We start from the raw sequence: 72,089 nt of genomic DNA, 5'->3' as shown, positions 1-72,089 counted from the left end.
GGTGCAATGACGAAAAAGAGAATATCCCAGGATACAAACTAGAAGGAAGCTACCTGAGAAACCATTTTGTGTTGTGTGTATTCATCTCAGAGAGTTAAAACTTTCTTTTCATTCAACAGTTTGGAAATCCTGCTTTTGTCCATTCTGTGAATGGATGTTTGGGAACTCATTGAGGCCAATGGTGAAAAATAAATTATCCCAGGGAAAAAAACTAGAAGGAAGTATCTGAGAAACCACTTTGTGATGTGTTCATTAATCTCACAGAGTTAAATATTTCTTTTCATTCAGCAGTTTGGAGACACTGCTTTTGTGGAATCTGCCAAGGGATATTTGGGAGTGCATTGAGGCCTATGGTGTAAATCAAAATATATTCAGATAAAAAACAGAAAGAAGCTTTCTGATAAACTGCTTTGTGATGTATCCATTGGTCTCACAGAGTTAAACCTTTCTTTTGATTCAACAGTTTGGAAACACGAATTTGGTTCATTGTGCCAATGGACATTTGGGATCTCATTTATTCCAAAGGTGAAATAATTAATATCCCAGGATAAAAACTAGAAGGAAGCTACCCGAGGAACGGCTTTATGATGTGTGCATTCATTTCTCAGAAGTAAAACTTTCTTTTCATTCAGCAGTTTGAAAACACTTTTTGTCTGTTGTGCAAGTGGACATTTGGGAACTAATTGACACCAATAGTGAAAAAGTGAATATCCCAGGTAAAAATTGGAAGCAAGCTATCTGAGAAACAACTTTGTGATGTGCACATTTATCTAGCAGAGGTAGACATTTCTTTTCATTCAGCAGTTTGGAATTTGTGAAGGGATATTTGTGAGCACATTGAGGCTATGGTGAAAAAGGAACTATCTTTAGATAAAAAGTAGAATTTGGCCTTCTGATATACTGCTTTGTGATGTGTGCATTCATCTCACAGGGTTATACCATTCTCTTGATACAACAGTTTGGAAACACTGCTTTTTTTCCATGCTGCAAATGGATATTTGGGAGCTCATTGAGGCCAATGGTGAAAAAGCGAATATGCCAGGATAAAAACTAGAAGGAAGCTATCACAGAAACTGCATTATGATGTGTGCGTTTATCTCACAGAGTTAAAATTTTATTTTCATTCAGCAGTTTGGAAACACTGTTCTTGTGGAATCTGTGAGGGGATATTCGGTAGTGCCTTGAGGCCTATGGTGTAAAAGAAAATGTCCTCAGATTAAAACTATAGGGTAGGTTTCTGAGAAACTGCTTTCTGATGTTTGTATTCACCTCACAGATTTAAAACTTTCTTTTGATTCAGCAGTTTAGAAACTCTGTTTTTGTATATTCTACGAATGGACATTTGGGAGCTCATTGAGGTCAATGGTGAAAAAGCAAATATCCCAGGATAAGCAGTGGAAGGAAGGCATAAAAACTAGAATATATCTCACAAATCTCTTTGTGATATGTCCATTCATCTTGTAGAATTAAAACTTTATTTTCATTCAGAAGTTTGGAAACACTGTTTTTGTAGAATCTGTGACAGGCTATTTGGGAGCAGATTCAGGCCCACAGTGAAAAAGAAAGCATCCTCAGAATAAAGGTAGAAAGAAGCTTTCAGAGAAATTGCTTTGTGATGTGTGTATTCATCTCACAGAGGTAAACCTTTCTTTTGATTCAGCAGTTTGGAAACACAGATTTTTCCCTTCAGCAAATGTACATTTGGGAGCTCATTGAAGCCAATGGAGAAAAAGTGAATATCCCAGGTTAACAACAGAAGGAAGTTCTCTGAGAAAGTGCCTTGTGAAGTGTGCATTCAAATCACAGAGTTGCACATTTCATTTCATGGTGCTCTAAGGAAATATTGTTTTTGTAGAATCTGCGAAGCTTTATTTGGGAGTACATTGAGGCCTGTGGTGAAAAAGAAATTATCTTTGGATAAAAACTAGAAAGTAGTTTTCTGAGAATCTGATTTGGTATCTGTGCATTCATCTCACAGAGTTAAACCTTTCTTTTGATTCAGCAGTTTGGAAACACTGCTTTTGTCCATTCTGCAAATGGACATTTGGGAGCTCATTGACACCAATGGTGAAAAAGTGAATATACCAGTAAGAAAAACAAGAAGGAAGTAATCTGAGATTTTGCATTTTGATGTGTGCATTCATGTCACAGATTTAAACCTTTCTTTTGATTCAGCAGTTTGGAAAAACTGCTTTTGTAAAATCTGGTAAGGGATAATTTGGAAAGCATTGAAGCCTATGGTGAAAAAGGAAATATCTTCAGATAAAAACTAGAAAGAAGCTTTCTGAGAAACTGCTTTGTGATGTGTGCATTCATCTCATAGATTTAAACATTTTTTTTTCATTCAGCAGATTAGAAATACTGTTTTTGTCCATTCTCCAAATAGACATTCGGGAGCTCATTGAGAACAATGGTTTTTATCCCAGGATAAAAACTTCAAGGAAGCTACTTGAGAAACTGCTTTGTGATGTTTGCAATCATCTCACAGAGTTAAAGTAGTCTTTTCATTCAGCAATTTGGAAACACTATTATTGTCCTTTCAGCAATGGACAGTTGGTAGGTCACTGAGGACAAATATGAAAAAGTGAATATCCTGGGAATAAACTACAAGGAAACTATCTGAGAAACCTCTTTGTGATAGTAGCATTCATCTCGCAGAGTCAAACTTTTCTTCATTCAGTAGTTTGGAAACACTGTTTTTGTAGAATGCCTGAACAGATATTTTTGTGTCCATTTAGGCCTATGTGGAAAAAGAAAATATCTTCAGATAACAACCAGAAGGAAGCTTTCTGAGAAACTGCATTGTAAAGTGTGTCTTCATCTCAGAGAGTTAAACCTGTCTCTTGTTTCAGCAGTTTGCAAAAAATGTATTTGTCCATTCTGCGAATGGACAGTTGACAGCTCATTGAGACCAATAGGAAAAAAGTGAATATCCCAGGATAAAAACTAGAAGGAAGCTCTTGTGCATTCATCTCTCATTGTTATACCTTTATTTTCATTCAGCACTTTGGAAACACTGTTCTTGTACAATCTGTGAAGGTTTATTTGGGAGCATATTGAGGTGCATGGTGAAAAAGAAAATATCTTCATTTAAAAACTGGAAAGCAGCTTTCTGAGAAACTACTTTAGGCTGTGTTTATTCGTCTCACAGAGTTAAATCTTTCTTTTGATACAGCATCTTGGAAACAGTGTTTTTGTCCATTCTGCAAATGGACATTTGGGAGCTCACTGAGACCAATGGCAAAAAAAGGAAATATCCCAGAATCAAAACTGGAAGGAAGCTATCTGAGAAAATGCTTTGTGAATTGTGCATTCATCTCACTGAGTTAAAACTGTGTTTCCTTCAACAGGTTGGAAACACTGTTTTTGTGCATTCTGTAAATGGACATTTTGGAACTCATTGGAGCCAATGGCATAAAAGAAAATATCCCAGGAGAAAAACTAACAGGAAGCCATGTGAGAAACCACTTTGCAATGTGTGCATTCATCTCACAGAGTTAAACCTTTCACCTCATTCAGCAGTTTGGAAACCTTGTTTTTGTAGAATCTGAGAAGGACTATCAGGGTTTCACAATTTCACAATTTCATGATTGAGGCCAGGATTTCACAATTGAGGCCAATCGTGTAAAAGAAAGAATCTTCAGATAAATAATAGAAGGAAGCTATCTGAAAAACCACTTTGCGATGTGTGCATTCATCTCAAAGAGTTAAATATTTCTTTTGTTTCAGCTATTTGGAAACACTCTTTTTGTAAAATCTGCAAAAGGACATTTCAGGATTCATTTATGCTTATAGTGAAAAAGAAAATATCTTCAGATAGAAACCAGAAAGATGTTTTCTGAGAAATGGCTTTGTGTTGTGTGCATTCATCTCACATTGTGAAGAAAAACTTGAAGGAAGCCATCTGAAAAACTGCTTTGTTATGTGGGCATTCATCACCAGGATTTAACCATTCTTTTCATTAAGCAGCTTGGAAACACTGTATTTGTCCATTTGGCAAATGGACATTTGGAATCTCATAGAGGCCAAAAGTGAAAAAGCAAATATGCCAGGATAAATACTACAAGGAAGCTATCTGAGAAACCGTGTTGTGATGTGTGCAATCATCTTGCAGAGTTAAACCTTTATTTTGATTCAGCAGTTTGGAAACACTGTTTTTGTCCATTCTGTGAATGGACATTTGGGATCTTACTGAGCCAAAGGTGAAAAGCAAATATCCCGAAATGAAAACCAGAAGGAAGTTATCTGAGAAACCACTTTGTGAAATGTGTGTTCATCTTGAGGAGTTAAATCTTTCTTTTCATTGAGGAGTTTGGAAACACTGTTTTTGTAGAGTCTGCGAATGGACTTTTGAGAGCTCATTGTGGCCTATAGCAAAAAAGAAAATACCTTCATATAAACCCAGAAAGAAACTATCCAAGAAAACGCTTTGTCATGTTTGCATTCATCACGCAGTGTTAAACCATTCTTTTTATTCAGCAGTTTGGTAACACTGTATTTGTCCATTCTGCAAATGGACATTTGGGATGTCATGGATGCCAATGGTGAAAAAGTGAATATCCCAGGATAAAAACCAGAAGGAAGCTATTTTAGAAACCAGTTTCTGAATTATGCATTCATCTCAAAGATTTAAACCTTTCTTTTCAATCAGCAGTTTAGAAAATCTTTTTGTGCTGAATCTGCCAAGGGATGATTGGGAGTGTAATGAGGCCTATGGTGAAAAAGAAAACATTTTTGGAAAAAAACTAGAAAGAAAGTATCTGGGAAACTGCTTTGTGATGTGTGCATTCATCTCACAGAGTTAAATCTTTCTTTTCATTCAACCATCTGGAAACACCTTTTTTGTACAATCTGCAAAGGGATGTTAGGGAGTGCATTGAGTTCTACAGTGAAAAAGAAAATATCTTCAGAAAAATACCAGAAATAATCTGTCTGAGAAACTACTTTGTGATGAATGTATTCACCTCACAGACTTAAACCTTACTGTAGATTCAACAGTTCGGAAACAGTGTTTTTGTCCATTCTGTGAATGGCCGTTGGGAGCTCATTGAGGCCAATGCCAAAAAAGCGAATATCCCAGGATAAAAACTAGAAGGAGAAATCACTGATTCTCAGAATATCTGAGAAATCACCTTGTGATGTGTGAATTCATGTCTCAGATTTAAACCTTTCTTTTCATTCAGCAGTTTGGAAATACTGTTTTTCAGAACCTGCGAAAGGATATTTTGGAGCACTTTGAGGTCTGTGGCGCAAAATGAAATATATTCTAACAAAAACCAGAAAGAAGCTTTCTGAGAAGCTGCTTTGTTATGTGTGCATTCATATGACAGAGTTAAACATTTCTTTTGATTCAACAGTTTGGAAACAGTGTTTTTGTCCATTCTACAAATAGACATTTGGGAGCTCACTGTGGCCAAAGGCAAAAAATTGAATATCCCAGGATGAAAACTGAAGAAAGATATATGAGAAACTGCTTTGTGAAGTGTGCATTCATCTCACAGAGTTAAACCTTTCTTTTGATTCAACAGTTTGAAAACACTGTTTTTGTCCATTCTGAAAATGTACATTTGGGAGCTCATTTAGGCCAATGTGAAAAAGCTATTATCTCAGGATACAAACTAGAAAGAAGTGATCTGAGATATTGCTTTGTGATGTGTGCATTCATCTCACACGGTTAAAACTATTTTTCCATTCAGCAGTTTGGAAACACTGTTTTTGTAGAATCTGTGAAGGGATGTTTTGGAGTGCACTGAGGCCTATGCTGAAAAAGAAAATATCTTCAGATAAAAGCTTGAAAGAAGCTTTCTGAGAAACTGTGATGTGTGCATTCATCTCACACAGATTCAACTTTCTTTTCATTCAGCAGTTTGAAAACACTGCTTTTTAATTCCACTGGGCATACAGACTTCCAGGATATCACTGAGGCCCATGGAGAAAAAGCGAATATCCCAGAATAAAAACTAGAATTAAGCTATCTTAGGGATGACTGTTTTATGTGTTCATTCATCTCGTGGAGTTAAACATTTGTTTTCACTCAGCAATTTGGAAAAACCGTTTTTATAGGATCTACAAATGGACATTTGAGAACTCATTGAGGCCACTGGTGAGAAAGAAAATATCCTCACATAAAAACTGTTAAGAAACTTTCTGAGAAACTGCTTTGTGATGTGTGTCTTCATCTCACAGGATTAAATCTGTCATTTGATTCAGCAGTTTGGAAACACTGTTTTTGTTCAGTCCGTGAATGGACATTTTGGAGTTCATTGAGTCCAAAGGTGAAAAAGCGAATATCCTATGATAAAAGCTAGAAGGAAGCTGTCTAAGAAACTGCTTTGCAATGTGTGCATTCACCTCGAAGAGTTGAGCCTTTCTTTTCATTCAACAGTTTGGAAACAATGTTTTTGTAGAATCTGTAAAGGAATACTTGCGAGCACATTGAGAAATACGGCAAAAAAGAAAATATCTTTGAACTGAAATTAGAAGGAAGTTTTCTGAGAAACAGCTCATGATGTGTGCATTCATCTCATAGAGTTAAACCACTCTTTGATTCAACACTTTGGAAACACTGTTTTTGTCCATCCTGTGAAAGTAAAATTTGAAGATCGTTGAGGCCAATAGAGAAAAAGTGAATATCTCAGGATAAAAACTAACAGAAAGTTGTCTGAGAAATTGCCTTGTGATGTGTGCATTCATCTCACAAAGTTGAACCTTTCTTTTCATTCAGCAGTTTGGAAACACTGTTTTTGTAGAATCTGCGAAGGGATAATTGATAACACATTGAGGCCTATGGTGAAAAAGAAAATTTCTATAGATAAAAAGTAGAAAAAGCTTTCTGAGAAACTGTTTTGTGTTGTGTGCATTCATTTCACAGATTTAAGTCTTTCATTTGATTCAACAGTTTAGAAGCACTGTTTTTGTCCATTCTGTGAATCCTCATTTGGGAGCTCATTGAGGCCAATGGCAAAAAAGCAAATATCACAGGATAAAAACCAGAAGGAAATTATCTGAGAAACTCCTTTGTGATATGTGCATTCATCTCACAGTGTTAAACTTTTCTTTTCTTATCCATTTGGAAACACTGTTTTTGTCCATTCTGTGAATCAACATTTGTGAGCTCATTGATGCCAATGGTGAAAAAGCAAATATTCCAGGATTAAAACTAGAAAGAATCTCTCTGAGAAATCACTTTCTGATATGGCCATTCCCCTTGCAGAGTTAAAACGTTCTTATAATTCAGCAGTTTGAAAATACTCTTTTTGTCCATTCTGGAAATAGACATCTGGGAGCTCATTGAGGCCAATGGCCAAAAAGGGAATATTCCAGGATAAAAGCTAGAAGGAAGCTATCTGAGAAACTGCTTTGTAAACCGTGCATTCATATTGCAGAGTTAAACCTTCCTTTTGATTCCACAGTTTGGAAACAGTATATTTCTCCATTCTCACAATGGCCGTTTTTGTGCTCTGGCCATTTTTGAGCTCATTGGAGCCAATGGCGAAAAGAGAATATTCCAGGATAAAAAGTAGAAGGAAACAATATGAGAAACTGCTTTGTGATGTGTACATTTGCTTTTCAGAATTAAACATTTCCTTTCACTCAGCAGTTTGGAAACAATGGTTTTGTAGAATCTGCAAAAGGATATTTGGGGGTGCATTGTGGCTTATGGTGAAAAAGAAAATATCTTTGGACAAAAACTAGAAAGAACCTTTCTGAGAAACTGCTTTGTGATGTGTGAATTCATCTCACAGAGTTAAACCTTTATTTTGATTCAGTAGTTTTGAAACACTGTTTTTGTCCATTCTGAGAATGGATCTTTGGGAGATCAGTGAGGCTAAAGGCATAAAAGCTAATATCCCAGGATAAAAACTGAAAGAAACTATCTGAGAAACCAGTTTGTGATGTGTGCATTCATCTGGCAGAGATAAACCTTCCTTTTCAATCAAAAGGTTTGAAACACGGCTGTTGTAGAATCTGTGAAGGGATATTTTGGAGCACACTGAGGCCTACTGGGAAAAAGAAATTACCTTCAGATAAAAACTAGAATATTTCTGAGAAACTGCTTTGTGATGTGTGCATTCATCTCACAGAGTTAAACATTTATTTTTATTCAGCTCTTTGGAAACACTTCTTTTGTCCTTTCTGTCAATGGACATTTGGGAGCTCATTGAGGTCAATGGTGAAAAAGGGAATATCCCATGAAAGAAACTAGAAGGAAGCTATCTGAGAAACCACTTCGTGATGTGTGCATTCATCTCACTGAATTAAACACTTTTTTTTTCATTCAGCAGTTTGGAAACACTGTTTTTACCCATTCTGCGAATGGTCATTTGGGAGCTTTTTGAGGTCAAAAGTGAAAAAGTGAATATCCCCGGATAAAACAAGAAGGAAGCTCTCTGAGAAACCACTTTGTGATGTTTGCATTCACCTCACAGAGCTGAACCTTTATTTTCATACAGCAGTTTGGAAACACTATTTTTGTAGAATCTGCTAAGGGATGCAATGGGAGCACATTGAGGTCTACGGTGAAAGAGAAAATATCTTCGGATGAAAACTAGAAATAAGCTTTCTGAGAAACACCTTTGTGATATGTGCCTTCATCTCACAGAGCTAAAACTTTCTTTTGATTCAGCAGTTTGGAAACTGCTTTTGTCCAATCTGTGAGTGGACATTTGGGAGCTCATTAAGGCCAATGGCGAAAAAGCCAGTATCCCAGGATCAAAACTAGAAAGAAGATATCTGAGAAACCACTTTGTGATGTGTGCATGCATCTCGCCATGTTGAAATTTTCCTTTCATTCAGCAGTTTGGAAACACTGATTTTGCAGAATCCATCAGGTGATAATTTGGAGCACATTGAGGCCTATGGTGAAAAAGTAAATATCTCCAGATAAAAACTAGAAAGAAGCTGTTTGGGAAACTGCGTTATGATGTGTGCCTTCTCTCACAGAGTTAAACCTTTCTTTTCATTCAGCAGTTTGGAAAAACTGTTTTTGTCCATTCTGCAAATGGACATGTGGGAGCTCATTAAGGAAAAAGGTGAAATAGTGAATATCCCAGAATAAAAACTAGAAGGAGATGTCTGAGAAACCATTTTGTGATGGGTGCCTTCAACCTGGAGAGTTAAACCATTCTTTTCATTCAGCAGTTTGAAAACACTCATTTTATAGAACCTATGAAGGGATATTTGGGAGTGCATTGAGACCAATGGTGAAAAAGAAAATATGTTCAGATAAGAAACAGAAAGAAGCTTTCTGAGAAACTGCTTTGTGATGTGTGCATTTCATCTCATAGAATTAAATCTTTATTTTGATTTGGCAGTTTGGAAAAACTATTTTTCTCCATTCTGCAAGTGCACATTTGGGATATCACAAGGGCCAATGGTGAAAAAGTGAATATCCCAGGATAAAAACTAGAAGGAAACTATCTGAGAAACCGGTTGTGATGTGTGCATTCATCTCACAGAGTTTTACTTTCACTTTTATTCAGTAGTATGGAAACACTTTTTGTAGAATCTGCAAAGGGATATTTGGGAGCACATTGAGGCCTATGGTGAAAAAAAATATTTTCAGATAAAAACTAGAAAGAATCTTTCTTAGAAACTGCCTTGTGATGTGTGCATTCATCTCACAGAGTTAAACCTTTCTTTCCAGTCAGTAATTTGGAAAAAGTGTTTTGGAGAATCTGTGAAGGGAAATTTGGGAGTGCATTGAGGCCTACAGTGAAAAAGAAAATACCTTAAGATAAAACCTAGAAACTTTCTGAGAAACTGCCTTGTGATGTGTGCTTTCATCTTGTAGAGATAAACATTTCTTTTCATTCAGTAGTTTGTCCATTGCTTTTGTCCATTCTCCACTTGGACTTTTGGGAGCTCATTGAGGTCAATTAGTAGAAAGCAAGTATTCCAGGATAGAAATGAGAAGGAAGCTATCTGAGAAACTGCCTTCTGAAGTGTGCATTTATCTCAAAGAATTACATTTTCTTTTTATTCATCAGTGTGAAAGCATTGTTTTTGTAGAATCTGCAAAGGAATATTTGGGAGTGCATTGAAAAAAATACCTTCATATGAAAACTAGAAAAAATCTTTCTGAGAAACTGCTTTTTGATATGTGCATTCATCTCACAGAGTTAAACCTTTCTTTCTATTCAGCATTTTGGAAACACTTTTGTTGTCCATTCTGCACATGGGCATTTGGGAATTCATCAAGGCGAATTGCAAATAGGTGAATATCCTAGGATAAAAACTAGAATAAAGCTATCTGAGCTATCACTTCAAGGCGTGTGGATTCATATCACGGAGCTAAACCTTTCTTTTTATTCAGCAGTTTGGAAACACGGTTATTGTAGAATCTGCAAAGGGATATTTGGGAGAATTAGAGGTCTATTGTGAAAGAAATATATCTAAAAATAAAAACTAGAAAGGAGAATTCTGAGAAACTGTTTTGTGATGCATGCATTCATCTCACAGAGTTCAACCTTTCTTTATACTCAACAGTTTGGAAACACTGTTTTTGTCCATTCTGCAAATGGACATTTGGGAGCTCATTTAGGTCAGTGGTGAAAAGGAACTATTCCATGATAAAAACTAGAAGAAAGTATACGAAAAACCACTTTGTGATGTGTCCATTTATCTCGTAGAGTTAAAAATTTCTTTTGATTCAGCAGTTTAAAAACACTGTTTTAGACCATACTGTGAATTGACATTTATGATCTCATGGATGACCACGGCAAAAAAGTGAATATACCAGGATACAAAATAGAAGGAAGCTCTTTGAAAAGCCTATTTGTGATATGTGCATTCTTTTCACAGAGTTTAACCCTTCTCTTAATTAAGCAGTTTGGAAACACGGTTTTTATAGAATCTACAAAGGGAAATTTTGCAGCACCTTGAGGCCTACGGTGAAAAAGAATATATATTCAGATACAAACTAGAAAGAACTTTTCTAAGAAAGTGCTTTGTGATGTGTGTGTTCATCTTACAGAGTTTAAACTCTTTTGATTCAGCAGTTTGGAAACCCTGTATTTGTTCACTCTGTGAATGGATGTTTGGTAGTTCATTGAGTCCAATGGCAAAAAAGTGAATATTCCAGGATGAAAACTAGAAGGAAGTTATCCAAGAAACCACTTTTTGATGGGTGCATTCATCTCAGAGTTAAAATTTTCTTTTGATTCAGAAGTTTAGAAACAGTTTTTGTGAATTCTGTGAATGGACATTTGGGAGCTTATGGTGGCCAATGATGAGAAAGTGAATATCCCAATATACAAACTACAGGAAAGCTCTCCAAGAAACCACTTTGTTCTGTGTGCAGCCATCTCGAAAACATGAATCTTTCTTTCCATACAGCAGTTTGGAAACACTGTTTTTGTCCACTCTGCAAATGGACGTTTGGGAGCTCATTGAGGCCTATGGTGAAAACCAAAACACCTTCAGATAAAAACTAGAGAGAAGCTTTCTGAGAAATTCCTTTGTGATGTGTGTCTTCAGCTCAGAGATTTAAAATTTCTTTCAATTCACCAGTTTGGAAACACTGTTTTTGTAGAAACTGCGAAGGGATATTTGAGAACACATTAAAGCCTATGGTGAAAAAGACATTATCTTCAGATAAAAACTAGAGAGAAACTATCTGAGAAACTACTTTGTGATGTGTGCATTGATTTCACAGAGTTAAATATTTCTTTTGATTCAGCAGCTTGGAAACACTGATTTTCATTATGGGTCTCTTATTTTATTAAGCTTTATGTTCTAGCATACATGTGCACAACATGCAGATTTTGTGCATATGTATACATATGCCATGTTGGTGTGCTGCACCCATTAACTCACCATTTACATTAGGTATATCTCCTAATGATATCCTTCCCCCTTTCCCCACCCCACAACAGGCCATGGTATGTGATGTTCCCCTTCCTGTGTCCAAGTGTTTTTGTTGTTCAATTCCCACCTATGAGTGAGAACATGTGGTGTTTGGGTTTGTTCTTGTGATAGTTTGCTAAGAATTATGGTTTCCAGCTGCATCCATGTCCCCACAAAGGACATGAACTCATCCTTTTTTATGGCTGCATAGTATTCCATGGTGTATATGTGCCACATTTTCTTAATCCAGTATGTCATTGATGGGACGTTCGGATTGGTTCCAAGTCGTTGCTATTGTGAATAGTGCTGCAAAAAATACATATGCATGTATCTTTATAGCAGCATGATTTTTAATCCTTTGGGTATATACCCAGTAATGAGATGGCTGGGTCAAATGGTACTTCTAGTTCTAGATCCTTGAGGAATCACCACACTGTCTCCCACAATGGTTGAATTAGATGACTACTGTGTACATAACGAAATGAAGGAAACACTGATGTTATCCATTCTTAGAATGGACATTTGAGAGCTCATTGAGGCCAAAGGTGAAAAAGAGAATATCCTAGGACAGAAACTACAAGGAAGCTATCTCAGAAATCACTTTATGATATGTACATTCATCTCCCAGATTTAAACCTTTCTTTTCATTCAGCAGTTTTGAATCACTGTTTTTGTCTTTTCTGTGAATGGACATTTGGGAGTTCATTGAGGCCAATTGCAAAAAAGAATATATCCCAGAATAAAAACTCAAAGGAAGCTATATGAGAAACTACTTTGTGATACGTACATTCAACACGAAGAGTTAAAATTTTGTTTTCATTCAGCAGTTTGGAAACACTGTTCATGTGGAATCTGTGAAGGGATATTTGGGAGTGCATTGAGGTCTATGGTAAAAAAAGAAAATATCTTCAGGAAAAAACTGGAAACAACCTTTCTGAGAAACTGCTTTTTGATGTGTGAATTCATCTCCCAGAGTTAAACCTATCTTTTGATTGAGTGGTTTAGAAACACTGTTTTTGTCCATTCCATGAATGACATTTGTGAGCTCTTGGAGGCAAATGGGGAAAAAGCAAATATCCCAGGATAAAAACTAGAAGGAAAGATTGGAGAAACTGCTTTGTGATGTGTGCATTCCTCTCACAGAGTTAAAACTTTCTTTTCATTCAGCAGTTTGGAAACACTGTTTTTGTAGAAACTGCAAGGGGACATTTGGGAGCACATTGAGGTCTATCATGAAAAAGAAAATATCTTCTGATAAAAACTAGAATGAATCTCTCTGAGAAACTGCACTGTGATGTGTGAATTCATCTCACAGAGGCAAACATTTCTTTTGAATCAGCAGTATGGAAACACTGTTTATGTCCTTTCTGCTAATGGACATTTGGGAGCTCACAGAGGCCAAAGGCAAAAAATCAATTATCCAAGGATAAAAACTAGAAAAAAGTTATCTGAAGAACTGCTTTGTTATGTGTGCATTCATCTCACAGAGTTAAGCAGTTCTTTTCATTCTGCAGTCTGGAAACACTGTTCTTGTAGAATCTGCAATGGGATATTTGAGAGTCAATTGAGGCCTATTGTGAAAAGGAAACATTCTTCTGGTACAACCTAGAAAGAAGCTTTCTGAGAAACTGCTTTCAGCTGTGTGCATTTATCTCAGATTAAAACTTTCTTTTGATTCAGCAGTTTGGAAACACCGTTATTGTCCATTCTGTGAATCAACATTTGGGAACTCATTGAGACCAATGGCAAAAAAGCAAATTTCCAGGATTGAAACAAGATGAAGCTATCTGAGAAACCGCTTTGTGATATGTGCCTTCTTCTCACAGATTTAAACCTTTCTTTTCATTTAGCAATTTGGAAATACTGTCTTTGTGCAATCTGTGGATGAATATTTGGGAGCTCATTGACGTCTATGGTGAAAAAGAATATATCTTTCGATTAAAACTAGAAATAAGCTTTTTGAGAAACTGCTTAGTGGTGTGGACATTCATCTCACAGAATTAAACCTTTCTTTTCATTTAGCAGTTTTCAAAACTGTTTTTACAAAATCTACTAATGGACATTTGGGAGTTCATTGAGGCCAATGGTGAAAAATTGAATGTCGCAAGATAAAAACTAAGAGTAAGCAATCTGCGAAACTGCTTTGTGATGTGTGCATTCATCTCACAGAATTTAAGCTTTCTTTTGATTCAGCAATTTGGAAAAACTCTTTTTATAGTATCTGCGAATGAATGTTTGGGAGTTCATTGAAGGCAGTTTCAAAAAATGGAATGTACTAGGATAAAAACTAAGTGGAAGCTCTCTGAGAAAGCACTTTGTGATGTTTGAATTCATCTCACAGAGTTAAACCTTTCTTTTCATTCAGCAGTTTGGAAACACTCTTTTAGCACATTGTGCAAATGGACACTTGGATGCTCATTGAGGCAAATGGCAAAATACTGAATTTCCCCCCCAAAAAACTAAGAGGAAGCTAGCTGAGAAGCTGTTTTGTGATGTGTGCATTCATTTTGCAGAGTTAAACCTTCCTTTTCATTCAGCAGTTTGGAAAAACTATTTTTGTCCATTCTGTGAATGTATATTTGGTAATTCATTGAAGCCTATGGTGACAAACAAAATATCTTCAGATAAAAAATAGAAAGAAACTTCCTGAGAAACTGCTCTGTGATGTGTGCATTCATCTCACAGAGTTAAAACTTTGTTTTCATTCAGCATTTTGGAAAAACTGTTTTTGTAGAATCTGTGAATGGATATTGAAATGCTCGTTGAGTCCAAAGGGGGAAAATGAATATTCCAGGGTAAAAACTAGAAGAAAGCTACGTGAGAAACCACTTTGTGATGTGTGCATTAATCTCTCAGAGTTAAACCTTTCTTTCCTTCAGCAGTTTGGAAACACTGTTTTTTTCTACAATCTGTGAAGGGATATTAGAGAGAACATTGATTACAATTTTGCAAAAGAAAATATCTGCAGATAAAAACTAGAAAGAAGCTTTCCAAGAAACCACTTTGAGAAGTGTGCATTCACCTCACAGAGTTAACCTTTCTTTTGATTCAGTAGTTTGGATACCCTGTTTTTGTCCATTCTGCAAATGGACATTTTGGAGCTCATTGAGAAAAATGGTGAAAAAGCTAATATCCCACAATAAAAACTAGAGAGAAGTTTTCTGAGAAACAGCTTTGGATGTGTGCATTCATCTCACAGAGTTAAACCTTTCTTTTGATTCAGCAGTTTGTAAACACTGTTTTTGTAGAATTCACGAAGGGATAATTGGGAGCCCCTCGAGGTCTAAGGTAAAAAATAATACATCTTCAGAAAAAAACTAGAAGGAAGCTTTATGAAAAACTGCTTTGTGATGTTTGGATTCATCTCAGAGTGTAAAACGTTTCTTTTTATTCAGAATTTTGGAAACACTTTTTTTTTGTCTATTCTGTGATTGGACATTTGGGAGCTCATTGATGCTAATGGTGAAAAAAAGGAATATCCCAGCATTTTAACAAGAAGGAAGCTATCTGAGAAATTGCTTTGTGATGTGTGCTTTCATCTCACAGAGTAAAACATTTCTTTTGATTCAACAGTTTGGAGACAGTGCTTTTGTCCATTCTGCAAATGGACATTTGGGAGATCACTGAGACCAATGGCAAAGGATGAATATCCCATAATAAAAAACAGAGTGAAGCTATCTGACAAACCACTTTTTAATGTGTGCATTCATCTCACAGAGTTAAACATTTCTCGTGATTCAGCAGCTTTAAAAAACTGTTTTTGTCCACTCTGTGAGTGGACATCTGGGAGCTCATTGAGGCCAAAGGGGAAAACGCCAATATCCCAGGATAAAAACCAGAAGGTTGCTCTCTGAAAAACCGCCTTGTGATGTGTGCATTCATCTCACAGAATTAATGCTTTCTCTTAATTCAGCAGTTTGGAAACACTCTTTTTGCAGAATCTGCAAAGGGATACATGGGAGCGCACTGAGGCCTATGGTGAAAAAGAAAATATCTTCAGATATAAACTAGAAAGAAACTTTCTGAGAAACTGTTTAATGACATGTGCATTCATCTCACAGAGTTAGACCTTTCTTTATATTCAATGGTTTGGAAACACCATTTTTGTCTATTCTGTGAATGGACATTTGGGAGCTCATTGAGGCCAATGGTGCTAAAATGAATATTCCAGGGTAAAAACTAGATGGAATCTATCTGAGAAACTGCTTGGTAAATTGTGCATTCGTATCACATAGCTAAAGCATTCTTTTGATTCAACAGTTTGGAAACACTGTATTTGTCCATTGTGTGAATGGACATTTGGGAGTACATTGAGGCCAAAAGTGAAATAGCAAATATCCTTGGATAAAAACTGAAGGATCTATGTGAGAAAATGCTTTGTGATGTGTGCATTCAGCTCGCAAAGTTAAACCTTTCTTATGATGAAGCAGTTTGGAAACACTCTTTTTGTAGGATATGTGAAGGGACATTTCAGAGCGCATTGAGGCCTCTGTTGAAAAATAAAATATCTTCAGGCAAAAATCATAAAGAACCTTTCTGAAAGACTGCTTTCTGATGTGTGCATTCATCTTGCAGAGCTAAACCTTTCTTTTGATATAGTAGTTTGGAAACACTGTTTTTGTCCATTCAGTGAATGGACATTTGAGGTCTCATTGAGGCCAAGGGTGAAAAATTGAATATCCTAGGATTAAAAACTAGGAGGAAGCTCTCTGAAAAACTGCTTTGTGATGTGTCTATTCAACTCACAAAGAATATTCTTTCTTTTGATTCAGTAGTTTGGAAACACTGTTTTTGTCCATTCTGTGAATGGACATTGGGAGCTTGTTGAGGCCAAAGCAAAAAAGAGAATATTCCAAGAGAAAAACCAGAAGGAAGCTCTCTGGTAAACTGATTTGGGATGTTTGAGTTCATTTCAGAGAGTTAAAACTTTCTTTTCCTTCAGTAGTTTGGAAACTCTGTTTTTGTCCATTCTGTAAATGGACATTTGGGATGTAATTGAGGCCAATAGCGAAAAAGCCAATATATCAGGATAAAAGCTAGAAGGAAGCTATCTGAGAGAGCACTTTGTGATGTCTGTATTTATCTCACAGATTTATACCTTTCTTTTCCAGGAGTTGAGAAATAGCAGTTTGAGAAACACTGTTTTTGTAGACTCTGGGAAGGGATATTTGGGAGCAAATTGAAGATAAGGTGAAAAAGAAATTATCTTCAGATAAAAACTGGAAAGAAGCTTTCTGGGAAACTACTTTGAGATGTGTGCATTCATCTCACAGAGTTAAATCTTACTCTTGATTTAGCAGTTTGGAAACACTGTTTTTGTCCATTCTGCAGATGGACATTTGGGAGCTCATTGAGGCACATTGCACAATGGCATACATCCCAGGATAAAAACTAGAAGGAAGCTATCTGAGAAACTACTTGGTGATGTGTGCATTCATCTGGCAGAGTTAAATTTTCATCCTGATTCAGCAATTTAGAAATGGTCCCACAATGAAAACTCAAAGGAAGCAATGTGCAAAACTGATTTGTGATGTGTGCATTCATCTCACAGGTGAAAACTTTTTTTTCATTCTTCAGTTTGGAAGCATTGTTTTTGCACAATCTGCAAAGCAATATGTGGGAGCACATTGAGGCCTAGGATGAGAAAGTAAATATCTTCAGATAAAAACTAGAAAGAAACTAATGAGAAACTGCTTTGTGAAATTTGCCTGTATCTTACAGAGAAAAATCTTTCTTTTCATTCACCAGTTTGGAAACACTGTTTTTGTCCATTCTGTGAATGTACATTTTGGAGCTTATTGAGGACAATGGTGAAAAAAACATATCCCAGGATAAAAACTATAAGGAAGCTATCTGAGAAACCCCTATGTGATTTGTACATTCTTCTCACAAAGTTAAATCCTTCTTTTCATTCAGCAGTTTGGAAACACTGTTTTTGTCCATTCTGCAAATGGACATTTGGGAACTCATGGAAGCCAAAAGCGAAAAAGTGAATATCTCAGGATAAAAACTAGAAGAAAACTATCTGAGAAACTGCATTGTGATGTGTGCATTTAGAACACAGAGTTAAAACTTTCTTTTCATTCAGCATCTTTGACAGAGTATCTTTGTAGAATCTGTGAAGGGATATTTAGGAGCACTTTGAAGACTATTTTGAAAAAGTAAAACTCTTCAGATAAAAAGTAGAAAGAATATTTCTGAGAAACTACTTTGTGATTTGTCCATTCATTTCACAGAGGTAAAACTTTCTTTGATTCAGCAGTTTTGACACACTGTTTGTCTCTTCTGCAAATGGATATTTGGGAGTTCATTGAGGTCAGTGGCAGAAAAGCAAATATCCCAGGATAAAAATTACAAGAAAGCTATCTGAGAAACTGCTTTGTGAAGTGTGCATTCAACTTTCAGAGGTAAACCTTTATTTTGATTCAGCAGTTTGGAAATACAGTTGTTGTCAATTCTGTGAATGGCTAATGGGGAGCTCATTGAAGCCAATGGTGAAAAATGAATTATCCCAGAATAAAAACCAGAAGAAAGCTATTTGTGAAGTGTGCATTCACCTCTCAGAGTCAAACCTTTCTATTCTTTCAACAGTTTGGAAGTACTGTTTTTGTAGAATCTGCGAAGGGATAATTGGGAGCACATTGAGACCTATGGAGAAAAGAAAATATCTCCAGATTAAAACTAGAAAGAAGCTTTCTGAGAAACTGCTTTGTGATGTGTGTGTACATTTCACAGAATTAAATCTTTCTGTTGATTCAGCAATTTGAAAACACTGTTTTTGTCCTTTCTGTGAAAGAACATTTGGGAGTTCACTGAGGCCAATGACAAAAAAAAGGTATTATCTCAAAGTAAAAACTAGGAGGAATCTCTCTGTGAAACTGCTTGTGATGTGTGCATTTATCTCACAGAATTGTACCTTTCTTTTCATTCAGCAGTTTGGAAACACTGTTTTTGTAGTATCTGCGAAGGGATATTTTGGTGCACATTGAGAACTATGGTGAAAAATAAAGTATCTTCAGATAAAAAGTAGAATGAAACTTTCTGAGAAACTGCGTTGTGATGTGTGAATTCATCTCAAAGAGTTAAACCTCTTTTTTTTGATTCAGTAATTTGGAAACACTGTTTTTGTCCATTCTGTTAATGCTTATTTGTAAGCCATTGAGGCCAAAGGTGAAAAAGGTAATAACCCAGGATAAAAACTAGAAGGAAGCTATCTGTGAAAACGATTTTTGCAGTGTGCATTCACCCCATATGTTAAAACTTTTTTTTGATGCAGCAGTTTGGAAACACTGTTTCTGTCCTTTCTGTGTATGGACATTTGTGAGCTCATTGAGGCCAATGGTAAAAAAGTGGGTATCCCAGGATAAAACTAGAAGGAACCTATCTCAGAAACCGGTTTGTGGTGTCAGCATTCATCTCACACAGTTAAACTTTTCTTTATATTCAACAGTTTGGAAACACTATTCTTGTCCTTTCTATGAATGGACATTCAGAGTTATTTAAGGCCATTGATGAAAAAGTTAAAATCCCAGGTTAAAAACTAGAACGGATCCATCTGAGAAACTGCTTTGTTATGTGTGCATCTCTATCAGGGGACCTGTCCCTGATATTCAACGTGAGTCCTTTTCTATATTCCCTAAGTGTCAGCTGGTCTGAGAAATAAAGAGAAAGAGTACAAAAGAGAGAAATTTTAAAGCAGGGTGTCCAGGGGAGATATCACATGTTGGCAGGTTCCATGACGCCCCCTAAGCTGTAAAATCAGCAAGTTTTTATTGGTGATTTTCAAAAGAGGAAGGAGTGTACAAATAGGGTGTGAGTCACAGAGATCAGCTGCTTTAAGGGCAACAAAAGATCACAAAGTAGGAGGTCAGGGTGAGATCACAAGCTCAGGGTGAAACTAGAATCACTAATGAACTTCCATATCCAGCTGTGCATGTATTGTCATTGACAAATGAGGTTGAAGAGCAGAGAACCGGTCTAACTAGAATTTGCCAGGCTGGACTTTCCTAATCCTAGCAAGCCTGGGGGCACTGTAGGAGACTAGGGTGTGTTTCATCCCTATTTACATCTGTATAAGGCAGAAACCCCCATAGAGGCCATTTCAGAGGCCTCCTCTGGGAACACAATCTTTTCCCAGGGCTGTTAATTACTAATGTTCCTTACCGAGTGAAGAATTCAGTGACATTTATCTTACCATTTTTGGTAATAAGAGGGATATGGCTCTATTCTGCCTGGCCCACAGACAGACAGACTTTAAGGTTATCTCCCTTGTCCCCTGAAAATCACTGTTATCCTTAGTGCCCAGATTTCATATTGTTCAAATACACATGCTCTACAAACAATTTATGCAGTTAATGTAATCATCACAGGGCCCTGAGGTGACATTCATTCTCAGTTTATGAAGATGTGGGGATTAAGAGATTAAAGTAAAGACAGGCTTAGGAAATCACAAGAATATTGATTGGGGAACGTGATAAGTGCCCATGAAATCTTCACAATTTATGTTCAGAGATTGCAGTAAAAACAGGCATAATTACTAATAACTGTTTATGAAATCTTCAGAATTTATATTCTTCTGCCATGGCTTCAGTCAGTTCCTCCGTTCAGGATCCCTGAATTCCCACAATGTCTCTCCCTTTCTTTTTATATAAATGTGCCGTGGTGATGAAGGCTTGTTTGTTCTCTCAATTTTTACACAGTATTCTTTGACTTGTATGGTACACTAAAGACAGTCAATTAAACAGAGAAACATATTTCCAAAATTTACTATAGTGGAGCTCCCAATATACTTAATCCAAGTTATGGGGTTTAATCCATAAAGATTGTCTGCCACCTGTTCTAATGCCTCAGCTACAGACACAATGGAAAAATGAGCTTGAGAGGCTTCAAAAATTTATTTAATTTAGTTATGTCCAATGGTAAATTATCTTCCCTACCCAGAGATGTCCTTTGACCATTTCCCGTGAAATATCAGTCTCTTTATAGGAATACAGGGTGATACAGAAATCAGAGGTATTCCAGCTGTACTACATTTGCATGCAATGTTCAAGACTCACTACCCAATCTCCAAGCCAAATAACAGACTGTCGTAAATCATTAATTTGATTAGGCAATTTTTGATCAATGTCTTGTTGGGAATTCCAAGTTTGGGTGGAATTGGCTTGCCAATCATTAAAAAAATGACCCCTTTGAATAGATAGATGTAACACCATTCCAGCAGTGGTGGCCATTTCAGTGGCTGTAATTAGGCCCATGATCACAGCGATTAAAGTGGAAAGAAAGTCTCTCAGATCTTTCCCACTAGCAGCATGTAAGGAGGCTTAAAATAACTCTGTATGGGAACAGTTAGGTTGGAGGTAAGTAAAGCAGAATGTCTGGATCTATATTGATACTGAGAGAGAGGTACTGTAGTGGGGACAACAGAGGGAATAGTTTCCCCTTCCCATACTCACAGCCAAAACACGGCAATAGCCAGTTTTCAAAGTTCTGGGTGTTCTGGGCTTAGAATGGGGAGTATCATATGAGGCCTCGGTGGGGCGGTGGTGGTGGTAATGCCTTTATCTTCCCATTTTAAGGGAAAGCATGAGTTGAACCTCCTATGCAAAGTAGAAAGATCATTCTCATTCTCCTGATAAGAAATAAAATAAGTAGCCTCTAGGCATTCCTTTCCACCAGAGAAGCAATTGTTTTTAAAACTGCCCTTTGGTACCCCGTCTATTACTAAACTATGTGAGCCATTTTTTAATATTACTGCACTAGAGTTAGCACAATCTTCCCAAATTAAAGTTTTAGATGGGCCCTCAAAATTTTTAGGGCATGGCTTTCCTGCAGGTTTATATTGAAAGTATGGGGTAGCTCCCATTGCTCCCCCTTTTTTTGTTTTAAAGGAGAAAGGGACAGGCCAGAGACCAAATATCCTGGTTCCTGTGTAACTGATCTCTCTGGAAGATAAGAAGCCCACACTTGAGTTTCCAGATGGATACAACCAGGTACATGCCCAAGGCACAGAGGGGGATATTTATAACCCATGGTAACATTAAAGGCGGTGCCTTCTTCTCCTGGTTGAGTAGGGCAATGGTCATCTATATCTCCAGACATCCACACACTATCATTAGTGTAGATTTCTGCAGGAGGATCTATCTAGGTGAGAGGTCAAATAAGTGGAGGAAAAGGCACATAAGCCCAATAAGAATAATTTTGTGTAGCAGGTAAATCAGTGTGAGAGGAAACTAGTGAGACAGAAAGTATGAGGAGTAGAATCATTAAACAAAACCTAGTGTAAGGAAGATTGACTGCTGAAGGAGGAAGAGAACAGAGGGATGCTATTTTCAGGCCAATATAAATGGTGATATTTTTAGGTTTGTAAGGAGAAAAAGAAAGGTAATCATGAGAAGTAGGATTAGTTAGATGGGTCTCCATTGCCATCAGAGAGGATCAAATCAGACCCATTGTGATTTGGTGTGCTTTCTTCTGAGGAACTGGTGCAGATCTTACCATGTCTGAGGCCAGTCTCTGACACAGACATCTTTTCCCCGTGGTTTTCATTGTCAGTATTCACCCACAGCTTGAGTTTCCTGGTGGGTACCCAGACAGGAGATTGATGACATCCTGGTGAAACACAAGCACATCCTTTTCCCCACGTTATAATTGTGCCAGGTTCCCAAATATTAGTTTGGAAGTTTTTCCATAACACTGATTTTCCTTCATTTAGGGAGAATTTTTTGCCTGAATAATGGCATTCGGTTGCAGTTAGATTATTATCTTTAGAAACATGTAAAAATTTTAAAGTAAACAATGCCAAATGTAATTGGGAGTGGGGTGTAGTTAAATCATATTTTCATTGTTCAGATTGTTAGGATAATTGAGTTTTTAAAGTGCAATCAGCCCGTTCCACCACAACCTGTCCCTGAGGATTGTAAGGGATTCCAGTAATATGGGAAATTCTCCACTGTTGCATAAATAAATCAAAAGCCTTATGAACATATCCAGGGGTGTTGTCTGTCTTTATTTAATATGGAAGCCCCATAACTGCAAAGCAAGCATATGGATGTTTTTTATTTTAAAATGGGCCATGCCTTCTCCTGTTTGGCAAGTAGCCCAGAAAAAACCTGAGAAGATATCTACAGAAACATGCACATATGACAGTCTACCAAAGGACCAACATGAGTCACATCCATTTTCAATAAAGCATTAGGAGTTAGACTTCTGGGATTAATGCCAAGTTCCTGATTTGGAAGTACAAAAATTTGGCACTGAGGACAGCTGTGAACAATAAACTTAGGCTGTTTCCAGGTAAGAGCCGATTCATCTTTTAATTCAGCAGCATTGACATGAGTGACATTATGGAACTCCTGAGATTCTTGGGTTGCAAAAGAGACCAAACAGTTGACCTTATGGTTACCGGCAGACATGAGTCCGGCTAAAGTGGTATGAGATCTAATATGTGTAATATAGAAAGGGTATCTATGTTGGTGAACCGCCTGTTGTAAACTTTAGAATAAAGAAGCCAATTCAGAATTATCAGTATGTTTGATAGTAGCAATTTCTATATTTTTAGTGGCATATACAACATAAGCAGAATCAGAGAGAGTATTTAAAGGTTTGGGGAAATCCTGTAAGTCAGTAATCGCAACAATTAATTCTGCCTTTTGAGCAAAGATATAAGAGGTAGAAATAAGCTTGTCTGTAGGACCTACATATCCAGCATTATCATTACTGGAGCCATCAGTGAACACGGTAATGGCCTCAGGAATGGGTGATCTTTGATTAATCCAGGGACCACCCAGATGTCATTTTTCTAAAATCAAACAATTTGTTGTTTGGATAAAGATTGTCAGTAACACCAGTGAAATCAGCCAAGTGAATTTGCCATGGTACGGAATGTTGAAAGGTGGCTTGAACTTTGAGCTGATTTAAAGGAACTACAATTAAATTTGGATCAAATCTGGAAATTTGAAGTATTCTACACTGAACCTGTCCAATTAAGATGGCTATTTGGTCCAGATAGACAGAAAAGTTTTTGACACAGAATGAGGAAGAAAACACCATTCCACTAAATCATTATGTTGAACTATTAGTTCAGTAGGGGAGTGTAATGAAGCAAAACCCAGAAACTGAAAAGACTGAGATGGCTGTATTCTAGATAACTGGGCTGTCTGGATTCTATCCTCTATGAATTCCATTTCTGGTAAAGCCTCAGGGGTCAAAGTGCTGGGATTGCAGAGATTGGAATCTCCCCGTAGCATAGAAAAGAAGTTAGACAGCACATAGGTTGGAATACCTAAACTTGGTCTTAAATTATTAATGTTGTCCCCAAATTTTTGGAAGTCATTTAAAGTTTTCAAGGAATATCTCCTAATTTGAACTTTTTGAAGTTGAATATGTTGTTTATCGACCACCATTCCTAAATATTGAAAAGGACTGGTCTGTTGAATTTTATCTTGAGCGATGTGTAATCCAGCCTCTGTAACACGGCGGCTCAAAATTTGAAAACAGTCAATTAATTCTTTATCAGTGGGAGCAGCAATTAAAATATCATCAACATAATGAAGAATATAGGCCTGGGAAAATTGGGCTCAAACTGGAGAAAGAGCTTGTCCAACATAAAGCTGGCAGATTGTGGGGCTATTTAGCATTCTCTGAGGAAGTACTTTCCATTGATAATGAGCTGCACACTCCTGATTATTGACAGATGGTATAGCAAAAGCAAATTTTTCACAATCCAATTCATGTAAAGCAATATGGAAAATAAAACAATCTTTAAGTTCAATAACTATGAGAAGCCAATTTTCAGGTATTAAAGCAGGGGCAGGCATGCCAGGTTGGATGACCCCCATAGGTTTAATTACAGTGTAATGGCCCTTAAATTAGTTACCATCTGCCACTTGCCTGATTTCTTTTTTGCTAGAAACACAGGAGAATTCCAGGGGGAAAAAAAGCTTCCACATTTCCAAGTTGTGTCTGTTCAGAAACCAATTGACTTAAAGCTTCCAGTTTATCTTTAGAAAGCGGCCACTGCTGAATCCAAATGGGCATGTCAGATTTCCATTGTAAAGGGATAGAATCAGGAGGCATGGCAGCTGCCCCCACTAAAAAGGATAACCTAAACCCGCCCTTTTTTTTTTTTTTTTTTTTTTTTTTTTTAATAGTAACTGGGAAGGGTTTAGTAATCCCTTCATGTTTTGGACTGAGACAAAGCCCAGGAGCAAACTCCATGTTTTCCACCATATGCTGATGGGGAGCATTATAAGAGTTATTTGGAATATTAATTTCAGCCCCCAATTGTGCCAGTAAATCTATGCCCCAAAGATTAGTGGGAATTGACGAGATGTAGGGATGAATTGTACCTTGTTGACCATCAAGGCCAGTGCAAGGCAAGATAAATGTGCTCTCATAAACTTCTTCTCCTTTTCCAGTACCTACTAGTCCCAGGTTAGTGGGATGTTTAAGCCAGGAGGAAGTCCATAAACTAGAGGAAATAACAGAAACATCAGCACCAGTATCTACCAGGCCCACAAACTTTCTTCCTTGAATATATATGGTGCAGGTGGGCCATTGTTTAGAAATTACATTAATCCAATAAGCGGCTCTTTTCACCGCCAGAGCCCATCCCAGGGCTATGTGTCTTATCTCCTTTGTTTAAAATGATATTAGGTAGTGAAAGCAATTGAGCTTGTTATAACAGTAGTAAAATAAACAGGAGCTTGGCCAGGGGCATGTAATTTATCCGAAGCTCTCATACACACCTTTGTTACTTGTTTTGATTGGGCATAAGTATCAGAGAAAATTACCAGGGGCACGTAATTTATATAAATTTATATAAATTACCAGGGGCACGTAATTTATCCGAAGTTCTCATACACACATTTGTTACTTGTTTTAATTGGGCATAAGTATCAGAGAAACTATCGGAGCCTGTGAGCTCAGCCTGAGTAATTAGAATGCCATTAGTCCAATTTAGCTGAGCCCGCAGATGGGCCTCCAATTTAGGTGAGCCTGCAGATAGGCCTCCTCTGCCCACAAGGCTGAGATGGGGTTAGAACAGCTTTTGTAAAACGTCCCAGTCTAAAGGAAGCAAAACGACCTCAGTATGAAGTTTGCAATACCATTTTAACATAAGGAGAAGTAGGGCCATACTGATTACAAGCATCCTTAGACTGTTCTTTTTTTTTTTTAAAGTAAGATTTAGTGGCACATATTGATGCAGACCAGTATGAGAGTGTGAGAAAGGGGCATTAAAGGAGCAGAAGAGGCAGAAATATACTGGTGATTACTGGTATCCATGTGTGAAGAACGGTATAGAGAAGCAGTCTAAGTGGATGGCAAAGTGATTGGTTGAGGAACCAAAGTGAGAGGAGGGAGAGGGGCTGTAGTGGATGGGAGAGGGCGTGGAGAATCACAGGTAAATTGTAATTTGGTCCTGGAGCCATTAGCTGATGCCTGAGGTTTGAAGAGAGAAGAATTAGCATATCTATGGTCCCAGGCTTTGTGAGTTGCAGCCGTGGGAGCTTCAAGTACCAGCTCTTCATGAAAAGAAGCAAGATAAGTAGAGGGTAATATTATCCCAATATTCAACGTGGGTCCTTTTCTATTTTCCCTAAGTGTTGGCTGGTTTGAGAAATAAAGGGAAAGAGTACAAAAGAGAGAAACTTTAAAGCAAGGTGTCTGGGGGAGACATCACATATAGGCAGGTTCCATTATGCCCCCTGAGCTGTAAAACCAGCAAGCTTTTATTAGTGATTTCCAAAAGGGGAGGGAGTGTAAAAATAGGTCACAGAGATCACATGCTTTAAAGGCAACAAAAGATCACAAGGTCAGGGCGAGATCACAAGATCAAGGTGAAACTAGAATCACTAAAGAACTTCCATATCCAGGTGTCCATGCATTGTCATTGATAAACAAGGTTCAAAAGCAGAGAACCGGTCTGACTAGAATTTACCAGGCTGGAATTTCCTAATTCTAGCAAGCCTGAGGGCACTGCAGGAGACTAGGGCATGTTTCATCCCTAATTACATCAGCATAAGGCAGACAACCCCAGAGTGGCCATTTCAGAAGCCTCCTCTGGGAAAGCACTCTTTTTCCAGGGCTGCTAATTATTAATATTCCCTACTGGGTAAAAAAGTCAGTGATATTTATCTTATAAGTTTTCAGTAATAAGAGAAATATAGCTCTGTTCCACCCAGCCCACAGACAGCTAGACTTTAAGGTTATCTCCCTTGTTCCCTGAAAATCGCTGTTATCCTGTTCTTAAGGTGACCAGATTTCATATCATTCAAATAAACCTGCCTACAAACAATTTGTGCAGTTAATGCAATCATCACAGGGCCTTGAGGAGACATTCATTCTCAGCTTATGAAAATGTTGGGATTAAGAGATTAAATACAGGCATAGGAAATCACAAGAATATTGATTGGGAAGTGATAAGTGTCCATGAAATCTTCACAATCTATCTTCAGAGATTGCAGTAAAGACAGGCTTAAGAAATTATAAAAGTATTATTTGGGGAATTAATAAACGTCCATGAAATCTTCAGAATTTTTGTTATTCTGCCACATCTTCAGCTGGTCCCTCATTTTGGGGTCCCTGACTTCCTGCAACACATCTCGAGAGTTAAACCATTTTTTTTTTCATTCAGCTGTTTGGAAATACTGGTTTTGTCCATTCTGTGAATGGACTTTTGGAGTTCATTGAGGCCAATGGTGAAAAAGAGAATATTCCAGGATGAAAACTAGATGGAAGATATCTGAGAAACTGCTCTGTGATGTGTGTATTCATCTCACAGAAGTAAACCTTACTCTTCATTAAGGAATTTTGGAAAAACTGTTTTGGTCCATTCTGCAAATAGGCTTTTGGGAGCTCATTGAGGCACATTACAAAAAAGTGTGAATCCCAAGATAAAAACTAGAAGGAAGCAATATGAAAAACCACTTTGTGATGTGTACATTCATCTCACAGAGTTAAAGCTTTCTTTTAATTCAGCAATTTGGAAATACTGTTTTTGTAGAATCTGATAAGGGATATTTGGGAGTGCAATGAGGCCTATTGTGAAAAGAAAATATCTTCAGATAATAACTAAAAAGAAGCTTTCTGACAAACTGCTTTCTGATTTGTGCATTCATCTCACAGAGTTAAACCTTTCTTCTGATTCTGCAGTTTGGAAACACTGTTTTTGTTCATTCTATGAATGGACATTTGGGAACTCATTCAGGAAAATGTTGAAAAAGACAGTATCCTAGGATAAAAACTAGGAGGAAACTATCTAAGAAACCACTTTGTGATGTGTGCATTCATCTCCTCGTGTTAAGCTTTTCTTTTGATTCATGTTTGGAAACACAGTTTTAGTCCTTTCTGTGAATAGACATTTGAAAATTCAATGAGGCCAATAGTGAAAAAGTGAATATCCCAGGATAAAAAGTAGGATGAAGTTATCTGAGCAACTGCTTTGTGATGTGTGCATTCATCTCATACAGTTAAACCTTTCTTTTGATTCAGCAGTTAGGAAATACTGTTATTGTCCATTCTGTGAATGTACATTTGGGAGCTCATTTAGGTCAATGGCACAAAAGAAAGTATCCAAGGATAAAAACTAGGAGGAAATTATCTATAATAATGCCTTGTGATGTGTGCATTTATCTCACAGAGTTAAACCTTTCTTTTGATTCAACAATTTGGAAACACAGTTTTGTCCTTTTTGTGAAACATTTGGGAACTCATCTAGGCCAAGGGCAAAAAAGTGAACATCCCTGGATAAAAACTAGAAGGAAGCTATCTGAGAAACTGCTTTGTGATGTGTACATCCACCTCGCAGAGTTAAACCTTTCTTTTGATTCAGCAGTTTGGAAACACTGTTTCTGTAGAATCTGTGAAGGCATATTTGGGAGGACATTAATGTGTATAGAGAAAAAGAAATTATCTTCAGATAAAAACTAGAGAGAAGCTTTCTGAGAATCTGCTCTGTGATGTGTGCATTCACCTCACAGAATTAAACCTTTCTTTTGATTTAGCAGTTTTTTTCCATTCTATGAATGGACATTTTGGAGATCAATGAGGCCAATGGCAAAAAAGCAAAATCCCAGGATATTCGTGAGAAGGAAAGTATCTGAGAAATTTTTCTGTGATGTGTTCATTCTTCTCATAGAGATAAATATTTATTTTTACTGAGCAGGTTGGAAACACTGTTTTAGTCCATTCTGTGAGTGGACATTTGGGAGTTTGTTGAGGCTAATGGTGAAAAAGGAATAACACAGGATAAAATCTATAAGAAAGCTACCTGAGAAACCACTTTGTCATGTGTGCATTCATATTGCAGAGTTAAAACTTTCTTTTCATTCAGTAGGTTGGAAAAACTGCTTTTGTAGAATCTGTGAAGCAATATTTGGGAGCACTTTGAAGGCTACGGTGAAAAAGAAAATATCTTCAGGTAAAAACTGGAAATGAACTTTCTGAAAAACAGCTTTGTGTTGTGTGCATTTATCTCACAGAGTTAAACATTTATTTTCATTCAGTAGTTTGGAAACATTTTAAACCACTGTTTTGCTCATCCCAGGATGAAAACTAGAAGGAAGCTATCTGCAAAACTGCTTTGTGATGTGTGCATTTGTCACACAGAGTTAAAACTGTCTTTCATCCTGCAGTTTGGAAACCCTGTTTTTGTAGAATCTGTGAAGGGATATTTTGGAGGGCATTGAGGCCAACGGTGAAAAAGAAAGTGTCTTAATATTAAAAACTAGAAAGGGGTTGCTGAGAAACTGCTTTATGATGTGTGTATTCATCTCAGAGAGTTAAACATTTCTTTCATTCAGCAGTTTGGAAACACTGTTTAGTAGAATCTCCAAAGGGATACATCAGAGAGAATAGAGGCCTATATTGTAAAAGAAAACATATATATATTTTTTGAGACAAAGTCTCACTCTGTTGCCCAAGCTGGAGTGCAGTGCCACAATCTCATCTCACTGCAAGCTCTGGCCCCTGGGATCATAACATTTTCCTGCCTCAGTCTCCTGAGCAGCTGGGACTACAGGTACCCACCACCATGCCTGGCTAATTTTTTATTTTTTATTTTTAGTAGAGAGGCAGTTTCACAGTGTTCGCCAGGATGGTCTTGATCTCCTGACCTCGTGATCCACCCACCTTGGCCTCAAAGTGCTGGGATTAGAGATGTGAGCCACTGTGCCCATCTCGAAAAAGAAAATATTTTAATGTAAAAACTGGAAAGGAACTTTCTGAGAAACTGCTTTGTCATGTGTACATTCATCTTTCAGAGATAAATATTTCTTTTCATTCAGCAGTTCAGAAACACTGTTTTTGTCCATTATGCCAATGGACATTTGTGAGAACACTGAGACCAATGGCAAAAAAGCGAATATCCTGGGATTAAAAACCTTTCTGATAAACTGCTGTGTAATGTGTGCATTAATCTCAAAAGGTTAAACATTTCTTTTAATTCGGCAATTTGGAAACACTGTTTTTATCCATTCTGCACATGGACTTTCCGGAGCTAATTGAGGAAAATGGCAAAAAAGCCATTATCCCTGGATACAAACTATAGGGAAGCTATTTGAGAAACTGCTTTGTGATGTGTGCATTCATCTCACAGAGTTAAACCTTTCTTTTGATGAAGCAGCTGAAAACACTGTTTTTGTAGAATCTGTGAAGTGATAATTTGGAGCGCATTAAGGCCTATGATGAAAAAGTAAATGTTTTCAGATGAAAACTAGAAATAAGCTTTTTGGGAAACAGCATTGTGATGTGTTCCTTCATCTCACAGAGGTAAACCTTTCTTTTAATTCAACAGTTTGGAAACACTGTTTTTGAAGGATCTGCAAAGGGACATTTTGGATCTTAAGATAAAAGTAAACTTTCTTAAAAACTTCTTTGTGATGTGTGCATTGATCTCTTATATATAAACATTTATTTATATTCAGCTGCTCAGAAACACTGTTTTTGTCCATTCTGTGAATGGACTTTTGTGAGCTCACTGAGGCCAATGGCGAAAAATCCAATATCCTAGGATAAAAACTAGAAGGAAGCTATCTGCAAAGCCACTCTGTGATGTGTGCATTCATCCTTAGGAGTTAAATCTTTCTTTTCATTCAGCGGTATGAAAACATTTTTTGTAGAATCTGTGAAGTGATAATTTGGAGTGCATTGAGGCCTATGGTGGAAAGGAAAGTATCTTCAGATAAAAATTAGAAAAAATTTGAGAAATTGCTTTGTGATGTGTGCCTTCATCTCACAGAGTTAAACTTTTCTTTTCATTCAGCAGTTTGGAAAAACTGCATTCCATTCTGCAAATGAACATTTAGGAGCTCATTAGGTCATTGAGGCCAATGGTGAAAATGTGAATATCCAAGAATAAAAACTCGAAAGAAGGTATCTGAGAGACCACTTTGTGACATGTGCATTCATCTCACAGAGTTAAAGCTTTTAACATTCAAACGTTTGTAAACACTGTTTTGTCCACTATGCAAGTGGACATTTTGAAGCTCATTGAGGCCAATGGTGAAAAAGAGAATATTCCAGGATAAAAACCAGAAAAAGTTAGAATGTGAATGTGCACATTCATCTAGCAGAGTTAAACCTTTCTTTACATTCAGTAGTTTGGAAACACTATTTTTGTGAAAATTGTGACAGGATATTTGGGAGTACTTTGAGATCTATGGTGAAAAAGAAAATATCTTCAGATAAAAACTAGAAAGAAGATTTCTGAGAAAGTGCTTTGTGATGTGTGCATTTATCCCACAGTGTTTAATGTCCTTTTGATTCAGCAGTTTGGAAACACTATTGTTTTCCATTCTGTGAATGGACATTTGGGAGCTCATTGAGGCCAATGGCGAAAATAGAATACCCCAGGATAAAAACTAGAAGGAAGCTATCTGAGAACCTGCTTTGCGATGTCTTCATTCATCTCACAGAACTAAACCCTCCTTTTCATTCAGCAGTTTTGAAACACTCTTTTAGTAGAATTCAGGAAGGGATATTTCAGAGCACATTGATGTCTATGGTGAGAAAGAGAATATTTTCTGATAAAAAATAGAAGGAAGGTTTCTGAGAAATTGTTTTGTGATGTGTTCATTCATGTCACAGAGTTAAACCATTCTTTTTATGCATAAGATTGAAAACACAGTTTTTGTCCATACTGTTCATGGACATTTGGGAGCTCATTGATGCCAATGACAAAAAAGTCAACATCCTAGGATAAAAACTAGAAGGAAGCCATCTGAGAAACCACTCTGTGATGCTTGCATTCATCTCACAGAATCAAACATTTCTTTGCATCCAGTATTTTGGAAACACACTTTTTGTAGAATTTGCAAAGGGATATTTGGGAGAACATAGAGGCCTATGGCGAAAAAGAAAATATCTTCAGATACAAACTAGAAAGGAGCATTCTGAGAAATGATCTTGTGATGTCTGCATTCATTTCACAGTGTTAAACCTTTGCTTTTATTCAGTCATTTGGAAACACTGTTTTTGTCCATTCTGCAAATGGACATTGTGGACCTCATTGAAGCCAATGGAGAAAAAGCAAATATCCCAGGAAAAAACCTAGAAGGAAGGTATCAGAAGAACCACTTTGTGATGTGTGCCTTCATCTCTCAGAGTTAAAACAGTTTGCTTCAGCAGTTTGGAAACACTGTTTTGTCCATTATGCTAATGGACATTTGGTATCTTATTGAGGCTTATGGTCGAAAAGTGAATATCCCAGGATAAAAACTAGAAAAAAGCTATGTGAAAAACTGCTTTGTATTGTGTGGATTGATCTCACAGAGTTAAATATTTCTTGTAATTCAGTAGTTTGGAAACACTGTTTTTGTGGATTCTGGGAAGGTATATTTGGGAGTGCATTCATACCTATGGTGAAAATGAAAATATCTTCAGATGAAAACTAGAAAGAAGCTTTCTGAGAAACTGATTTGTGATGTGTGCATTCATGTCATGGAGTTAACCCTTTCTTTTGATACAGCAGTTTGTAAACACTATTTTTGTCTATTCTTTGAATGGACATTTTGGAGCACTTTGAGGCCAAATTTGAAAAAGTGAATATCCCAGGGGAAAAAAAAAAAAACAAAAAAACTAGAAGGACGCTATCAGGGAAATCACTTTGTGAGGTTTGCATTCATCTCACAGAGTTACACCTTTCTTTTCATTCAGCAGTTTGGAAACTGTTTTTGTAGCATCTGCAAAGGAACATTTGGGAGCACATTGAGTCCTATGGTGAAAAAGAAAATAGCTTCAGATAAAAAACTAGAAATAAGCTTTCTGAGAAACTGCTTTGTGATGTGTGTTTTCATCTCACAGTGTTAAACCTTTCTTTTGATTCATTAGTATGGAAACACTGTTTTTGTCCATTTATGGATGCACATTTGGAAGCTTATTGAGGTTAAAGGCAAAAAGTCGAATGTCCCAGGTTAAAAACTAGAAGGAAGCTATCTGAGAAATTGCTTTGTGATGTGTACATTCATCACACAGAGTGAACATTTCTTTTCACTCAGTAGTTTGTAAACACAGTTTTTATCCATTCTCTGAATGGACATTTGTGAGGTCATTGGAGCCAATGGAGAAAAAGTGCATTTCCCTGGATTAATCTAGAAGGAAGACATCTGAGAAACCACTTTGAGATATGTGCTTTCATCTCACAGAGTTAAAACTTTTATTCATTGGCGTAAACCCGGGAGGCAGAGCTTGCAGTGAGCTGAGATCCGGCCACTGCACTCCAGCCCGGGCGACAGAGCAAGACTCCGTCTCCAAAAAAAAAAAAAAAAAAAAAAAAACTTTTATTCATTCAGCAGTTTGGAAACACCATTTATGTCCATTCTGCAAATGGATATTTGGGACCTCATTGAGGACAATACTGAAAAAAAGAATATCCCAGGATAAAATCTAGAAGAAGCTATATGAGAATCTCATTTGTGTGTGTGCATTCATCTCACAGAGTTAAAACTCATTTCATTCAGTAGTTTGGAAACACTGTTTCTGTAGAATCTGTTAAGGGTTATTTTGGAGCACAGTGAGGACTATGGTGAAAAAGAAAATAACTTCAGATAAAAGCCAGAAATAAGCTTATTGAGAAAGTGCTTTGTGATGTGTGCATTCATCACACAAAGTTAAATCTTTCTTTTTCTTCCACAGTTTGGATGCAATGTTTTAGTGCATTCTGTGAATGGACACTTGGGAGCTCATATTTGTCAATGGCAAAAAAGTGAATAATCCGATATAAAACCAGAAGGAAGCTATCTGAGAAACAGCTTCGTGATGTGTGCATTAATTTCACAGACTCAAACCTTTTTTCTCATTCAGCAGTTTGGAAACACTGCTTTTGTAAAATCTGCAAGGAGATATTTGGGAGTGTATTGACACCTATGGTGAAAAAGAAAATATATTCAGATGAAAACTAGAAAGAAGCATTATTAGAAACTGCTTTGTGAAGTGTGCATTCATCTCACAGAGAAAAATCTTTCTTTTGATTCAGCAGTTTGGAAACACTGTTTTTGTCCTTTCTGTGAATGGACATTTGGTAACTCATTGAGGCCAATGGTGGAAAACTGAATATCACAGGATAAAAACTAGAAGAAGCCATCTGAGAAATCGCTTCATTATGCATACATTCATCTTGCAGAATTAAACTTTTCTTTTCATTCAGTGGTTTGGAAACACTGTTTTTGTAAAATCTACAAAGGGATATTTGGGAGCACATTGAGGTCTATGGTGAAAAAGAAAATATCTTCAGATTAACACTAAAAAGAAACTTTCTGAAAAACTATTTGTAATGTGTCCATTCATCTCACAGAGTAAAACCTTCCTTTTGATTCAACAGTTTAGAAACACTATTTTTGTCTATTCTATGAATGGACATTTGGAGCTCATTGAGGCCAATTTCAAAAAAGTGAATATCCAAGGGAAAAAACCGGGAGGAAGCCATCTGAGAAATTGCTTTGTGATGTGTTCACTCCTCTAGCAGCATTAAACATTTCTTTTCATTCAGCAGTTTGGAAACACTGTTTTTGTAGAATCTGAGAAGGGAAATTTGGTAACACATTGAAATCTATGGTGGAAAAGAAAATATCTTCTGATAAAAACTAGAAAGAAGCTTTTTGAGAAACTGCTTTGTGATATGTCATTGATCTTACAGAGTTAAAGATTTCTTTTGATTCCACGGTTTGGAAACACTGTTTTTGTTCATTCTGGAAATGGACGTTTGGGAGCTCATTGAGGACAATTGTGAAAAAGCAAATATTCTGGGATGAAAACTAGAAGGAAGTTATCTGTGAAACCGCTTTTTGATGACTACATTCATCTGTCCGAGTTAAATCTTTCTTTTCATTCAGCAGTGTGAAAAAACTGTTTTTGTAGAATCTGTGAAGGGATATTTGGGAGCGCATTGAGCCCTATGGTGAAAAAGACAATACCTTCAGAAAAATTCAAAAGAACCTTGCTGAGAAACTTCTTTTTGATGTGCTCATTCATCTCACACTGTTAAACCTTTCTTTTCATTGAGCAGTTTCAAAACACAGTTTTTGTCCGTGCTGTGAATGTACATTTGGAAGTCTAGTAAGGCCAACTGTGAAAAAGGGAATATCCGAGATAAAAACTAGAAGGAAGCTATCTGAGAGACTGCTTTGTGGTGCACACATTAATCTCGCAGAATTAAACCAGTTTTAACATTCAGCAGTTATGAAACATTGTTTTTGTAGAATCTGCAAAGGGATATTTGGGAGCACTTTGAGGTTTATGGTGAAAAAGAAAATATCTTCAGATAAAAACTGGAAAGAAGCTTTCTGAGAAACTGCTTTGTGATGTGTGCATTGAGGTCACTGAGTTAATCTTTTCTCTTGATTCAGCTCTTTGGAACCACTGTTTTTGTCCATTCTGAGAAAGGACATTTCAGAGCTCATTGAGACCAATGAGGAAAAAGCAACTATCCCAGGATTAAAACTAGAAGGAAACTACCTGAGAAACTACTTTGTGATGCATGCATTCACCTCACAGAGTTAAATCTTTCTTTTCATTCAGCAGTTAGGAAACAATGTTTTTGTAGAATCTGTGAAGAGATTTTTGGGAGCACATTGAGGAATATGTTGAAATAGAAAATGTCTTCAGATAAAAACTAGAATGAAGCTTTCAGAGGAACAACTTCCTGATGTGTGCATTCATCTCACAGAGTCAAAACTTTCTTTTGATTTAGCAGTTTGGACCCCACTGTTTTTGTCCATTCTCCCAATGGAAATTTGGGATCCCCATGAGGCCAATAGTGAAAAGGCAAATATTCCAGGATAAAACTAGAAGGAAGCTGTCTGAGAAACTGCTTTTTGATGTGTACATTCATCTCATGGAGGTAAATGTTTCTTTTCATTCAGCTGTTAGGAAAAACTGTTTTTGTAGAATATGCAAAAGGATATTTGGGGGTACTTTGAGGCCTTTGATGAAAAGAAAGTATCTTTAGACAAAAACTAGAAAGAAAATTTCTGAGAAACTGCTTTGTCATGTGTGTATTCATCTCACAGAATTAAACTTTTCTTTTGATTCAGCAGTTTGAAAACGCTGTTTTTATACATTCTGCCAAATGACATTTGGGAGCTCATTGAGACCACTGGTGAAAAAGCGAATATCCAAGGATAAAAACTAGAAAGAGGCTATCTCAGAAGCCACTTTGTGATGTGTGCATTCACCTCACAGAGATAAATCTTTCTTTTCTTTCAGCAGTTTGGAAACACTATTTTTGTAGAATCTGTGAAGGGATATTTGGGAGTGCATTGAGGCCTATGGTGAAAATAAAATTACCTTCAGATAAAAACTGGAAAGAAGCTTTTGAGAAACTGATTTGTGATGTGTGCATTCACCTCACAGAGTTAAACTATTCTTTTCATCCAGCAGTTTGGACACACTGTTTTTCTCCATTCTGCAAATTGACATTTCAGAGTTCAATGTGTCCAAAGGCGAAAAAGGAAATATGCCATGATAAAATCTAAAAGGAAACTATCTGGAAAACCACTTTGTGTTGTGTGCATTCATCTCAGAGCGTTAAAACTTTCTTTTTATTCAGCAGTTTGGAAACACTCTTTTTGCAGACTCTGTGAAGGGATATTTGGAACACATTGAAACTTGTGGTGAAAAGGAAAATATCTTCAGATAAAAACTAGAAAGAAGCTTCCTGGGAAATTGTATTGTGATGTGTGAATTCATTTCAGAGAGATAAAACTTGTATTTGATTCAGCAGTTTGGAAACACTGTTTGTGTCCACTCTGCTAAAGGCCATTGTGAACTCATTGAGGCCAATTGTAAAAAAAGCAAATATTCCCAGAAAAAAGCTAGAAAGGATCTATTTGAGAAACAACTTTGTGATGTGTGCATTGACCTCACAGAGTTAAAATTTTCTTTTTGTTCATCAGTTTGGAAACACCATTTTTGTAGAATCTGCAAAAGGGTATTTCCTTGTGAATTGAGGTCTATGGTGAAAAGGAGAATAATTTAAGAAAAAAATCAAGAAAGAAGCTTTCTGAGAAACTGCTTTGTGATGTGTGCATTCACCTCACAGAGCTAAAACTTTCTTTTGATTCAGCAGTTTGGAAACACTGTTATTGTCTGTTCTGTGAATAAAAATTTGGGAACTCATTGAGGCCAATGGCAAAAAAGCAAATATGCTGAAATAAAAACTAGAAGTAAGCTATCTGACCAATTTCTTGGAGATGCTGTTATTCACTTCACAGAGTTAAAACTTTCTTTTCATTCAGCAGCTTGGAAATATTCTGTGAATGGACATTTGGGAACTCACTGAGACCAATGGCACAAAAGCAAATATCACAGGATAAAAACTAGAATGAAGCAATCCAAGAAAACACTTTGTGGCATTAGCATTCATCTCACAGAGTTAAATCTTTCTTTTGATTGAACAGTTTGGAGGCAATGTTTTTGTCTATTCTGCGAAATGACATTTGGGAGTTCATTGAGGCCAATAACGAAAAGGTGAATATCTCAGGATAAAAACTAGAAGGAAGCTGTCTGAGAAACTGCTTTGTGATGTATGCATTCGTCTTGCACAGTTCAACTTTTCTTTTGATTCAGTGATTAGGGAACACTGTTTTTCCAGAATCTACGAAGGGATATTTGGAGTGCATTGAGGCCTATGGTGAAATAGAAAATATCTACAGATAACAGTGTGAAAGAAACCTCCTGAGAAACTGCTTTGTGAAATTTGCATTCATCTCACGCAGATAAAATTTTCTTTTTATTCCGCAGTTTCCAAACACTGTTTTAGACCATTCTGTGAATTGATATTTGTGATCTCATTGATGACAATGGTGAAAAAGGGAATATACCAGGATAAAAATTAAAAGGAAGCTCTCTGAAAAACCGATTTGTGATGTGTGCATTCATTACATAGACTTTAACCCTTCCTTTCATTCAGCACTTGGGAAACGCTGTTTTTGTACAATCAGCAAACTGGTGTTTGGGAGTGCATTGAGGCCAATGGTGAAAAAAAAATCTTTAGACACAAAATAGAGAGATGCTTTCTAAGAAACTGCTTTGTGATGTGTACATTCATCTCACAGAGTTAAAAATTTCCTTTTATTTAAAACTTTGGAAACACCGTTTTTGTCCATTCTGTTAATGGACATTTTGTAGCTCATAGAGGCCAGAGGCAAAAAAGCAATAATTATTAGATGAAAACTAGAAGGAAGCTGTCTGAGAAACTGCTTTATGATGTGTGCATTCATTTCACAGGGTTAAACCTTGCTTTTGATTCAGCAGTTTGGAAACACTGTTTTTGTCAATTATATGAATGGACATATTTGGGAACTTATTGTGGTCAATGGCAAGAAAGTGAACATTCCAGGATAAAATCAAGAAGAAAGCTATCTATGAAACCTCTTTGTGATGTGTGCATTCATCTCAAAGACGTAAATCTTTCTTTCCATACAGCAGTTTGGAAACATTGTTTTTGTAGAATCTGCAAACGGACATTTGGGAGCTCGTTGAGGCCTATGGTGAAAAACAAAATATCTTCAGGTAAAAATTAGAAAGAAGCTTTCTGAGAAACTGCTTTGTGGGTTTTGCATTCATGTCACAGAGTTAAATCTTTCTTTTGATTCAACAGTTTGGAAACACTTTTTGTCCATTCCATGAATGGATATGGGGGAGCTTACTGAGACCAATGGCAAAAAAGTGAATATCCCATTTTTATCGCATAAAAAAGGATGAATTCATGTCCTTTGTAGGGACATGAATGAAGCTGGAAACCATCATTCTCAGCGAACTATCACAAGGAAAGAGAACACTTGGACACATGAAGGGGAACATTACACACTGTGGCCTGTTGTAGGGTGTGGAGCGGGGGAGGGATAGCATTAGAAGATATACCTAATGTAAATGATGAGTTAATGTGTGCAGCACAACAGCATTACACATGTATATGTATGTAACAAACCTACCCGTTGTGCACATATACCCTAGAACTTAAAGTATAATAATAAAAAAAGAAAGAAGCTTTCTGGGAAACTGCTTTGTGATGTGTGCATTCATCTCACAGAGTTAAAACTTTCTTTTGATTCAGCACTTTGAAAACAGTTTATGTCCATTCTGTGAGTGGACACTTGGGAGCTCACTGAGGCCAGTGATGAAAAAGTGAATATACCAGAATAAACACTAGAAGGAGGCACTCTGAGAATCAGCCTTCTGATAAGTGCATTCATCTCACGGAGTTAAACCTTTCTTTTCACTAGCATTTGGAAACACTGTTTTTGTAGAAACTACAAAGGAATATTTGGGAGCACATTGAGGCCTATGGTGAAAAAGAAAATATCTTCAGAAAAAAAATATTTAGAATAATTTGCATAAACTGCTTTGTGATGTGTGCATTCATGTCATAGAGGTAAACCTTCCTTTTCACTCAGCAGTTTGGAGAAACTGTTTTAGTACCTTTTGTAAACAAAGATTTGGGAGCTCACTGAGGCCAGTAAAGAAAAAGTGAATATTCCAGGATAAAAAGTAGAAGGAAGCTATGTGAGAAACTGCTTTGTGAGGTATGCATTCATCTCATAGATTTACCTTTCCTTTCATTTTGCAATTTGGGAACACTGATTTTATTGAATGTGTGCTGTGATGTTTGAAAGTGCATTGAGGCCTATGGTGAAAAAGAAAATATCTTCACATAAAAACTAGAAGGAAGGTTTCATCCCACAGAGTGAAAACTTATTCTTGATTCAGCAGTTTAGAAACACTGTTTTTGCAGAATCTTGAAGGGATATTTGCAAACGCATTGAGGCCTATGGTGAAAACAAAATATCTTCAAATTAAAAACTATAAAGAAGTTTTCTGAGAAACTGCTTTGTGATGTGTACATTCATCTCACAGAGTTAAACCTTTCTTTTAATTCTGCTGTTATCCCGGGATAAAGACTAAAAGGAAGCTATCTCAGAAACTGCATGGTGATGTGTGCATTTATCTCACAGAGTTAAGCCTTCCTTTTTATTCAGCACTTTGGAAACACCGTTTTTGCCTGTTCTGTAAATATACATTTGGGAGCCCATTGAGGCCAATGGCAAAAAAGTGAATACCCCAGGGTAATTACTGGAAGGATGTGACACCACCTTGCAATATATGCATTCATCTCACAGAGTTAAAGCTTTCTCTTCAGTCAGCAGTTTGGAAACACTGTGTTTGTGGAATCTGCATAGGGATATTTCGGAATGCTATGAGGCCTAAGGTAAAAAGGAAAATATCTTCAGATGAAAACTAGAAAGAAATTTTCTGAGAAACTGCTTTGTGATGTGTGCATTCTTCTCACAGGGTTAAACATTTCTTTTGATACAGTGGTTTAGAAACACTGTTTTTGTCCATCTGTGAATGGACATTTGGAAGTTCATTGAGACCAAAGGCAAAAAAGTGAATATCCTAGGAGAAAAAGTAGAAGAACGTTATCTGAGATACTACTTTGTGATATGTGCATTCATCTCATACAATCATACCTTTCATCTTATTCAGCATTTTATTTGCACTGTTTTTGTCCCTTCTGTGAATGGACATTTGGGAGCACACTGAGGCCATGGCAAAAAAACAAATATCCCAGGATAAAAATTAGAAGGAAAGTATCTGCGAAGCTGCTTTGTGATGTATGCATTCATCTCACAGATTTAAACCTTTCTTTTCATTCAGCAGTTTGGAAACACTGTTTTTGTGGGAAATGTGAAGGGATATTTGGGATCCCATTGAGGCCTATGATGAAAAATAAAGTATCTTCAGATAAATACTAAAAAGAAGCTTTCTGACAAACTCTTTGTGATGCATGCATTCATCACTCATAGTTAAACCTTTCTTTTGATTCAGCAGCTTGGAAACACAGTTTTTGTCCATTATGCGAATGGACATCTGGAAGCTCTTTGAGGGCAATGGCCAAAAAGTGAATATCCCAAGATAAAAAGTAGAAGGATACTTCCTGAGAAACCACTTTATGATGTGTGCATTCATCTAAGAGAGATAAACATTTCTTCTCATTTAGCAGTTTGGAAACACTTGTTTTTCCATTCTGCAAAAGGACATTTGGGAGCTCCTTGAGGTCAAAGGTGAAAAAATGAATATCCCAGCATAAAAACTAGAAGGAAGTTATCTGTGAAACAACTTTGTGATGTGTACATTCATCTAACAGAGGTAAACCTTTCTTTCCACTCAGCAGTTTGGAAACACTGTTTTTGTAGAATCTACAAAGGAATATTTGGGAGGGCATTGAGGCCTATAGTGAAAAATAAAATAACTTCAGATTAAAACTAGATAGAAGCTTTTTTAGAATCTGCTTTGTGATATGTGAATTCATCTCACAGAATTAAAACTTTCTTTTGATTCAGCAGTTTGAAAACACTGTTTCTGTCAGTTCTGTGAATGGACACTTGGGAGATCATTGAGGCCAATGGTGATAAAGAAAATATCCCATTATAAAAACAGAAGAAAGCTATCTGAGAAATTGCTTTGTGATGTGTACATTCAGGTGGAAGAATTAAATTTTTCTTTTCATTCAGCATTTTGAAACACTGTTTTTGTAGAATCTATGAATTGACAATTGGGAGAGCATTGAGGCCTACAGAGAAAAAGAAAATATCTTCAGTTAAAAACTAGAAAGAAGCTTTGTGAGAAACACTTTTGAGATGTGTGTGTTTATCAAACAGTGTTAAACCTTCCTTTTGATTCAGCAGTTTAGAAACCATGTTTTGTCCATTCTGTGAATGGAAATTTGGGAGCTCATTGAGGCCAAAGACAAAAAATCGAATGCCCCAAATTAAAATCCAAGAGGAAGCTATCTGAGAAACAGCTTTGTGATGTGTGCCTTCACCTGACAAAGTTAAATTTTTCTTTTCATTCAGCAGCTTGAAAAACTGTTTTTGTAGAATTCTGTGGTAGGAGTTTTGGAAGCACGTTGAGGCCTATGGTGAAAAAGATAATATCTTCAGATAAAATATAGAAACAAGCTTTCTGAGAAAATGTTTTGTGATGTGTGCATTCATCTCACAGTTATAACTGTCTTTTGATTCAGCAGTGTGGAAACTCTGTTTTTATCCGTTCTGCGAATGGACATCTTGGAGTTCATTGAGGCCAATGCCAAAAAAGTGAATATCCAAGGATAAACACTGGAAAGAATCTATCTGAGAAACCATATTGTGAAGTGTGCATCCATCTCATAGAGCTAAACCTTTCTTTTCATTCAGTAGCTTGGAGGCAGTGTGTTTGTCTGTGAATGGATATTTGGGAGTTCATTGAAAACAAGGGTGAAAAAGCAAATATCTCAGGATAAAAACTAGATGAAAACTATCTGAGAAGCTGCTTTGTGATGTATCCATTCATCTCACAGAGTTAAAACTTACTTTCCTTCAGCAGTTTGGAAACACTGTTTTTGTAGGATCGGCAAAGGGATGTTTGGGAGTGCTTTGAGGCCTATGGTGAAAAATAAAATATCTTCAGATAAAAACTAGAAAGAAACTTTGCCAGAAATATCTTTGTGATGTCTGCATTCATCCTACAGGGTTAAGCTTTTCCTTTGATTTAGCAGTTTGGAAATTCTGTTTTTGTTCATTCTGTGAATGGACATTTGGGAGCTCATTGAGGCCAATGGTGAAAAAGCAAACATCCCAGGATAAAAACTAGAAAGAAGCTATCTGAGAAAACACTTTGTGATGTGTGCATTCATCTTGCTGAGTTAAAACTTTCTCTTGGTTTAGCCATTTGGAAACACTGTTTTTCTTTTCCATTCTGTGAATGGACATTTGGGAGCTCATTGAAACTGCTTGGTGATGTGTGCATTCATCTCAAAGAATTAAACATTTCTTTTCATTCATCGGTTTGGAAACACTGTTTTTGAAGACTGTGAGATTCAATAGTTTGGAAACATTATTTTTGTCCTTTCTGGTAATGTACATTTGGGAGCATATTGAGGCCAGTGGCAAAAAAGCCAATATCCCATGATAAAAAGTTGAAAGTACCAATCTGAAAAACTGCTTTGTGATGTATGCATTCAACTCACAGAGATAAAACTTTGTTTTCATTCAGCAGTTTGGAAATACTGTTAGTGTAGATTCTGCAAAGGGATATTTAGGAGTTTAATGGGGCCTGTGGTGAAGAAGAAAATAACTTAAGATAAAAACTAGAAAGCAGCTTTCTGAGAAACTGCTGTGTGTTGTGTGCATTCATCTTTCAGATTTAACCTTTCTTGTCATTCAGCAGCTTAGAAACACTGCTTTTGTCCATTCTGTGACTTGACATTTGGGAGATCATTGAGGCCAATGGTGGAAAAGAAAATATCCCAGGATAAAAACCAGAAGGAACCTATCTGAAAAACCACTTTATGATGCATGTTTTAACTCTGACTGAGTTAAACTTTTTTTTGATTCAACAGTTTGAAAACACTGTTTTTATCCATTCTGAGAATTAATAAGGCCATGTTGAAAAAGCAAATATAGAAGGATAAAACTAGTAGGAAGCTATCTGAGACCACTTTGTGATGTGTGCATTCATTTTGCAGAGTTTAATCTTGCTTTTCATCCAGCATTTTGGAAACACTGTTTTTGTAGAAACTGTGAACGCACATTTGGAAGCTCACCGATGCTTATGGTGAAAAAGAAAATATTGTTTCAGCCATCTGGAAACTGTTTTTGTCCACTCTGTGAATGGATATTTGGGAGCTAGGCTAGGGCAAGAAATCTAATGCCCTAGGATAAAAATTAAGAGGGATCTATCTGAGAATTCGCTTTGTGATTTGTGCATTCATCTCATAGAGTTAAACCTTACCTTTGAGTCAACAGTTTGGAAACGCTATTTTTGTCCCTTCTGTGTATGAACATTTGGGAGCTCATTAAGGCCAATGGCAAAATAGTAAATATCCCAGGATAACAAGTAGAAGCTACCTGAGAAACCAACTTGTGATGAGTGCATTCATCGCACAGAGATAAAACTTTCCTTTCATTCAGCAGTTTGGAAACTATGTTTTTGTCCATTCTGCAAATGTACATTTTTGAACTCTTTGAGGCCAACAGTGAAAAGAAAATATCCCAGAATAAAAATTAGAAGGAATCGATCTGAGAAACTGCTTTGTGGTGTTTATATTCATCTTGCAAAGTTATGCCTTTCTTTTCATTCAGCAGTTTGGAAAAACTGTTTCTGTAGAATCTGTGAAGGAATATTTGGGAGCACCTTGAGACCTATGGTGAAAAAGAAAATATCTTCAGATACAAACTACAAAGAAGATTTCTGAGAAACTGCTTTTTTATCTGTGCATTCATCTCACAGAGTTAAACCTTTCTTTTGATTCAGCACTTTATAAACACTGTTTTTGTCCAATCTGTGACTGAGCTTTTTGAAGTCCATTTAGACCAATTGTCAAAAAGTGAATATCCCATTGAAACAACAAAAGCAAGCTTTCTGAGAAACAGCTTATTGAAGTATGCATTCATCTGGAAGAATTAAATCTTGCTTTTCATTCAGTAGTTTGGAAACACTGTTTTTGCAGAATCTGCAAATTGACATTTGGGAGCGCATTGAGTCCTATGGTGAAAAAGAAAATATCTTCAGATAAAAACTAGAACAAAACTTGCTGTAAAATGGCTTTGTGATGTGTGCATTCATCTTTCAGATTTAAACCTTTCTTTTGATTCAGCAGTTTGGAAACACTGTTTTTGTCCATTCTGCAAATGGACTTTTAGGACCTCATTGAGGACAATGGCGAAAAAGCGAATATTGCAGGATAAAAACAGGAAGAAAGCTATCTGAGAAACTGGTTTATGATGTGTGTATTCATCTCATCAAGGGAAACTTTTTCTTTCTTTCAGCATTTTGGAAACAAAGCTTTTGTAGGATCAGTGAAGCAATATTAGGAAGCTGTGAATGGACATTTGGTAGCTCTTTGAGTCCAATGGCGAAAAGGCAAATATACAAGTACAAAAACTATAAGGAAGCTGTCTGAGAATCTGCTTTGTATGTGTGCATTCATCTCACAGAGTAAAATTTTCTTCTCATTCAGCAGTTTGGAAACACTGTTTTTGTCCATTCTGTGAATGGACATTTGGGATCTCATTGAGGAGAATGGCAAAAAATCGAATGGAGCAAGACAAAAAATAAGAGGAAGCTATCTGAGAAACTGCTTTGTCATGTGTGAAGTCAGCTTGAGGACTTAAAACTTTCTTTTCATTCAGCACTTTAGAAGCACTGTTTTTGAAGATTCTCTGAACTGATGTTGGGGAGCACATAGAGACCTATGGTAAAAAGGAAAATATCTTCAGATAAAAACTAGAAAAAAGTTTTCAGAGAAACTGTGTTGTATGTGTGCATTCAGCTAACTGAGTTTGACCTTTCTTTTGTTTCACCAGTTTGGAACAACTGTATTTATCCATTATGGCAATGGACATTTGGGAGCTTATTGAGGTCAATGGCTAAAAAGTGAATATCCCAGGACAAAAGCTAGAAGGAAGCTATCGAGAAACTGCTTTGTATGTGTTCATTATTCTCACATAGTTAAATTTTATTTCAATTTAGCAGTTTGGAAACACTGTTTGTGTCCATTCTGTGAATGGAGATTTGAGAGCTCATTGAGACCAATATTGAAAAATCGAATATTGCAAGATAAAAAGTAAGAGGAAGCAGTCTGCAAAACCTCTTTGTGATGTGTGCATTCATCTCACAGAGTTACAAATTTCATTTCATTAAACAGCACAGAAACACTTTTTCTGTGGAATCTGTGAAGGGATATATGGGAGTGAATTGAGGCCTATGGTGAAAAAGAAAACCTCTTCACGTAAAAACTAGAAAGAAGTTTTCTAAGAAACTACTTGGTGATGTGTGTATTCATCTCACAGAGTTAAACCTTTCTTTGATTCAGCATTTTGGAAACACTGTTTTTATCCATTCTACGAATGGAGTTTCATGAGATCATTGAGGCCAATGGAGAAAATGTGAATATCCCAGGATAAAAACTAGAAGAAAGATATCTGAGAAACAGCTTTGTGATGTGTGCATTCATTTTGAGGAGTTAAATATTTCTTTTCATTCAGCAGGTTAGAAACAGTGTTTTGAAGAATCTGCAAATGGACATCTGTGAACTCATAGAGGCCTATAGTGAAAAAGAAAATATCTTCAGATAAAAACTAGAAAGAAGCTTCCTGAGAAACTGCTTTGTGATGTGTGCATTCATCACACAGAGATCAACCATTCATTTGATTCAGTAGTTTTGAACCGCTGTTTTTGTCCAATCAGTGAATGGACATTTGGGAGCTCATTGAGGCCAATGGCAAAAAAGCAAATATCCAGAGATAAAAACTAGAGGTAAGATCTCTCAGAAACCACTTTGTGATTTGTGCATTCATCTCACAGAGTTAAACATTTCTTTTCTTTCAGCAGTTTGGAAACACTGTTTTTGTAGAATCTGGGAAGGGATATTACAGAGTGCATTGAGGCCTATGGTGAAAAAGAAAATATCTTAATGTAAAAACTAGAAAGAAGCTTTCTGAGAAACTACTTTGATATGCATGCATATGTCTCACAGAGTTAAACATTTCTTTCAATCAGCAGTTTGGAAACACTGTTTTTGTCCGTTTGCAGAATGAACATTTGGGAGCTCATTGGGGCCAACAGCAAAAAATTGACTGTCCCAAGTTAAAGACCAGAAGGAAGCTTGTTGAGAAACTGCTTTGTAATGTGTACATTCAACTTGCAAAATTACATATTTATTTTCTTTCAACAGTAAGGAAACACTGTTTTCTTCCATTCTACTAATGGACATTTGGGAGGTCATTGGGGCCTAAGGCAAAAAAAAAAAAACCCTCAAATATCCCAGGATAATCACTGGAAGGAAGATATCTGAGAAACTGCTTTGTGATGTTTGCAGTCATCTCACAGAGGTAAACCTTTCTTTACATTCAACTGTTTGGTAACATGGTTTTTGTAGAATCTGCCAAGGGGTATTTGGGAGTGCATTGAGGCCCATGGTGAAAAAGAAAATATCTTCAGATGACAACTAGAAAGAAGCTTTCTGAGAAACTGTTTTGTGACGTGTGTCTTCATCTCAAAGAGTTAAACATTCTTTTGATTCAGCCATTTGAAAACACTGCTTTTCTACATTCTGTGATTGGACATTTGGGAGCTCATTGCAGCCAGTGGTGAAAAATCAAAAGTACTGAGATAAAAACTAGAAGAAAGATATCTGAGAAACCAGTTTGTGATGTGTGCATTCATCTCGCAGAGGTAAACCTTTATTTTCATTCTGCAGTTTGTAAACTCTGTTTTTTAGAATCTGCAGAGGGATATTTGGGAGTGCATTGAGGTCTATGGGGAAAAAGAAAATATCTTCAGATAAAAACTAGAAAGAAGCTTTCTGAGAAACTGCTTTGTTATGTGTGCATTCATCTCACAGAGTTAAACAACTTTTATGATTCAGCAGTTTGGAAACACTGTTTTTGTCCATTCTGCAAGTGGACATTTTGGAGCTCATTGAGGCCAATGGTGAAAAATCAAATGTCCCAAGATAAAAACTAAGAGGACAGTATCTGAGAAACTGCTTTGTGATGCATGCGTTCATCTCACAGAGTTAAACCTTTCTTTTGATTGAGCAGTTTGGAAACACTGTTTATGTTGATTCTGCAAATGGACGTTTGGGAGCTTATTGTGGTCTATGGTGAGAAAAGGAATATCCCATTGTAAAAACTAGAAGGAAGCTATTGAGAAACCACTTTCTGATGTGTGCATTCATCTCGAATAGCTAAACCTTTCTTTTGATTCAGCAGCTTGGAAACAATGTTTTTGTCGATTCTGTGAATGGACATTTGGGAGCTCATTGAGGCCAAAGGCAAAAATGTGAATATTTGCAGATAAAAACTAAGTGAAAGCTATCTGAGAAACTGCTTTGTGATATGTGCATTCATCTTGTTGAGTTAAACATTTCTTCTCATTCAGCAGTTTCTAAACACTCTTTTTGTCCATTCCACGAGTGGGTATTTTGGAACTCATTGAGGCCAATGGTGAAAAATCGAATGTCCCAGGATGAAAACTAAGAGGAAGCTAATTGGGAAACCACTTTGTGAGGGTTACATTCATCTCACAGAGTTAAAACTGACTTTTCATTCAGCAGTCTGGAAACTGTTTTTGTAGAAACTGTGAAGGGATATTTCGGAGTGCTTTGTGGCCTATGGTGAAAAAGAAAATACCTTCAGATAAAAAGTAGAAAGAAGCTTTCTGTGAAACTGCTTTGTGATGTGTGCACTCATTTCCCAGAGATAAACCTTTCTTTTGTTTCAGCAGTTTAGAAATACTGTATTTGTCCATTCTGCTAATGGACATATGGGAGCTCATTGAGGCAAAGATGAAAAAGTGAATATCCCAGGATAAAAACTAGAAGGTGGCTCTCTGAGAAACCACTTGGTGATGTGTCCATTAATCTCACAGTGATAATCCTTTCCTTTGAATCAGCAGTTTGGAAGCACTGTTTTTGTCCATTTGGTGAATGGACTTTTGGGAGCTCATTGAGGCGAAAGGCAAAACAGGAAACATTCCAGTATGAAAACTAGAAGGAAGCTATCTGAGAAACCAGTTTGTGATTTGTTCGTTCAGCTTGAGGAGTTAAATCTTTATTTTCATTCAGTAGTTTGGAAACACTCTTTTTGTAGAATATGCAAATGGACATTGGTGAGCTCATTGAGGCCTATGGTGAAAAAGAAATTATCTTCAGATTAAACTAGAAAGAAACGCTCTGAGAGACTGCATTGTGATGTGTGCATTCATCTCACAGAGTTAAGCCTTTCTTTTGATTCCACAGTTTGGAAACACTGTTTTTTTCCATTCTGCAAATGAACATTTGGCATCTCATTGAGACCAGTGGTGAAAAAACTAATGTCAGAATAAAAACTAAGAGGACTCTATCTGGGAAACCACTTTGTAATGTGTGGATTCATCTTGTACAGTTAAACCTTTCTTTTCATTCAGCATTTTGGAAATGCTCTTTTTTGCATTCTGTGAATGGACATTTGGGAGGTCATTGAGGCCAATGGCGAAAAAGTGAATATCCCAGGGAAAAATATCTAGAAGGAAGCTATCTCAGAAACTGCTATGTGATGTGTGCATTCAGTTCAAGCAGTTAAATCTTTCTTTTCATTCGGCAGTTTGGAAGCATTATTTTTGTAGAATCTGAGAAAGGATATTAGGGAGCTCATTGAGGAATATGGTTAAAAAGATATATCTTCATGTATAAACTAGAAAGAACTGTCTGAGAAACTGCTTTGTGATATGTGCATTCATCTCACAGAGTTAAACTTTTCTTTGATTTGGCAGTTTGAAACACTCTTTTCGTCCATTCTGCAGATTGACATTTTGCATCTCTGTGGCCAATGGCAAATGGGTGAGTAACTCAGGAAAAAAACTAGAAAAAAGGTATCTGAGAAACAACATTGTGATATGTTCATTCATCTAGCAGAGTTAAAATTTACCTTTCATTCACCAGTTTGGAAAGATTGCTTTTGAAGAATCTGTGAAGGGATATTTTGGAGCATGTTGAGGCCTATGGTGAAAAAGAAAATATCTTCCGATAAAAACTAGAAATAAGCTTTTTAGAAACTGTTTTGTGGTGTGTGCATTCAACTCACAGAGATAAAAATTATTTTTATTCAGCAGTTTGGAATCACTGTTTTTGTCCATGCTGTGAATGGATATTTGGGAGCTCATGAGAGCAATGGGGAAGAGTGAATATCACACAATAAAAACCAGAAGGAAACCATCTGAAAAACCACTTTGTGATGTGAGTATTCACCTCGCAGATTAAAACTTTTCCTTTCTTTCAGCAGTTTAGAAACACTGCTTTTTTAGAATCTGTGAAGAGATATTTGGGAGTAATTTGAGGCCTATGATGAAAAAGAAAATACCTTCAGATAAAAACTAGAAATAACTTTCTGAGAAACTGCTGTGTGATGTGCACCTTCATCTCACAGAGTAAAAACTTTCTTTTGATTCATCAGTTTGGAAACACTGTTTTTGTCCATTCTGCAAATTGACATTTGGCAGTCATTGACACCAAAGGGGAAATGCAAATATTCCATGATAAAACTAGAAGGAAACTACCTGAAAGTCTGCTTTGTGATGTGCAGATTCATCTGGCTGAGTTAAACCTTTCTTTTGATTCATCAGTTTGGAAACACTGATTTTGTACTATCTACAAAGGGATATTTTGGAGTGGATTGAGGTCAATGGCAACAAATTGAATGTCCCAGGATGAAAACTAAGAGGAAGCTATCTGAGAAACCGCAATGTGATGTGTGCATTCATGTTGCAGAGTTAATTCTTTGTTTTCATTCAGCAGTTTAGGAACACTGTTTTTGTAGAATATCCTAGTAGACATTTGGGATCTCATTGAGGCCAGTGGTGAAAAAGCAAATATCCCAGGATAAAAACTGGAAAGATACTACCTGAGAAAAGGCTTTGTGATGTGTGCTTTCATCTGGCTGAGTTAAAATTTTCATTTGATTCAGCAGTTTTGAAACACTGTTTTTGTAGAATCTGCAAAGGGACATTTGGGAGCACAGTTAGGCCTATGGTGAAAAAGAAAATACCTACAGACAAAAACTAGATAGAAGATTTCTGAGAAACTGCTTTCTGATGTGTGCATTCGTCTCACAGAGTTAAGCCTTTCCCTTGATTCAGCAGTTTGGAGATCCATTCTGTGAATGGACATTTGAGAGCTCATTGAAGCCACAGACAAAAAAGTGAATATCCCAGGATAAAACTAGAAAGAAGCTAATCGAGAAACCATTTGGTGATGTGTGCATTCGTCTCACGGAGTTAAAAATTTCTTTTGACTCAGCAGCTTGGAAACAATGTTTTTGTCCATTCTGTTAATGTACATTTGGAAACTCATTGAGGCCAAAGGCAAAAATATGAATATTCCCATATAAAAACTAGGAGTCTATCTAAGAAATCATTTTGTGATGTCTTCATTCAGCTTGAGGAGTGAATTATTTCTTTTCATTCAGCAGTTTGGAAACACTGTTTTTGTAGAATTTGTGAAAGGATATTTGGGAGCACATTGAGGCCTATGGTGAAAAAGAAAATATCTTCAGATAAAAACTAGAAAGAAGTTTTCTGATATACTGCTTTGTGATGTGTGCATTCCTCTCACAGAGTTAAACATTTCTTTTGATTCAGCTGTTTGGAAACACTGTTTTTGTCCATTCTGCGAACAGACACCTAGGAGCTTACTGAGACCAATGGCGAAAAATCGAATGTCCCAGGGTAAGTCTAAGAGGAAGCTACATGAGAAACCATTTTGTGATGTGTGCATTCCTGTTGCAGAGTTAAACCTATCTTTTCACTCAGCAGTTTGGTATTTTTGTTTTTAAGAAGCTGCAAACGGATATTTGGGAGCACATTCAGGCTTATGGTGAAAAAGAAAATATCTTCAGATAAAAACTAGGAGGAAGCATTTGGAGCAACTGCTTTGTGATGTGTGCATTCATCTTACAGAGTTAAACCTTTCTTTTGATGCAGCCACTTTTAAACACTGTTTTAGTCCATTCTGTGAATGGACATTTGGGATTTCATTGTGGCCAATGGTGAAAAAGTGAATATGCCAGGACAAAAACTAAAGGAAACCTGAAAAATCACTTGGTGATGTGTACATTCAGCTCAAAGAGTTAAATGGTTCTTTTCATTCAGCAGTTTGGAAGCATTATTTTTGTAGAATCTACAAAGGGATATTTAGGAGCACATTGAGGCCTATGGTGAAAAGGATAATATCTTCAGATTAAACTAGAAAGAAATTTTCTGAGAAACTGCTTTATGATGTGTGCATTCATATCAGAGAGTTAAATATTTCTTTTGATTCAACTGTTTGGAAACACTGTTTTTGTCCATTCTGTAAATGGACACTTGGGAGCTCATTGAGGCCAAATGTCGAAAAAGCTACTTCTCAGGACAAAAACTAGAAGAAAGTTCTCTGAAAAACCACTTTGCATGTGTGAATTCATCTCACAGATTTAAATATTATTATCATTCAGCAGTTTGGAAACATTGCTTTCGTCCATTCTGCAAATGGACATTTGGGAACTCTGAGCACAATGGTGAAAAAGTGAATATCTCAATATAAATACTAGAAAGAAACTATCAGAGAAACCTTTCTGTGATGTGTGCATTCACCTCTTAAAACTAAACCCTTCATTTGATTCAGCAGTTTGGAAACAGTGTTTTTGTCCTTTCTGTGAATGGGCTTTTGGGAGCTCATTGAGGTCAAAGGAGAAAAAGAGAGTATCTGAGGATAAAAGCTAGAAGGTATCTATGTGGCAAACCGCTTTGTGATGTGTATTCAGCTTGAGGAGTTAAATCTTTCTTTTCTTTCAGCAGTTTGGAAACACTGTGGAAATATCTTCAGATAAAAATGTGAAAGATGCTATCTGAGAAACTGCTTTGTGATGTGTGCATTCATCTCATAAGTTAAACATTTCTTTTGATTCAACAGTTTGGAAAGGCTGTTTTTGCCCATTCTGCAATTGGACATTTGGGAGCTCTTGAGGCCAAAGGCAAAAAATCAAAAGTCCTAAAATAAAAACTAAGAGGAAACTCTCTGAGAAACTGCTTTGTGATGTCTGCATTCATCTCACAGATTTTAACCTTTTCATTAATTCAGTAGTTTTAAAACACTGTTTTTACCCATTCTGTGAATGGACATTTGGGAGCTCAATGAGTACAATGGCAAAAAAAGTGAATATCCCAAGATAAAAACCAGAGGGAAGCAATCTGAGAAACCGTGTTGTGATGTGTGTATTCATCTCACAGAGTTAAACCTTTCTTTTCATTAAGCTGTTTTGAAGCACTGTTTTTGTCCATTCTGTGAATGGATACTTGGGAGCTCATTGATGACAGTAGTGAAAAAGATAATATCCCAGGATAAAACCTAAGAGGAAGCTATCAGAGAAACTGCTTTGTGATGTGTTCTTTCATTTCACAGAGTTAAACCTTTCTTTTCATTCAGTAGTTTGGAAACACTGTTTTCATAGAATCTGCAAATGGTCATTTGGGATCTCACTGAGGCCTATGATGAAACACAAATTATCATCATATTAAAAGCTAGAAAGAAGGTTTCTGAGAAACTGCTTTGTGATATGTGCCTTCGTCTCAGAGAGTTAAACCTTTATTTTAATACAGCAGTGTGGAAACACTGTTTTTGTCCATTCTGTGAATGAACATTTGGGATCTCATTGAGGCCAGTGGCCTAAAAGTGAATATTCCAGGATAAAAACAGATGTAAGGTATGTGAGAAACTGCTTTGTGATGTGTGCTTCAGTTCGAGGAGTAAAACCTTTCTTTTAATTCGACAGCTTGGAAACACTGTTTTTGTAGAATCTGCAAAGGGATATTTGGGAGTGCATTACAGCCTATGGTGAAAAAGAAAATAACTTCAGATAAAAACTAGAAAGAAGCTTTCTGGGAAATTGTATTGTGTTGTGTCCATTCATCAAAAGAGAATTAAATGTTTGTTTTGATTCAGCAGTTTGGAAACACTGTTTTTGTCCATTCTGTGAATGTATATTTGGGAGTTAATTGAGGCCAATGGCAAAAAATCTAATATCTCAGGATAAAAACTAAGAGGAAGCCATCTGAGAAACCGTTTTGTGATGTGTGCATTCATCTCACAGGGTTAAAGTTTTCCTTTAATCCAACAGTTTGGACACACTGTTTTGTAGAATCTGCAAGGGTTTACTTGGGACCATGTTGAGGCCTATGATGAAAAAGAAATTATCTTCAGATAAAAACTAGAAAGAAGCTTTCTTAGAAACTGCTCCTAATGAGTGCATTCATCTCACACAGATAAAATTTTCCTTTGATTAAGCAGTTTGGAAACACTGTTTTTGTCCAATCTGAGAATGGATATTTTGGAGCTCATTAATGCCAATGGCAAAAAATCGAATGTCACAGGATAAAAACTAAGAGCAAGCTATCGTAGAAACTGTTTTGTGATGTTCCCATTCATCTCACAGAGTTAACTCTTTCTCTTCATTCAGCAGTTTGGCAACACTGTTTTTGTAGAAACTGTGAAGGGATATTTGGGTGCACATTGAGACCTATGGTGAAAAAGAAAATATCTTCAAATAAAACAAGAAGGAATCTTAAAGAGAAACTGCTTTGTGATGTGTGTTTTCATCTCAGAGAATTAAACCTTTACTTTGATTCAGTGGTTTGGAAATGCTGTTTTTGTCCATTCTGCGAAAGGACATTTGGGAGTTCATTGAGGCCAATAGTGAAAAAGCCAATAGCCCATTATAAAACCTGTAAGGAAGCTATCTGAGAAACTCTTTTGTGATGTGTGCATTCATCTCACAGAATTAAACTCTTCTTTTGATTAAGCAGTTTGGAGAGACTGTTTTTGTCCATTATGCAAATGAACATTTTCACCAAAGGTGAAAAAGCGAATATGCCAGGATAGAAACTATAGGTAAGCTATCTGAGAAATTGCTTTGTAATGTGTTCATTCATCTTGCAGAGTTAAAACTTTCTTTTCATTCAGCAGTTTGGAAACACTTTTCGTCCATTCTACAAATGGACATTTTGGAGCACATTGAGGCCAATTGTGGAAAAGCATATATCTCTGCATAAAAACTTGATGGAAACTATGGGAGAAACTGCTTAGTGATGTGTGCATTCATCTCGCAGAGGTAAAACTTTCTTTTCATTCAGAAGTTTGGAAACACTGTTTTTGTTGCATCTATGAGTGGATATTAGGGAGCACATGAGGACTACAGTGAAAAAGAAAATTTCTTCAGATAAAAACTAGAAAGAAGCTTTCTGAGAAACTGCTTTGTCATGTGTCCATTCATCTCAAGAATGAAACCTTTCTTTTCATCCTGCAATTTGGAATCACTATTTTTGTCCATTTTGCAAATGGACATTTGTGAGCTAATTGAGACCAGTGGCAAAAAAGTGAATATCCAAGGGTAAAACATCAAAGGGAGCTGTCTAAGAAACTGCTTTGTGATGTATACATTCATCTCACAGAGTTAAACCTTTCTTTTCATTCAGCAGCTTGGAAACAATTTTTGTAGAATCTGCGAAGAAATACTTGGGATCACATTTCAGCATAAGGTAAAAAATAAAATATCTTCAGATTAAACCTAAAAAGAGTCTTTCTGAAAAACTGCTTTGTGATGTGTATATTCATCACACAGAGTTAAATGTTTCTTTTGTTCCAGTAGTTTGGAGACACTGTTTTTGTCCATTCTATGAATGGACATTTGGGAGATTCCTGAGGCCAATGGTGAAAAATTGAATGTCCCAGGATAAAAGCTAAGAGGAAGGAGAAATGTTTTCTGATGAGTGCATTCATCTGGCAGGTTTAATATTTTCTGTTAATTCAGTAGTTTGGAAGCATTGTTTTTGTAGTATCTGGGAAGGGATATTTGGTAGCACATTGAGGACTATGGTGGAAAAGAAAATATCTTCAGATAAAACTAGAAAGAAGATTTCCGAGAAACTGCTTTGTTTTGTGTGTTTTCATCTCAGGTAATTAAACCTTTCCTTTGATTCAGCAGTTTGGAAACACTGTTTTTGTCCATTCTGCGAATGGACATTTGGAAGCTCATTGAGGCCAATGGCAAAAAAGCAAATATCCCAAGATAAAAACTGTAAGAAAGCCATTTGAGAAACTCTTTTGTGATTTGTACATTCATCTCACAAAGTTAAAACTTTCTTTTGATTCAGCAGTTTGGAAACACTGTTTTTGTTCATTCTGTGAATCTGTGAATGGGCATTTGGGAACTCTCGAGACCGATGGTGAGAAATTGAATGTCCCAGTATAAAAACTAAGAGGAAACTATCTGAGAAACTGCATTGTGACACATACATACATCTCACAGAATCAAAACTTTCTCTTCACTTAGCAGTTTTGAAACACTGTTTTTGCACATTCTGCAAATGTTCATTTTGGGGCTCATTGAGGCCAATGATGAGAAAGCAAATGTGACAGGAGAGAAAGTATAGGGAAGCTATCTGTGAAACTGCTTTGTGATGTTTGCATTCATCTCACAGATTTAAACCTTTCTTTTCACTCAGCAGTTTGATAACACTGTTTTTGTCCATTCCTCGAAAGTACATTTTGGAACTCACTGAGGCCAATGGTGAAAAAAGCGAATGTCCCAGGAAAAAAACTAAGAAGAAGCTACTTGCAGAACCGCTTTGTGATGTGTGTATTCATCTTGCAAAGTTAAACCTTTTTTTCATTCAACAGTTTTGAAATACTGTTTTTATTAATGCTGTGAATGGACATTTGGGTGCTCATTGAGGCCAATGGCAAAAAAAGAGAATATCTGCAGATAAAAACTAGAAAGAAGGTATCTGAGAAACTGCTTGGTGATGTGCACATTCTTCTCACAGAGTTCAACCTTTCTTTTCATGCAGCAGATTGTAAACACTGTTTTTGCAGAGTCTGCAAAGGGATATTTCGGAGTTCATTGAGGCCTACAGGGAAACAGAAAATATCTTCAGATAAAAACTAGAAAGAAGCTCTCTCAGAAACTGTTTTGTGAACTGTGCATTCAACTTACAGAATTAAACCTTTTGAATCAGCAATTTGGAAACACTGCTTTTGTCCATTCTGCAAATGGACATTTGGGGGCCCATTGACACCAATGGCAAAAGAGCAAATGTCCCAGGATATAAACCAAGAGGAAGACATCTGAGGAACCTATTTGTGGTTTGTGAATTCATCTTGCAGAGTTAAAAATTTCCTTTCATTCAGCAGTTTTGAGACACTGTTTTTGTTCATTCAGCTAATGGACATTTTTGAGCTCATTGAGGCCAATATCAAAAAAGCAAATATACCAGAATAAAAACAGAAGGAAGCTATCTGAGATAGTGCTTTGTGATGTGTGCACTCATCTCACAGAGTTAAAGCATTCTTTTGATTCAGCAGTTTGAAAACACTGTTTTGGCCATTCTGTCAATTTACATTTGGGATCTCATTGAGGCCAATGGCGAAAAATCAAACATCCCAGGATAAAAACTAAGAGGAGGCTATCTGAGAAATGACATTGCTATGAGTACATTCATCTCACCAATTTAAACCTTTCATTTCATTCAGAAGTTGGGAAACAATAGTTTTTGTAGAATCTGCTGTTAGACATTTGGGAGGACATTGAGGCCTATGGCAAAAAAGAAAATATATTCACATAAAAACTAGAAAGAAGCTTTCTGAGAAACTTCTTTGTGATATGTGCATCAATCTTACAGAGTTAAACTTTTCTTTTGATTTAGCAGTTTGGAAACACTGTTTTAGTCAATTCTGCAAATAGACATTTGGGAGCCCATGGAGTCAAATAGTGAAAAAGCAAATATCTCAGAATAAAAACTAGAAGGAAGCCATCTGAGAAACCACTTTGTGATGTGTGCATTCACCTCACATAGTCAAACATTTCTTTTCATTCAACTTTTTGGTAACCTTTTTTTTCGTACAATCTGTGAAGGGATATATGGAAGTGCATTGAGGCCTGTGGTGAAAAATAAGATATCTCCAGATAAAAACTAGAAAGAATCTTTCTGGGTAACTGCTTGCAATGTGAACATTCATCTCACAGAGATAAACCTTTCTTTTGATTCAGCAGTTTGGAAACACTGTTTTTGTCTATTCTGTAAATGGATATGTGGGAGCTCATTGAAGCCAATGGTGAAAAAGTGAATATCCCAGGATAAAAACTAGAATGAGAGCATCTGAGGAACATTTTTCTGATACGTGCATTTATCTCACAGAGTTAAACTTTGTTTTGATTCAGCAGTGTGGAGACACTATTTTTGTCCACTCTGTGAATGGACATTTGGGAGCTCATTTAGGCCAATGGTGAAAAAGGGAATACCCCAGAATAAATACAGAAGACAGCTATCTGAGAAACTGCTTTGTGATGTGTGCAATCAGCTTAAGGAGTTAAATATTTCTTTTCATTCAGCAATTTGGAAGCACAGTTTTTGTAGCATCTGCAAATAGACATTTGGGAACTCAATTAGGCCAATGGTGAAAAATGGAACATCCCAGGATAAAAACTAGAAGGATGCTTTCTAAGAAACCACTTTGTGATGTGCCCATTCACTTCACAGAATGAAACCTTTCTTTTCATTCAACAGTTTGTTAACATTTTTTTAATAGAAACGGCAAAGTGATATACAGGAGCACATTGAGGCCTATGGTGAAAAAGAAAATATCTTCAGATAAAAACTAGAAAGAAGATTTCTGAGAAACTGCTTCTAATGAGTGTATTCATTTCACACAGATAAACCTTTTCTTTGATTCAGCAGTTTGGAAACACAGTTTTTGTCCATTCTGTGAATGGACATTTGGGAGCTCACTGAGACCAATGACCAAAAAGCAAACATTCCAGGAAAAATACTAGAAGGAAGGTGTCTGAGAAACCTTTTTGTGATGTGCACATTCATCTCACAGAGTTAAACCTTTCTCTTCATTGAGCAGCTAAGAAACACTTTTTTTTCCATTCTGCAAACGGACATTTGGAAGCTCATTTAGGCCAATGGTGAAAAAAGGAATATCCCAAAATAAAAACAGAAAGAAACCATCTGAGAAACTATTTTGTGATGTGTGCATTCAGCTCGAGAATTTAGATCTTTCTTTTCATTCAGAAGTTTGCAAACACTTTTTTTGTAGAATCTACCAATGGACATTTGGGAGCCCACTGAGGCCAATGGCGAAAAAACCAATATCCCATGAGAAAATTGAAGCTATATGAATAACCACCTTGTGGTGTGTGAATTCATCTCACTGAGTTAAAGCTTTCTTTTGGTTTTGCTGTTTGGAAACACTGTTTCTGTCCATTCTGCAAATAGGCATTCCACAGCCCTTTGAGGTCAAAGGCATAAAAGCAAATATCCCATGATGCAAACTAGAAGGAAGCTATCTGAAAACTGTTTTGTGATGTGTGCATTCATCTAGCAGAGATAAAACTTCCTTTTTATTCAGCAGTTTGGAAACACTATTTTTGTCCATTCTTCTCAAATGGACATTTGGGAGTTCACTGAGGCCAATGGAGAAAAAGCAAATATCCAAGGATAAAAACAAAAGGAAGTTATCTGATAAACTGCTTTCTGATGTGTGCATTCAGCTCGAGAAGTTAAATCTTCCTTTTCATTCAGCAGTTTGAAACCCTCTTTTTGTAGAATCTGCTAACGGACATTTGGGGGAGTATTGAGGCTTACAGAGAAAAAGAAAATGTCTTTAGATGAACATTAGAAAGATCTTTGAGAAAGTGTTTGTGAAGTGTGCATTCATCTCACAGAGTTAAACCTTTCTTTTGATTCAGCAGTTTGGAAAGGCTGTTTTGTCCATACAAGAATGGACATTTGGGAGCTCATTGTGGCCTATGGAAAAAAAAGGCACTATCCCAGAATAAAAACTAGAAGGAACATATGTGAGAAACCACTTCATGATGTGTCCATTCATCTCACAGTTTTCAACCTTTCCTTTCATTAGGCAGTTTGGAAACACTGTTTTTGAAGTATCTGGGAAGGGATATTTGGGAGCTCATTGGGGCCTATGGTGAAAAAGAAAATATCTGCAGATAAAAACTAGAAAGAAGCTTTCTGGGAAACTGTTTTGTGATGTGTGCATTCATCTCACAGAATTGAACCCTTCTTTTGATTCGGCATTTGGAAACACTGTTTTTGTCCATTCTGTGAATGGACATTTAGGAGCTCTTTCAGGCCAATAGTGAAAAAGTGAATATCCCAGCATAAAAACTAGAAGGAAGCTATCTGAGAAACTGTTTTATATTGTGTGCATTCATCTTGCCGAGTTAAACCTTTCCTCTCCTTCAACAGTTTGAAAAACTACTTTTGTAGAATCTGCAAAGTGATATTTGGGACTGCATTTAAGCTTATGGTGAAAAATAAAATATCTTCAGATAAAATCTTGAAAGAAGTTTTCTGAGGAACTCTTTTGTGATGTGTGCATTCATCTTACATATTTAAGCCTTTCTTTTACTTCAGTAGTTTGGAAAAACTGTTTTTGTCCATTCTGTGAATGAATCTTTTGGAGTTCATTGAGTCCAAACGGGAAAAATCAAATATCCCAGGACAAAAACTAGAAGGAAGCTGTCTGAGAAACCACTTTGTGATGCGTGCATTCATCTGCAGGGTTAAACCATTATTTACATTGTTGGGAAAAACTCTTTTTCTGGCATCTGTGAAGGGATATTTGGGAGTGCTTTGAGACCTATGGTAAAAAAGAAAATATCTTCAGATAAAAAATACAAAGAAACTTTCTGAGATACTGCTTTGTGATGTGTGTATTCATCAGGTAGATTTAAAACTTTCTATTAATTCAGCAGTTTGAAAACTCTTTATTTGTAGAATATGCAAATGGATGTTTGGGAGTATATTTAGGCCTATGGTGAAAAAAATAGAAAAAAGCTTTGTGAGAAACTGCTTTATGATGTGTGTATTCATCTCTCAGACTTAAACTTTCTTTTAATTCAGCAGTTTGTAAAAACTGTTTTTGTCCATTTTGTAAAAGGAGATTGGGCGCTCATGAGGCCAATGGTGAAAAAGCAAATATCACAGTATAAAAACTAGAAGAAAGCTACCTAAGAAACTGTTTTGTGATGTGTACATTCATCTCACAGAATTAAACCTTTGTTTTGATTCAGCAATTTGGAAACACTGTTTTTCTCCATTCTGTGAATGGACATTTAGGAGATCATTGATGCCAAAGGAATAATATTGAGTATCCCAGGATAAAAACTAGAAGGAAACATTCTGTGAAACTGCTTGTGATGTGTGCATTCAGCTCTAGGATGTAAGTCTTTCTTTGCATTCAGTACTTTGGAAACACTATTTTTATTCATTCTGTGTGTGAACATTTGGGAGCTCATCAAGGCCAATGGTGGAAAAGCGAGTATCCCAGGAAGAAAATCTAGAGAGAAGCTGTATGAGAACCCACTTTGTGATGTTGCATTCATCTCACAGATTCAAACCTTTCTTTCCATTGACTAATTGGGAAACACTATTTTGAAAAACAGAATTTGCGAATGGACTTTCAGGAGCTCATGGAGGCCTATGGAGAAAAAGAAAATATCCTCAGATAAAAACTAGATGGAAGCTTTGTGGAAACTGCTTTGTGATGTGTGCATTAAGCTCACAGAGTTAAATCTTTCTTTCCTTTCAGCAGTTTGGAAACACTGTTTTTGTAGAATCTGCAATGGGATATTTGGGAAGGCATTGAGGACTATAGTGAAAAAGAATATACTTTCAGATAAAAACTAGAAAGCAGCTTTCAAAGAAACTGCTTTGTGATATGAGCATTCATCTCACAAGGTTAAACTTTTCTTTGATTCAGCAGTTTGGAAACACTGTTTTTGTCCATTCTGTGAATGGACATTTAGGAGCTCCTGAGGCCAAAGGTGAAAAAGCTAATATCCCAGGATAAAAACTAGACCTAAGTTATCTGAGAAACCACTTTGTGATGTGTTCATTAATCTCACAGAGTTAAACCTTTCTTTTCATTCTGAAGTTTGGAAACTATGTTTTTGTACAATCTGCATATAGACATTTGGGAGTGTATTGAGGCCTATGGTGAAAAACAAAATATATACAGATAAAAACTAGAAAGAAACTTTCTGAGAAACTGCTGTTTGATGTGTGCATTCATCCCACAGAGTTAAAACTTACTCTTGATGCAGCAGTTTGGAAACACTGTTTTTGTATATTCTGCAAAAGGACATTTTTGTGCTCATTGAGGTCAAATGGTGAGTAATCGAATGTCCCAGGATAATAACTAAGAGGAAGCTATCTGAGAAACCTCTTTGCAATGAGTGAATTCAGCTAGAGAAATTAATTCTTTCTTTTCATTCAGCAGTTTGGAAACACTGTTATTGTAGAATCTGCTAATGTACATTTGGGAGTGCTTTGAGGCCAATGGCGAAAATGTGAATATCCCAGGATAAAATTAGAAGGAAGCTTTCTGAGAAACCACTTTGTGATGTGTGCATTCATCTCACAGAGATAAAGTTTCACTTGATTCAGCATTTTGGAAACACCGTTTATGTTCATTCTACGAGTGGAGATTGGGGATCTCATTGAGGCCAATGGTGAAGACATGAGTATCCCAGGATAAAAACTAGAAGGAAGAAAGTGAGAAACCATTTTGTGATTTGTGCATTGGTCTCACAGAGTTAAACCTTTCTTTTGATTCAGCAGTTTGGAAACACTGTTTTTGTGTTTTGGGAGCTCATTGAGGCCAAAGGTGAAAAATCAAAAGTCCCAGAATAAAAACTAAGAGGAAACTATCTGAGAAACCACTTTGTGATGTGTGCATTCAGCTCAATGAATTAAATCATTCTTTTCATTCAGCAGTTTGGAAACACTGTTTTTGTAGAATCTGCAAATGGACATTTGGGAGTGCATTGAGGCCTATGGTGAAAAAAAAAGTATCTTCAGATATAAGGTAGAAGAAATCTTTCTGAGAAACTGCTATGTGATGTTTGCATTCATCTCACAGAGTTAAAACTTTCCTTTGATTCAAGAGTTTGGAAGTACTGTTTTTGTCCATTCTGTGAAGATACATCTGGGAGTTCATTGAGGCCAATTTTGAAACAGCAAATGTCGCAGGATAAAAACTAGAAGGAAGCTATTTGGGAAACCGTTTAATGATGTCTGCACTCAGCTTGAGGAGTTTAATCTTCCTTTTTGTTCAACAATTTGGAAACATTGTTTTTGTAGAATCTCTGAAGGGATATTTGGGAGCGTTTGAGGCTTATGTTGAAAAAGTAACTATCTTTAGATAAAAACTAGAAAGAAACTTTTGGAGAAACTGCTTTTCAATGTCTGCATTCATGTCACAGAGTTAAACCTTTCTTTCCATTCAGCAGTTTCAAAACACAGTTTTCCTCCATTGTGCGAATGGATATTTGGGAGCTCACTGAGGTCAATGACAAAAAAGGAAATATTCTAGGACATAAAGTAGCAGGATGCTACCTGAGAAACTGCTTTGTGATGTGTGCATTCATCTCACAGAGTTAAACCTTTCTTTTCATTCAGCAGTTTTGAAACACTGTTTTTTGAAGGCACATCTGGGAGCGCACTGAAGACTATGTAGAAAAAGAAACTGTCTTCAGATAAAAACTAGAAAGAAGCTTTCTGAGAAACTGCTGTTTGATGTGTGCATTCACTCACAGAGTTAAACATTTTTTTTGGTTCACCAGTTTGGAAACATGGGTTTTTTCCATCCTTGAATGGACATTTTGGAGCTCATTGAGGCCAATGGTGAAAAATGAAATATCCCAGGTTAAAAATTGCAAGGAAGCCATATGAGAAACTATTCTGTGATATGGACATTCATCTAGCAGAGTTAAACTTTCTTTTGATTCAGCACTTTGGAAATACTGTTTTTGTCCATTTTGTGAATGGAAGTTTGGGAGCTCTTCAGGGTCAATTGTGAAAATAAAAAGTCCCAGGATAAAAACTAAGCGGAACCTATTTGAGAAATTGCTTTGTGATGTGTGCATTTCTCTCTCAGTTTAAACCTTAGTTTTCATTTTCAAACTGCTTAGTTTCAGCAGTTTGGAAACACTCTTTTTGTAGAATCTGCAAAGGGATATTTGGGAGCACATTGAGACCTATGGTGAAAAAGAAAATATCTTCAGAAAAAAATTAGAAAGATTGTTTCTGAGAAACTGCTTTGTGACATGTGCATTTTTCTAACAGAGTTAAACGTTTCTTTTAATTCAGAAGTTTGAAAATACTGTTTTTGTCCATTCTGTGAATGGACATTTGGGAGCTGTTGAGGCAAATGGTGGAAAATCAGAAGTCCCAGGATAAAAACTACCATGAAGTGATCTGAGAAACTGCTTTGTGATGTGTGCATTCATCTCACAGAGTTAAAACTTTCTTTTCATTCTGAGGTTTTCAATCTCTATTTTTGTCCATTCTGCAAATGGACATTTAGGAGATCATTGAAGCCACTGGTGAGACACAGAAATAAAATCAAAAGGAGGCGATCTGAGGAACTGCCTTGTGATGTGTGCATTCAGCTCGAGGAGTTAAAACTTTCTTTTCATTCAGCAGATTGGTAAGCCTCCTTTTTTTTGGAATCTGCAAATAGACATTTGGGAGCACATTGAGGCCTATGATGGAAAAGAAAATACCAAATATCTTCATGTAAAAATGAGAAAGAAGCTTTCTGAGAAACTGATTTATGATGTCTGCATTCCTCTCACAGAATTAAACCTTTCTTTTGATTCAGAAGTTTAGAAACACTGTTTTTTTGTTTGTTTGTTTGTTTGTTTGTTTTTTTGTCCATTCCAAAATTGACATTTGGAAGCTCCTTGAGGCCAATGGTGAAAAATCCAAAATCCCAGAATAAAAACTAGAAAGAAGCTATCTTAAAGAATGCTTTGTGATGTGCACTTTCAGCTCACAGAGTTAAACCTTTCTTTTCATTTGACAGTTTGGAAATAGTCCTTCTTTGTTCATTCTGTGAACAGAGTTTTGAGAGCACATTGAGGTCTATGGTGAAAATGAAAATACCTTCAGATAAAAACTTGAAAGAAGTTTTCTGAGAAACTGCTTTGTGATGTATGCATTCATCTACAGAGTTAAACCTTTCTTATCTTTCAGCAGTTTTGAAACACTGTTTTGTCCATTCTACAAATGGATATTTGGGAGTTCATTGAGGTAAATGGCAGAAAAGGGAATATCCCAGGATAAAAACAGAAGGAAACCATCTGAGAAGCCACTTCATGATGTGTGCATTCATCTCACAGAGTTATACCTTTCTTTTGTTTCAGTAGATTGGAAACACTGTTTTTTTCCATTCTGCAAATGGATATTTGGGAGCTCATTGAGGCCAAGGGTGAGAAAGCGATTGTCCCAGAATAAAAACAGAAGGAAACAATCAGAGAAACTGTTTCTGATGTGTGTATTCAGCTCGAGGATTTAAACATTTCTTTTCATTCAGCAGTTTGGAAATGCTGTTTTTGTAGAATTGGTGAATGGGCATTTGGGAGTGCATTGAGTCCTGTGGTGAAAAAGAAAATATCTTCAGATAAAAACTAAAAAGAAGTTTTCTGAGAAATTGCTTCATGAGGTGTGTATTCATCTCACAGAGTTAAACCTTTCTTGTGATTCAGCAGTTTGCAAGCACTGTTTTTGTCCATTCTATGAATGGACATTTCGGAGCTCATTGAGATCAGTGGTGAAAAAGCGAATTTCCCAGGATAAAAAATAAGGGGAAGCTACGTGAGAATCTGCTTTGTGATGTGTGCATTCACCCCACAGCTAAAACGTTCCTAATTCAGGAGTTATGAAACACTGTTTTTTTCCATTCTGTGAATCATCATTTCTGAGCTCATTGAAGCCAATTGTGAAAAAGTGAATATTCCAGAATGAAAAATAGAAGTAAGCTACCTGAGAAACGTCTTAGTGATGTGTACATTCATCTCACAGATTTAAAACTTTCTTTTCATTCGGCAGTATGGAAACACTGTTTTTGTAGAATTTGTGAAGGTATATTTGGGAGTATGTTGATGCCTATGGTGTAAAATAAAATATCTTCTGATAAAAACTTGAAAGAAGCTTTCTGAGAAACTGCTTTGTGATGTCTGCATTTATCTCACAGAGCAAACATTTTCTTTTAATTCTGCACTTTGAAAACACTGTTTATGTGCATTTGCAGAATAGACATTTGAGAGCTCAGTGAGGCCAATGGGGAACAATCGAGATCCCAGTATAAGAACTTGAAGGATGCTATCTGAGAGACTGTTTTGTGATGTGTGCATTCATCTCTCAGTGTTAAAAGTTCTTTGATTCAGCAGTTTGGAAACACTGTTTTTATCCATTCTTCGAATGGACATTTGGGAACTCATTTACTCCAATGGTGAAAAAGTGAATATCAAGGGTAAAAACTAGAAGGAAGCTATTGGAGAAACTGCTTTGTGATGTGTGCATTCACCTTGCATAGTTAAAAGTTTCTTTTTCATTCAGCAGTTTGGAAACATGGTTTTTGTAGAATCTGCGAATGGACATTTGGAAGCTCATTTAGACCAATGGTGAAAAAGAAAATACCCAGGATAAAAACTAGAAGGAAGCTATCTGAGAAATCTCTTTGTGATGTCTGCATTTATCTCACAAAATTAAACCTTTCTTTGATTCATCAGTTTGGAAACACTGTTTTAATCCATTCTGCAAATGTACATTTGGGAGTTCATTGAGGCCAATGGTGAAAAGGGAACATCCCTACATAAAAACCGGAAGAAAACTATCTGAGAAACTGCTTTTGGTGTGTGCATTCATTGAGCAGAGTTAAAACTTCTTTTCATTCAGCATTGTGGAAACACTGTGTCCATTCTGGGAATGGACATTTGAGATCTCATTGAGGCCAATGACAAAAAAGTCATTATCTCAGGATAAAAACCAGAAGGAAACTCTCTGGAAACTGCTTTGCAATTTGTGCATTCATCTCACAGAGTTAACCATTTATTTTCATAAGCAGTTTGGAAACACTGTTTTTGTAACATCTGTGAAGGGATATTTGGGAGTGCATTGAGGCCTATGGGGAAAAAGAAAATGTCTCAGAGAAATACTAGAAAGGAGCTCTCTGAGAAACTGCTTTGTGATATGGGCATTTATCTCACAGAAGTAAAACTTACTTTTGATTCAGCAGTTTTGAAACATGGTTTTTGTCCATTCTGTGAATGGACATTTGGAAAATCATTGAGGCCAATAGCAAAAAAAAAAAAAAAAAAAAGATTATATCCCATGGTAAAAACTAGAAGGAAGCTACCTGAACAAACGTTTTGTGTTGTGTGCATTCATCCCGAATAACAAACTCTTTCTTATCATTTAGCACTTAGGAAACATTCCCTTTGTAGAATCTGCTAATGGACATTTGGGAGCTCATAGAGGCCTATGTTGAAAAAGAAAATATTTTCAGATATAAACAGAAAACAAGATTCCTGAAAATCTGCTTTGTGATATGTACATTCATCCCACAGATTTAAAAATTCATTTTAATTCAGTAGTTAAGAAACCTAGCTTTTGTCCATTCTGCAAATGGACATTTGGGAGCTCATTGAGTCCAAAGGCTAAAAAATGAATACCTCACGATAAAAAATAGATGGAAGCTATCTGAGAAACTGCTTTGTGTTGTGTGCATTTATCTCAGATATTTCAAATGTTCTTTTCGTTTAGCAGGTTGGAGACACTGTTTTTTTATAAAATCTGTGTATGGACATTTGGGAGCTCAAAGAAGCCTGTGTTGAAAAAGAAAGTGTCCACAGATAAAAACTAGAAAGAAGCTTTCTGAGAAACTGCTTTGTGATGTGTGCATTCTATATCTTACAGAGTAAAAAATATCTTTTGATTCACCAGTTTGGAAACACTATTTTTGTTCATTCTGTGAATGGACATTTTGGAACTCATTGAAGCCAACGATGAAAATGTGCATATTCTAGGATAAAAAGCATAAAGAAGCTACCTGAGAAATTGATTTATGTTGTGTGGATTCATCTCTCGGAGTTAAACATTTCATTCAGCAGTTAGGAAACTCTTTTTGTAGAATCAGTGAAGGAATATTAGGGAATTCATTGAGGCATATGGTGAAATAGAAAATATCTTCAGAAAAAAACTAGAAAGAAGTTTTCTGAGAAACTTTTTTGTGATGTGTGCATTCATCTTACAGAGTTAAACCTTACTCTTGATTCAGTAGTTTGGAAACACTGTTTTTGTCCATTGTGCTAATGGACGTTTTGAGCTTATTGAGGCCAATGGTGAAAAAGCAAATATCCCAGAATAAAAAGTAGAAGAAAACTCTCTGGGAAACTACCTTGTTATGTGGGCTTTCACATCACAGCATTAAACCTTTCCTTTCATTCAGTAGTTTTGAAACACTGTTTTTGAAGTATCTGTGAAGGGATATTTGAGAGTGTGTTGATATTTATGGTGAAAAAGAAAACTTCTTCAGATAAAAATTAGAAATAAGATTTATGAGAAACTGCTTTTTGATTTGTACATTATTCTTACAGAGTTAAAACTTTCTTTTGATTCAGCCATTTGGAAACACATTTTTTGTCCGTTATGCGAATGTACATTTGGGAGCTCATGAAAGCCAATAGCCAAAAAGTGGATATCCCAGGATAAAAAACAGAAAGAAGTTCACTGAGAAGCCACTTTGTGTTGTCTGGATTAATCACATTGAGTTAAACCTTTCCTGTAATTAGCAGTTTGGAAACAGTGTTTTTGTAGAATCTGTGAAGGGATATTTGGTAATACATTGAAGCCCATGGTGGAAAAAAAATCTTTAGATAAAAACCAGAAAGCAGATTTCTGAGAAACTGGTTTGTGATGTGCGCATTCATCTCAGCCTTAAACCTTTATTTTGATTCAGCAGTTTTGAAACACTGTTTTTGTACATTCTGCCAATGAAAAGGAGGAAGTTCATTGAGGCCAATGGTGAAAAAGGCTATATACCAGAATAAAAACTAGACAAAAGCTATCTGAGAAACTGATTTGTGATATGTGCATTCATCTCAAATAGTTAAAACTTTTCATTTATCAGTTTGGAAACACTGTTTTTGTAGAATCTGCATGTTGACATGTGGGAGTCCCTGAGGCCTATGTTTGAAAAGAAAATATCTTCAGGTAAAAGCTAGAAAGATGTTTTATGAGAAACTGCTTTGGGATGTGTGCATTCAACTAGAAAAGGTAAACCCTTTTTTCATTCAGCAGTTTGGAAACACTGTTTTTGTAGAATCTGCAAAGGATATTTGGGAGTGCATTGAGTCATAAGGTAAAAAAGAAAGTATCTTCAGAAAAAATAGAATGAAGTTTTCTAAGAAACTGCTTTGGGATATGTGCATGCATCTCACACAGGTAAACCATTCTTTTGATTCAGCATTTTAGAAACACTGTTTTTGCCCATTTTGTGAATGGACATTTGGGAGCTCATTGAGGCCAATGGCAAAATAGCAAATATCCTAGGGAATATCCTGGGAAAAAGCAGAAAGAAGCTACCTAAGAAAAAGGTTTGTGAAGTGTGCATTCATTTTGCAGATTTAAACCTTCCTTTTTATTCAGGAGTTTGAAAACACTGTTTCTGTAGAATCTACAAAGGGATATTTCGAAGTGCATTGAGGCCTAAGGTGAAAAAGAAAATACTTTCAGAATAAACTAGAAAGAAACTTTCTGAGAAAATGCTTTGTGATATGTGCTTTCATCTCGCAGAGGTAAACCTTTCTTTTCATTCAGCATCTTGGAAACACTGTTTATGTCAATTCTGTGAAAGGACATTTGGGAGCTCAATGAGACCAAAGTCCAAAAAGTGAATATCCCAAGATAAAAACTAGAAGGAAGTTATCTGAGAAACTTCTTTGTGATGTATGCATTCATCTCGAAGAGTTGAACCTTTCTTTTCATTCAGAGTTTTGGACCACCTTTTTTGTCCTTTCTGTGAATGGACATTAGAAAGTGCAATTACGACCAAGGTAAAAAGGAAAATATCTTCAGATAAAAATTACAAAGACGTTTTCTGAGAAACTGCTTTGTGATGTGTGCGTTCAACTTGCATGGTAAGCCTTTCTTTTGATTCAGCAGTGTGGAAACACTGTTTTTGACCTGCCTGTGAATGAACATTTGGGAGCTCACTGAGGCCAATGGCAATAAAGGAATATCCCAGGATAAAAACTAGAAGGAAAGTATTTGAGAAGCTGCCTTGTGATGTGTGAATTCATCTTTCAGAATTAAACATTTCTTTTCATTCAGTAGTATGGAAACACTGTTTTTGTAGAATTTGTCAAGGTATATTTGGGAGTGCTTTGAGGCCTATGGTGAAAAAGAAAATATCTTCAGAGAAAAACTTGAAAGAAGCTTTCTGAGAAACTGCTTTGTGATATGTCATTGATCTCACAGAGTTAAAGATTTGTTTTGATTCATAGTTTGGAAACACTGTTTTTGTCCATTCTGGAAATGGACATTTGGGAGATCATGTAGGTCAATGGCAAAAAAGTAAAAATCCCAGGATGAGAACTTAAAAGGAGCTATCTGAGAGGGCATTTTGTGATGTGTGCATTCATCTCACAGAGTTAAAACTTTCTTTTCATTCAGCAGTTTGGAAACACTTTTTTGTCTATTCTGAGAATGGACATTTGGGAGCTCATTGAGGTCAATGATGAAAAAGGGAATATTTCAGGATAAAAACTAGAGGGGCTCTTTTCCTTTCTCTGCCATCATGGTGTGTTCTTGCCTCCACTTCTCACCATGTCTTCTCACAAGACTTTCAGGATTAAGTGATTCCTGGCCAAGAAACAAAAGCAAAATCATCCGATTCCCCAGTGGATTCGGATGAAAACTGGAAATAAAATAAGGTACAATTCCAAAAGGAGACATTGGAGAAGAACGAAGCTTGGTCTATAAGGAATTGCACATGAGATGGCACATATATTTGTGCTGTCTGAAGGTCACGATCGCATTACTGTATCAAACTGAAAATGTCACCACTCTCTGGAGAGTTTGATGTATTTTCCTCTCTGAATCTATTATGAATGCGTTGGTTGGCTGGGTTCAGTAATAAATATGTGAGGCCTTTCATTTCAAACAAACAAAAACTTGAGGGAAGTTACCTGAGAAACTACTTTGTGATGTAAGCATTCACCTCACAGAGTTAACACTTTCTTTTCACTCTGCCATGTGGAAACACTGTTTTTGCAGAATCTGCAAAATTATATTTGGGAGCACATTGAGGCCTACTGTGAAAAAGAAAGTATCTTCAGATATAAACTGGAAAGAAGCCTTCTGAGAAACTGCTTTGTGATGTGTTCATTCATCTCACAGAATTAAACCTTTCTTTGCTTCAGCAGTTTGGAAACTGTTTTTGTCCATTCCGTGAACGGACATTTTGGAGTTCATTGATGCAAATGGCAAAAGAGTGAACATCCCAGGTTAAAAACTAGAAGGAAGCAATTGGAGAAACGGTTTTGTGATATCTGCATTCATCTGGCAGAATTAAACTTTTCTATTCATTCAGCAGTGTGGAAACACTGTTTTTTTTAGAATCTGTGAAGGGATATATTTTGGAGCATGTTGAGGTCAACGGTTAAAAACAAAATATCTTCAGGTAAACACTAGAAATAAGCTTTCGGGGAAACTGCATTGTAATGTTTGCTTTCATCACACAGAGTTAAAGCATTCTTTTCATTCAGCAGATTGGTAACCCTGTTTTTTTCCATTCTGCGAATGGCCTTTTGGGAACTCATTGAGGCCAAAGACGAAAAAGTAAATACCCCAGGATAAAAACTAGAAGGAAGCTCTCTGAGAATCTGCTTTGGGATGTGTGCATTTATCTCAAATAGTTCAATCTTTCCTTTCATTTAACAGTTTTGAAGCAGGGTTTTTGTAGGATCTGTGAATAGACATTTAGGAGGTCATTGAGGCCTATGTGAAAAAATATCTTAAGATAAAATATGGAATGAGCTTTCTGAGAAAAGACTTTGTGATGTATGCATTGATCTGACAGAGTAAAAAATATTTTTTGATTCACCAGTTTGGAAACACTATTTTGTTCATTGTGCGAATGGACATTTTTGAGCTCACTGAGGCCAATGGCAAAAAAAGAATATTACAGAATAAAAACTCTAAAAATGCTACCTGAGAAAATGCTTTTTGTTCTGAGGATTCATCTCCCAGACTTAAACTTTTCTTTTCATTCAGCAATTAGGAAACACTGTTTTTGTAGAATCAGTGAAGGATTATTTAGGAAT

General features: G+C 36.5%; 1 pseudogene; it reads left to right on the top strand.

The window, feature by feature from the left end:
• Positions 1 to 70,590: 70,590 nt before the first annotated feature.
• LOC119627645 (large ribosomal subunit protein eL39-like) lies at positions 70,591 to 70,746 on the top strand (annotated as a pseudogene).
• Positions 70,747 to 72,089: the final 1,343 nt, after the last annotated feature.

Source organism: Chlorocebus sabaeus, chromosome 5 (assembly GCF_047675955.1).
Source record: "Chlorocebus sabaeus isolate Y175 chromosome 5, mChlSab1.0.hap1, whole genome shotgun sequence".
Classification (NCBI taxonomy): Eukaryota; Metazoa; Chordata; class Mammalia; order Primates; family Cercopithecidae; genus Chlorocebus; species Chlorocebus sabaeus.
This window is presented reverse-complemented; position numbering and strand designations above follow the sequence as displayed.